Below are 69,115 nucleotides of genomic sequence, written 5' to 3'. Positions count from 1 at the left end.
TGATCTAGCTCTCAGTAGCTGTGAGTACTCTTTGTACGACATTTTGTGCTTGATGTCTTGTTGTTAGATGTGTTCGTGTTACGTTCCTATCAAAGTAGTTTTACCGAAATATTTAGTTTTAAATCCTATATTTGAATTGACCTTTCAATATTTTTACTTTTTATGCCACTGATGAGTCTGAGGAAGACTTTTTCCCTTGATGTAATTATGTTTCGTTCTTTTAACTATGCAAGCCCTAACTTCTTTCGTTTGAATTATTTAACGTATTTTTTGGTGGGGCCTTTTTGGCTTTGTACATTGATTTAGGCATACTCATTTTTGAAGGACGTTTGATGGCCCTAGCTAGTATTTAGTTTTTTCCATCCACGTTATCTGGTTGATAGTCATCTCATTGCCCGATCTCCTAATTGTTCTCTAACTAAACTCTTATTCCGGAAATGTTCCTGATTCTGCTTTTTTAAAGAATTCATTTGCTGTCACTTGGGTATTCTGTTAAAACTTAGGAGAAGATTCATGAAATAATAAGTAATGGAATGAAAAGGCAAAAACTGTGCATTTAAGTTGTTTCACAGGTATCTAAATACGAATCCAAATAAACATACTTACAATTCTGTTTTCAGTAAATGCGTTGTGTAGCCATCCATGTTCTCGAGTCAACAGAGGCGAATTTGTCGATGAAACAAATACATACACATTTTCATGTACCAATACATCAATTTTATCAGTTAATAATGGAGAAGAATTAAGAGAATGTTATGCAAGACTTGGAGCCTTTCTTGTAGTCAGGTAAGAAAATGTGCACATGCAATTGAAACTTGAAATAGAGAATGTGTCAAAGAGACAAACACCCGACTAAAGAGCAGACAACAGCCGAAGGCCACCAATGGGTTTAAAATGCAACAAGAAACTACTGCACTCGGAGGCATGCTTCAGTTGGCCCCTAAACAAAAATATGTACTAGTTCAGTAATACTGGACGTCATACTAAACTCCGAAATATACACAATAAACAAAATTAATAATCATACAAGACTAAAAAAGGCCACGGGCTCCGGATTTATGACAAGAGCAAAATAACAGTGTAATACTTCTAGTACTCTTTCCCATTTTATTGTGCTCAAGTTAGGGACATACTAATTCCTGTCAAAAAATGTATTTACAGGTTAGCTAAGACCCACCGCCGGGTTCGGGATTTTCTTGCTGCATTTAAGACCAATTGGTTGCCATCGGCTGTTATCTGGTCTTTGGTCGGGTTGTTTCTATGATAAATTCCTCACTTCCGTTCTCAATTTTATTGTTGCTAACGACAACATGAGTAAGATAAATTGTTATTATCTTTTGATTCAGTGTAATACACATTTGTGTTTCCTTTAAATTGTAATCTGAAAACATCGAGCGAATTGACTCTACTTATTGTTTGCACATCTACAGTGTACGGTACATAGTTAACCTGATTCACATCAAAGATTAAATCCATGCTATTAACTTGTTGACTACTTGTCCTCTTGTTTTCAAAATAGATTCAAACTTATGATTTGTTTTATATTTGATACACTTTCTGATTGCCTCTTTATAAATTTGTTTAGTGTATTTATCTTTCCTACTGAATATATTGAATGATTTCAGTACGGTTCAAAAAAAGTTTTGTTCTGGTATCTGCAGAACTGTATAAGGAACTCAACAATTAGGTTTTGTTTCCGTCTCGCTGTTCATTTAATGTAAATGTATCAGTCGAGAGTATATTATGACTTTTGTGAGTATTAAGAAAGCTTACTTTTGTTGATTTAGGTGTCATAAATATAAATTTCTGAAAAATGATTGGGGAAAGATCAAATGTAAATAGCGATATGCTTATTTTTTTCCTTTTTAAAATAGAATATTTCCGGTTATTTTTTTTTTTTTCTTACATCGCTATGACTTATTTTTGAAAAAAGTTTTTTTTCTTAAGTTTTCTCCAATTCTAGAAATTGCAAGAGGTTTAATCATGCCATACTTTATTTCCTGAATTTTTTAACCGAGAGGGGATGTTCTATATTGATAAAATTTACCTGTAAGCTATCAATAGTTAACCTGTTTTTTCGTATTATTTGCATTTTTTTTTACTTTTTAACTTAAAATTGAGAATGGAAATGGGGAATGTGTCAAAGAGACAACAACCCGCCCAAATAAAAAAACAACAGCAGAGGGTCACCAACAGGTCTTCAATGTAGCGAGAAATTCCCGCACCCGGAGGCGTCCTTCAGCTGGCCCCTAAACAAATATATACTAGTCCAGTGATAATGAACGCCATACTAATTTCCAAATTGTACACAAGAAACTAAAATTAAAATAATACAAGACTAACAAAGGCCAGAGGCTCCTGACTTGGGACAGGCGCAAAAATGCGGCGGGGTTAAACATGTTTGTGAGATCTCAACCCTCCCCCTATACCTCTAACCAATGTAGTAAAGTAAACGCATAACAATACGCACATTAAAATTCAGTTCAAGAGAAATCCGAGTCTGATGTCAGAAGATGTAACCAAAGAAAATAAACAAAATGACAATAATACATAAATAACAACAGACTACTAGCAGTTAACTGACATGCCAGCTCCAGACTTCAACTAAACTGACTGAAAGATTATGATTTCATCATATGAACATCAGGCACAATCCTTCCCGTTAGGGGTTTAGTATCATACCATCATAACATATATGAGAAGAACATAACCCGTGTCATGCCAACAACTGTTTTTAGAATAAATGTGTTTAGTTCCGATGCAAAGACCTTATCAGTGACTCAATATTAACGCCAAAATATGCAATCTTTAATGACTTGACAACAGTATCGTAATTATATCCCTTCTTAATAAGTCTATTCAAAGGTTTTGTAAGTTTCTGAGGTGAATACTGACACCTTTGTGCTTTATAAAGAATATTACCATAAAAAATTGGATGTGAAATACCTGAACGTATTAAAAGTATGCATGTTGAGCTATATTTACGAATAATGTCTTTATACCGATGATAAAATTTAGTAAATGTTTTGACTAGTTTGTGATATCGAAAACCCTGGTGTAATAATTTTTCAGTAATACATAAATTTCTCTCGTTAAAATCTAAAACATTGTTACATACACGAGCGAATCGTACAAGTTGAGATATATAAACACCGTAAGATGGTGACAAGGGAACGTCACCATCTAAAAACGGATAATTAACGATAGGAAATGAAAAATCATCCCTTTTATCATAAATTTTAGTATGCAGCTTTCCATTAGTGATATAGATATCAAGATCGAGAAAAGGGCAGTGGTCATTGTTAGTATTAGCTTTATTTAAAGTAAGTTCAACAGGATAAATTTCATTAATATACATACTGAAGTCGTCATTATTGAGAGCCAAAATATCATCCAAATATCTAAAAGTATTATTAAATTTGTTTATCAGATGTTGTTTCGATGGGTCTTTGCTTATTTTTGTCATAAATTGTAACTCATAACAATACAAAAACAGGTCCGCAATAAGTGGTGCACAGTTAGTCCCCATTGGAATTCCGATAATCTGACGATATACGGAATCCCCAAAGCGAACAAAAATGTTATCTAGTAAAAATTCAAGGGCATATATAGTATCAAAGCATGTCCAATTAACATAGTTTTTTTGTTTATTGCTACTAAAAAATGACCTAAAAGAGTTTGAACATATATATTCACATTCTGATTTTTTGAATGCCCATTTAATTAGGTGTGTGAATTTTTTCTTAATGAGAATGTGAGGCAATGTGGTATACAGGGTAGAAAAATCAAAACTTTGAACAGATTCAAAATCACCAATATAAGCATGCAATTTATCAAGTACTTCCAACGAGTTCTTGACACTCCAAAAGTAATTTATTCCACTATTTTCGAAGGCCTTATTTGAACAATTTATTATCAGGTTTTTAATTGTACCAAGTGTGCTGGTAAGAAGAATAGACAATTTAGTAGTTGAACAATGGCTTGAAGACGAAATAAATCTATATTTGTAAGGGGTTTTGTGTAGCTTCGGAAGCCAATACATAGTTGGGACTTTCATTGTATTTGGCTCTGCTTGTAAAGCGGTGCCTAAAAGTTTATGTTTGTTACAGATTTCGTTTTCTGAAAATGGAGTCAGTTGGAATGTTGGTGAATTTGTGATTTCCTTTTTCAGAACCTCAATGTAAAATTTACGTCAAACAATAATAATATTATTAGCAGCTTTATCTGCCGGGACAAAAACAAATTCCTTGGCTAGTTCTTTTAGTTTATGTTTGATACGAGAAATAGGTTTATTGTTGTAAGGGTTTATAGTAAAATGTTCTTTAAAATGTTGAATACGTATATCAACTATCTTCATTACTGAATTAAAAAAAGAGTCCAAAGATTTTTTGTCAGCTTTTTCCCGTTTTATCCATTTCATACAGTAAGTATGGAGTGAGTCGTGGATGATATTACGACACTCATTCCAATTAATAATTGACGGGGGACGATATTTAGGTCCTTTACTGAGGAATGATTTTAACTCTCGGTCTTGAACGATGTTAAGATCTCCTGTTATAACATGGGAAATGGGGCCATAAATATATTCGGAATTACTGCAATTACATGAAGTAGGTGTATTTTCACTGATATTAACATCTTTACACAATTGACTATAATTAAACACAAATTTCCGGGTAGATTTCTTGTAAATATAACAAATAAGAGGTAGCTCAGTATTGTCAAAATATCCAGGAATTTGTTCTTTAACAGAATGGTCGTTAAATATACCGGCAATATTTACAAAATCAAAGCCTTTATTGACATACTTAATTTTAATAAAATGTTTTTTATGATCTTCAGGGCGATCAATTTTGGGAAATAATTTAGAATAACAATATGCCATAATAATTTGAACAATTTCATACTTAGGATTGCTATATGAAATTGTGTTGCAATCCTCCAAAATTTTATTTAACTTATTAACCGGTAACGAACAGGGTTTTGTTAACAGATAATGTCTGCCGTTGTTTTTTGAAATAGAAATTAGGTCCGAAATATTGGTATGATTGGCCCGAAATCTTCTTTGATTGCGATTTGTTCTACGACCGTGAGAACGTTTTTTACGAACAGTTTTAGAAACTATATCCAAAATGTTAACGGAATTGGTTCTAGATATATTACCAATTCCCATGATATTATCATTTAGACCGAGAGGGTAAACTGTCTGTAATTTTTTAATCCAATTTAATTCAATTATTTTCCGTGATCGTACACACTTTGAATGCGATTCACCAGGCTGCTTATTTACTACTTCTAAAGGTTGAACTGCTAAATATTTAAAAGGATGGCTGTGCTTCTTAAGGTGTTGGTAAATGATACTTTTGAATTTATTGGGTCTTTTAAAACGATACAGATGTTCTTGAGTGCGTTTAGATAAATATCGTCCAGTTTCTCCTACGTACTGAATACCACACCCCGGTTTGTTTCATGTGAGTAAATAAATAATACTGTTTGTTTTTCAAGTTATATCAGTTTCAAAATTTAAAGAAAATGTGCGACCATTAAAAGTGGACCTTACCGTATTGTTGGTTGAAAGACGGGGACATGTAAGTCATTTTTTGGCATGACACTTATCGATAGAAGGGTATCCACGTTTTTTATTGTTAAAAATGTTAGCGATGGTAGCATTTTTAGATAACCGATTTTGAAGATTGAGACGTGTGGATACCCTTTGAACAAGTTTAGTATTTAGTAATTTTCCATTTCTAAGCTTCATAATTGTTTTGTTAGTGAATTATATAATAAAGGAGCAAAGATTGGCGTCCAGAATATGAACCAGCATACAATAATTGAAGTATATAAAATGGATAAATTTGTTCGGCTAAAAATGTCAAACGCTATCAGTATTAAATAGTAGAATGGGGCTGAATATTGAAATACTACTTTTAGATAAATATTCCTAAAGTAATGAATTAGAGCAGTTCTCACTTGGACACACACTCCATAATCTAGTATATTATAAGAGCATAAACCTGAAGCACGGGGAGGCACTCTACTGCCTCCACACGGCACTAAAGACAAACTCTGTAAAAAATAAAATTGAGAATGGAAATGGGGAATGTGTCAAAGAGACAACAACCCGCCCAAATAAAAAAACAACAGCAGAGGGTCACCAACAGGTCTTCAATGTAGCGAGAAATTCCCGCACCCGGAGGCGTCCTTCAGCTTGCCCCTAAACAAATATATACTAGTCCAGTGATAATGAACGCCATACTAATTTCCAAATTGTACACAAGAAACTAAAATTAAAATAATACAAGACTAACAAAGGCCAGAGGCTCCTGACTTGGGACAGGCGCAAAAATGCGGCGGGGTTGTTTGACGAATTGGTTCATAGAGTCATCTATGACTTGATTTACATATTTACATCACACTGATATTAAAATAATGCTCTACAAATTCTTATTGTCCGCTTTTTTATATACTATTTAATTAGATAATTTATTTTTCAGGAATGGTAATAGATACAGATGTGTAAAACACACCCTCTATGACCGTACTGCCCGAATAATATTTGTGTATGTTACACCTTACAGTAAGTCATTGTTATCAATAAAAATATATACAAGATCAATTAAGAAGTCAAGAAACACGGTAAAAAAAATGGAATTAGCAATCACGTACTGAGAATTCGAAACTTATTGCGAACATTTATTTTTAGAATGAAATGCGATTTTAATTTTTGCGACATTGACACAAAAATTCCTGTTTGATTTGCATATAAATACATTCAAAATGTGAATTTAAATTATTGCGACTATAACATGTATAACCAAATCGCATTTTACGAAATACTTAAAACACTGAAATAATTGCAATAAACTCTAAATAGAACAACAACAGTTTGTTCGACAGATTTAGCTTCTACAGTTATGCATGTATCATCAGCCAGCCAACATTCGCCATCTTAGATTTCATAAACAGACGACAAATGTTTGTTACCCGAAGTAAAACATGTCGTCAGTGATACATCTCGTGATGGTTTCTGTTAATCACTACCGAAATTAGGAATAATATTAATAGAACAATTATAATATGTATTGGCTTAAGAAGTCATGCTTTCGTACCTCTATTTGGAGATGTGTAATATGATTGCAGAAGAGGCAACTCTCCGCCAACATGACATATAAAAAGAAGACGTGGCATGAATGCTCATAGATAGAAAATAAACTGACATCGCTATGATGAAAAAAGAAGAATGATAATAAAATGATTGTAATAAATGTAGTACACCTGCAGACATAACATACAAAAATAAAGACTAAGAAAAAGCTGGGGTGATCTCAGTTGCTCTGGAAGGGGAACCAGTCGTGTTGCTCATGTTATTACAAACGCGGAAAAATAGTCTTATTCAGTAGCTCACATTCATGAAAATGGAACGGAAGTGTAATTACGCCATAAGGAACATATTCAATAGCATCTGTGAGACAGATTACCCATAACGGACAACTAACTCGTGATGGTGTCTGTATAATTAACGATAACTTGATTTTAACTTTAACATTTTGAACTCTTAGTTTAATAGCTATGTTATTGTTATGTATTGATGTATGATAAAACACAAAATAACTCTTTGTAAACTTTTACTTACAGGAACATTTTTAAGAGAACCATCAATTTGTGATGTTTGTTCAGGAACATTTACATCAGCTTTATTTGTCGGTATGTATTTTTGTAACATTGAATGCGCGTGTATGGTGGCTAAATAAAAAATTACAACCGTCATCTGTTTTTCATCATTTCATCAACATCGATAGAGGTCTAAATTGGCATTTGGATAGTTCTGTCATTTTATTAAATAAATAATAAGGTAGGTAACTAAAATTTATCATTTAAGGGACGATCTTACAGTATTTTGCCTACTTGAAGTGACTGTCACTCAAGTTCTACGGACGCAAGAAATTATCAAATTTGTTGTTTTTACTTTTTCCTATTTATTGTATTTCCTAGATGAGACCAGTATTTCTTGAATTTGGCTATTGTAAATTTGATTACAAAATGGATATGTACCCCATTTAAACCATATGATACGTCAGTGGTGTTTTTAATTATTGATGTTATTGATATTGTTAGACTTCATTTGTCTAATTGCATTTTCAGAGACCTGTACCTGGGAGTGAAAAAATATGCATGCACTAACATCATCTGGTTATATGAAAATACAATTGAAATAGCGTTGTTTTGCAATACTTAATATCATGTAGCTAAATACGTTAAGTATTTTAAATCAAAGATTCTACAACCTGAAATAAACATGCATATTTATTTTCATATTTAAATTGTAATATTCTCTTGTTTTCTTTTTACAGCTAAAGGACAAGATTGTAAGTATACATGTGTTGTTTTTGTTTTGATATTGTGTACAGAACTATGTAGGAAAACATAACATGTCAGAAACAATGAAATCCATCAGTCACTTAGATATACCTTTTTACATTTTTAATGGATCTTGTCATAAAAATCTTTTTTTTTAACAATCTTTGACCTTATGTTAATTTATCATCTCATAACATGAGATCTATAACCAGGTATGTTAAGCGTTCCAACAATAAATTTGAGTTTTTCTCTCAATTTCACAATCTTTTCAGTTACTGTTCACCTAAAGTGTAACGTTTCAGTTTCATCATTTAATTCCGTAAAGTGATATAAGTTGGCTAACTTTATGATATATAAGTATAGATTGTTTTTATATCAATATTTATGCGATAGGAATTTTTGGACAAAATCCCTACCCTTTCTGGTAGAGAACGCAGCTCTACAAAAAAAAACCGCAATACTATATAGGTCGTGAAATGGATTTGTTATTTTTCTAACGACTTTATACATATACAAACATATATATCAGCATTTAACATTTTTAATGCAACACGTAAAAAAAGATAAGCATATAACCTGTGTAATGTTAATCACCAACAATTAACAAACCTTTACTTATTTCTCAAGCAATTGAAACACTAATAGTTTTCTTTGAAATGAAACAAGGCGTGGGATAATAATAGATAGATAGATATGCATTTGCTTTTTTTTGTGATAAAAAAGAGATTCTACTGTGTCAAAACCTATATTTCAACATTATTTAAAAATTGACATAGAATTTGTGAAAAGATTTTGATCATTTTATGTATAAACCTAAAACGATGACAAAAATATAATGTTTTTGTAATAGTATGCTTTATGCGTTCATTTTCAATAATGATCTTACGACAAACATACTTATAACAAAGTTTTTAGATACAAGTGCCTTGCAAAAGATATGCGAAAGATACCATTGTGATATTTAATCTTATAAGTAAAAGCAAACTGAAAATGCCATGGAAAAAATGAGAACAACAAAACGACAAACCCTTCCATACAACAAAATTATACAATTAATGACGTAGCAACAGGAAATCCACCTAACCTCTTTTTGTACGGTGCTTCTGAAGGTTAAGCTGTACTTTCTCGACATTTGACATCCGTCGACTTACTCCTATAAGATATGACGATAAGTTGAAACAAGTGAAAAAGCATCACACAATTGTATATTAGTAATCGACGGATGCAACATATGGAGCAGATTCTGTTTACCCTTCCTCAGCACCTGCGATAACCCCATATTTTGGTAGGTTCGTGTTGCTTAGTCTTAAGTTTTTCATATTGTGTCTTGTGAACTATTATTTGTCTGTTTTTCTTTTTCTTTTTAAATCATGACAGTGTCCCTCTGATATCTTTTGCCTTCTTTTTTTTTTATCTTACTAATATTTGTAAACCATCGGTCGTCTAAACCTTTTGTGAAGCTTGAACGAAATATTAATTAATTTGACCCCAAAGAAATCGTTATGATTGTTAGAAAATTCAGACCACAATTGCAATATCCTTTCCCTCAATTCCCCTTTCATATAAGTATACCTGTAAGCTTATACGTAGATACCTGTAATACAAAACGTTTGCTTGAGGCTTATTTATGACCATGTATAATCATAATAGTAATGTGTTTGTTACTAAATATGAACTTTTATTTTTTTTCACAGATCAAGCTGCGAAATTACGTAAGTTATATTTAAATGATTGAACAACATTTACATAGTTACACATATTATATTACTTAACTTGTCTGGTTAACAATGACAATTTTAAAATTGACAGGGAGTTAATCAATATGACTTTATTTCCTTATGATACATTTTGTTTAAATGAAAATGCCGACGTGGTAGGGTTTTCAATTAACCAACTATAAACCGGAAAATGAACACGAGGTTAATCGCAAAATTTCATCCATGTTATTAAATGTTTCTCGGACGCACTGGTGTGGATGCTTGAGAGATTACTTTATACATTATTTATTTTTATGATATTCCCCTTTGGTGTGAAGGGTGGGTAAAGTTAAAAAATATAGAAATATGTTAGGCGTAATACAAATAAAGGAAATCACTTATTGGAATATATAGATGATATATAAATGTCACTATGTACGAATCAAAATAAAAGAAACATTAGAAACAGTAATCATTTTTATATCTGTCAATCAAAATTAGAATGAAAAGAGAGTATTACAAAAATAACGAACCCCTAGGTAAACTATCAAATGGTAGGTCAATATAAAAAAAAAATTAACAAAATCAAACGATAAAACTCAGTGAAACGAGTAAAACCACGTGATATTAGTGATTTATGATTTAAAGCAGTTAGATATAGACTAACGTTTTCAGCATTTACAATATAAATGGTCATATGTAGAGTGTTTTTTTTTTTTAATTGTTTATATTTCTAAAACTACAAAGGATGTAGGCTTGATGATTTGCAAATAATTATGATCTCACTAAATGAAAGTAACAGTTGTTTTTTCCTCACGTTCAAGACAACAAATATATCAATCTTCAAAAGCCATCATCAATAGGAGGGAATTTTTTGCATGACTTTATTGAAATATTCATATGTTAGACATGTTAGATGTACAAATGATAACGAAAATGATAAAGGGGAATTCTGTCTTTAAATTAATCGTATAACCTGTATACATAAGGTTTAATCAATCGTACATGTCTGTATATAGGTTTTATAATTTATGGAAACATTAAATATTTTGCATTTTGGCGGTTAAATAATAACCGTTGATGTCATTTATCGACCCTGAATTGTGCTTTATTAGTATGTTTGTTTAATTTTTTTTTTATATATATTTACACAATTGTTGCTGCTAAATCCTTTTTAAGCTGTATTTGGCACACATTTTGGAATTTTGGGTTCTTAATGCTCTTCACCTTTGTACTTGTTTGGCGTTATAACAAATTAAATCTTAGCGTCACTGATGAGTTTTATGTAGACGAAACGCGCGTCTGGCGTATCAAATTATAATACTGGTACGTTTGATAACTTTTTGGTCACATTTACCAATTGTGTTTGGGTATGCCATGCAAGTGGTACATAATCTTGAAATTAAACAGTACATTTGAAGTCGATCGGTTGGGTGATTAGATTGAAATTGTCAGCATTTATTTTTCAATTTATCGTTGAGTTTGGTATTTTGTTACAATCACAAGACATGCTGAATAAAGCAGATAGTAATTTTCAGAATTTAATACGAAACCTCAAACTGAAAGAAAATGATGCATATGTTTTTTATAACTAAATGGATAATTTCATTATAAAACTTATGTACATATACATTTTTGTGAAGAACATTCTTTAATATGTCCACATGTAGAAGAACTTTACTTTTTTGATGCTAGCTTCCTGGAAGCAATTCGCCGACATATTTTCCGTATGCAGAGTGACCTTAGCATGACCCTACTTGAAAAAATCCGGTGGTCATATTAGGCATAGATCTGCGTAAACACGTATCAATATCCATGCTTCTTTGTTTATTGTTTACTTTAAGGTGACAATCGGTAAACTTCGGCTTCAAAATGAGACAATTGAGTAGCTGCAATATTTCCACATCATAACAGACAGAGCAAAAAAATTAATTGACGATTATACGATATGTTTGCGTAAAAAAATGATAAAATCGTGTATAGAAGAGAAAGTTTATGATATATACATACATTGGTTCAAAAATGGATAATCATTATTTTTCACCCTTTACTCGTTTCATATGACTTTAAATCAGTAGTTATAAATTGTTTAGTACTTTTTTCTTCGTAATCATTAACAACTTGCATTTATTTTTCTTTGAAACAGGGACACCACCACGTAAGTTATTTTTTAATATAGTTATTATGTGTTGCCATGTAAAATCAAATAAAGATTCACACAACAGCAACTTAACTAAAAGTGCAATAAAATAAGTCTTTGGACCAAAATACCAATAACGTATGTTATCTTGCGTTCCAATTTCAAATGTTTAACGCTATCACTTATTGCTGGAATGGCAAACGTGTAATAGTTAATTTAAAATTAAACAATATTGTTATGTTCTATTTTCTAGTCATTAATATCATGTGAAAAAGAGAAGAGCGTTTGGTGAACGAAATAATACTCACATTTGCTTGGATTGTTGTCTTTTATAGTATGAAATTACTATAAAATAAGAATTTTTGACAATTATCTCCAAGACGAGATACCGTGGACGTTCATGTCAGCTAATGAAGGCTATTATTTTACCTTTTAGTTTCTTGTGTACAATTTGGAGTTTTGTATGGTGTTCATTATCACTGAACCAGTATATATTTGTTTAGGGGCAAACTGAAGGACGCCTCCGGGTGCGAGAATTTCTCGTTGCATTGAAGACCTGTTGGTGACCTTCTGCTGTTGTGTGCTCTATGGTCGGGTTGTTGTCTCTTTGGCACATTCCCTATTTCCATTCTCAATTTTACCAAACGTTTTTTTGAAATTCGTTCATATAATGAAATCTACTAAGAATTGTTTCCATTAAGATTTGAGACCTTCATATGATAAAACATATCACTGGTTTTCAATTTCATAATATTTGCGCAGACAATCATTAAGACACGGATTAATTCGACATGATCTGTTCATGCTAACATTAGGGTGAAATATAAACATTTTCATTATTAAAATTAAACTAGAGTTTTTATAACTAAATATTTAAAAAAAACATTTAAATTCTTATTGTTCTTTACATCTTATAATAACAATCACTAAGATAATCAAATACACATTGTGGTCTTATTAAAGCTTAAGTTTAATACACTAGTTCAACAAAATATAACGCAGTATTATTATCCTTCAGTAAAAATAAAGTCCCATACAAGTAAAATGAAAAACACTTTATGGCACATATTGGAATAAATTATTAGTTAAAATTGTTTACATTTTAATGCCAGGAAATTGAATATCAATTTTAGTCGAAATTAAAATACAACAATTCACGTTCAAATTTTGGTATTTATTTGTTTTACTTCACGTTTTAGGATTGGGATGTAACAGACCGCCACTCTGTCCTATTACCGACTACGCCAATGACAGACCATGTACTGGATGTGAACCACAAGAGGATGATGGACTAGGATGCTCAAGATGTAAAACATGTAAAAGATCATACAATTAAAACTCATGAAATCCATAAAGCTTTTTTATACTCTTCTGATCATGATTTTCTTCTTTTAATCCGACGAAATTGCATTTGAGTCAAACTGACAACGCCAGGACTAAGAATGAAAAAGTCAGACACACAAATAATAGTACACAAGACACGACATAGAAAACTGAAGACTAAGAAACACGAACCCATTAAAAACTAGGGCCGATCTAGGGTGCTCCAGAAGGGTTAGCAGATGCTGTCCCGAATGTGACACCCGTCGTGCTTCTCATGATATTACAAACCCGGTAAATAGTTTAAATCGGTAGGTCATAGATGTATTCGTGAAAAGGGAACGGAGTTGTAGTTACGACATAAGGAACATATGCGATATCATCTGTGAAATGGATATTCCGTTAATTTCAATCAACTTCTAATGGCTTTCGTAGACTTTTTGAAGGGGCTTTTTCAATTTTACCATTTTGAAGTCTTGAGTAGCAACCCTCTGTCAGGGAAATCATGATAGGAAATACAAGTTCGGGAACATCATTTCAATTGAGAGATAAATACTTCGTATGCAGGCACGCCTGAAAAGTTGCTACATAGAAATGAAAACTTCACAGTTGGGAATCTGAAATCATCTCTTTTGTCGTAAAGTTTTGTTTGCATCCCTCATTGTCAATTTCTAGATGTAAGTTAAGATATGAGACACCCTTAACTGTATCTGTATATATGTTATCTCTAGTTCGATTGGAAAGATGAGCCCAACATAGTTATCAAATTTGTTTTATTTAATGAAAACATGTATAAGAAGGTTTGTGCATCAACAAATTTAATAAGGATTTTTTGTGGTAATTTTTCAATACTCGATTCGAACTGATAAGTCGCAGTACTCTTCTCCGGAAACATGTGCCAGAAACGACGTATTATTCACCATTGGCCGATTTTGATATGTGTGCTTTTCCAATGACTATTTACTTTTTATTGGGTAGACAAAATATACGTTTAAGTTTTGAATAATGCCCCTTGTACTTTTGGTACTTTTTTTATATCATTGGACTTGTGTTTAACAGAGATTGAACAATTTGTGGAACAGGCACTGCTCATTCTTTTAAATGTTTGGTAAGAGCCCTTGTTTTATTGAGTTTAAATTATACATATATTTGTCAAATTTATTTTTCACTATGTTTGGTGTAACTCGGTTTTTAACATGTTTAATTTTGTTCATATGTTTGGCAATACACCACCCGAACTGTCTTTTTAAGGGTCGATTAGTATGTTCCTTTAGACCTTACTATTGCTAATCTATAAAGCATCATTTTTACTTTTTAATCATTTACAATTGCAACATGCAGACCTTGTATAATGTATAATTAACAATGTTTTACATTACATAATATACTCAACTGCCTTGGATTTTTAGTGCTCTAAGTTCAACAATTAATTTGAAAGGTAACCTTGTCAAAATTTGAATAATGTAAACAAACTTATAAAAGTGTCTTATGTATTACATGTGTTGTATGTAAGCATGTCATGTAAGATAAACTATAAGCATATATGGTTTTGAAGACATTAGCTGTCAAATTTATATTCACCAATTTGACCCCCGCTCTCATATTGATATATAATATGCTAAAACGTTTGTTCAAATTATAAGATGTATAAAAGAAACACTTATGCATGGACTTGCTATGATGAATCAGCATTTCGTGCATATTTCAAAACTTGGCGCGATCTAATTATCCATCGATCTTACCTCCGACGATAGCCGACCATCGTATATAATAAAAGGCAACAAAGGAGTAAAAAGAATATCAATCACATGCGATTATACAACGACAATTTTTCTAGGTGTGTTAATGTCATGGTATAGATTAAAAATAATCGTATAGTATAAATTAGTGACAGGGAATGGTTATTCATGTCACCACATTGTTTCACCTTTCAATGTTGACATTATTTCTCTTCATGTCCATTTTCATCAATGATCCATTAGAAGATGCATAAATACGGATACAAATGATAAGTGCTAGTCAATCATTCATTAGCAATGCCTTTATCTTCTTTTGATGAACTTGAACTTGAACTGCAGTGTTTGTCAAGAGATAAAACATGTCTGTATTTGTCTGCCTTTAAAATTATTTAAAGAAAACAAATTATATCTTAGTGTATTGCATATATAGTAGCTAATGTTTTTTTAACATCTAAAAAAAATTATAGCATTTCTTTTTATTTAATTTCTATACAAGCAAATGCACTGCATAGGATCGCTAGTTCAAAGTTTAAATTCTTTAAAGGAACCATTGGTGAAATTACCATGATTGCATTGTAGGTCTTATACATCTAAATGTTTTTTTATAGTTAGGTAATGATTATTTGGTCTAAAATGGTAATAGTTTAAGTCGTTGTTTCGCATATAAAATGGAAATCGTATAACTCTAATCGTTTACTCTTTACCTTGTTTTGGACCAAATTGTAAGCAACTGATAAACTTCACGCAATATATTTGCAATATTTTTAAGTATGAGTAGCTTCCCCTTTCAAGGAAAATGATTTTGTCATTGTTATGGTTAAAATTCTTGCTACTCGATATTTAAATTTTCTTTTTGGTGAGTGTAAGTGGTGTAATTACCGATGACAAATTTCTATCAAAGATGAATTACGTAAAATTTAGCAACTAAACGTTATCAAATGGCATTCAGCAACGGGCAAACCCAAACCACAGCTGCATTACAAGTTTAAATAGTGCCAAACTAAAAATAATAACGTTCGAATGTACACAAAATTCCACGAAAAACCAATTGGTTTATATAGCAACAAAAGACCGATACTAAATTTTGAGCTTCTAGATGGCAACAGGCACGTTCATATATATTCAAAAGTAAAATCATACCCTCCCTTACACTCAACATGCGCACAACATACGAAACAGTGTAAAAAGCAGTTAAAAAAGCATTGAGTTTTAAGATCTACACTTAAAAAGAAAACAAATAAAAGCACGGATATGTGCGTGCATGCAGATGCTGAAGGTCACTTGAAATATAAAACCTACATAAAACAACAGAGAAGATCAAAATCATGTGCACTGCAAAAAGATACTCAGTAACGAAAACGTGTTGGACAGTAAAAAATCATAGTCATAATGCAATAAGATTTAGATATCTTTTTATTCTTCACAAAATAATGCACTCCGCGGAAAAATCAAAACGAAAAGACCCTAATCAAATAGCAAATTCAAAAGCTGAAACACATAAAACAAGAGGCTCTCAAGAGCCTGAATCGCTCACCTTAATTTGTTTGGTTAAATCTCTCATCAATGATTATTTTGGCTTTTCAATTTATTTAAATGTTCTTTGAATCGTCCTATTTTCTTCAAAAGCAAAAAAAAAATCATTTTCTCCTATGTTCTATTTTAGCCATAGGAGCTATGTTTCCGACATACAAGGAAATGAAATATAAAATTTATACTAGATACTCTGAAACTCATTTAGCCTAAGTTTGGCTGAAATTGATACAGCAGTTTCAAAGGAGAAGATTTTTTAAAGTAAGTCAACATGATGAACAAATTGTGAAAAAAAGTCTTTAAAGGGCAATAACTCCTTAAGGGGTCAATTGACAATTTTGGTCAAATTGACTTATTTGTAGATCTTACTTTGCTTAACATTTTTGCTATTAACAGTTTATCTGTATCTATAATAATATTCAAGATAATAACCAAAAACTGCAAAATTTCTTTAAAATCATCAATTCAGGGGCATTTTACCTGAAAAACCAGTTACCCAATTCGGCTGAAAATTTCAGGACAGGTAGACCTTGACCTAATAAATACTTTAACTTCTTGTCTTATTTGCTCTAAATGCTGGAGTTTTTGAGATATAAGCCAAAAACTGCATTTTACCCTGTGTTCTATTTTTAGCCATGACGGCCATGTTTTTTGACGAAATAAAAAATGAAGCACAAACTTTATTTTATACACCCTACTGATCATTCAGTTGAAGTTTGGTTGAATTTGGTTAAGTAGTTTTAGAGGAGAAGATTTTTTAAAGTTAGCAAATATGATGAACAAATTGTGAAAAATTGTCATCAAAGGACAATAACCCCTTAAGGGGTCAATTGACAATTTTGGTCATATTAACTTATTTGTAGATCTTACTTTGCTGATCATTTTTGCTGTTTACAGTTTATCTTTATCTATAATAATATTCAAGATAATGACTAAAAACTGCAAAATTTCCTTAAAATTACCAATTAAGTGGCAGCAACCCAACAATGGTTTGTTTGATTCATCTGAAAATTTCAGGGCTGATAGATCTTGACCTAATGAACATTTTTACCCCATGTCAGATTTGCTCTAAATGCTTTCGTTTTTGAGATATAAGCCAAAAACTGCATTTGACCCCTATGTTCTATTTTAAGTAACAGCGACCATGTTTTTTGACGGATCAAAAATCGAAGCACACACTTTGTGCAGGATAATCTAAGGAACAATCATGCTAAGTTTCATCCAAATCCATTCAGTAGTTTCAGAGGAGAAGATTTTTTAAAGTTAGCAAATGTGATGAACAAATTGTGAAAAATTGTCATTAAAGGACAATAACCCCTTAAGGGGTCAATTGACAATTTTGGTCATATTAACTTATTTGTAGATCTTACTTTGCTGATCATTTTTGCTGTTTACAGTTTATCTTTATCTATAATAATATTCAAGATAATGACCAAAAACTGCAAAATTTCCTTAAAATTACCAATTAAGTGGCAGCAACCCAACAATGGTTTGTTTGATTCATCTGAAAATTTCAGGGCTGATAGATCTTGACCTAATGAACATTTTTACCCCATGTCAGATTTGCTCTAAATGCTTTCGTTTTTGAGATATAAGCCAAAAACTGCATTTGACCCCTATGTTCTATTTTAAGTAACAGCGGCCATGTTTTTTGACGGATCAAAAATCGAAGCACACACTTTGTGCAGGATAATCTAAGGAACAATCATGCTAAGTTTCATTCAAATCCATTCAGTAGTTTCAGAGGAGAAGATGTTTGAAAAATTGTTAACGACGACGACGGACGCCAAGTGATGAGAAAAGCTCACATGGCCTTTTAGGCCAGGTGAGCTAAAAAAAAGGGATAACAACTGTCATATTCCTGACTTGGTACATGCATTTTCTTATGTAGAAAATGGTCAATTGAACCTGGTTTTATAACTAGATGTAGCTTAACCCCTCACTTGTATGACAGTTGCATCTTAGTAAGTTCCATTATATTGACACCGATGCGTGAACAAGACAAACAGACATAAATTTTTGAACTTAACTAGTCCACATTGTTTCATACTTAATCAATTAAAACATTATACAAACAAAATGCACAAAATGGCATAAAAACCATTCGTATTAGCAAAAATCAAATCATCTCCACGTTAAACAATTTGTACATTGGAAGTGTGGGTTGTTTCCCCCATTTTCTCAATGTACATTAGCATGAACCAACTTTCAAATGTTCGACGATATTAATCATTGGTTCAAATAAATAAAGACCATGACATTGCCTTCTTACTTGTACCAATGATTGCTATCGTCGAACATTTGATTTTGTCTTTAATACGGTAGTTATCTTAATTCTTTTATTCTATTGGGCGTCATAGTTTTTAAATTGTGTTTGAAAAACAAAAAGCAGGTAGTTTATTTATTCTTGTATTATACCACAGGGTACAGGAATTTAGCATATTAAAGAATACAGGCGAAAAATTGAAATTTTTCATTGTCGTTAAAAATTGCAAAAAATATCTGATGGGCTTGTGTTTTTCATCTTACGATTTCAAATATTCACATTTGTGTTGGACTGTTACAGAAATAACTTTGTTTAACTTATTGCTATGTATTTACTCTTTTGTTTGAATAAACTAGTAAACTACATTATGTTAGCAAACGGTTTGTGTTTATGAATCCATTATTTTTGTTAATTTCAAGTGCTCGTTTAAAAACAAGGCATTTTCACCCCCCCCCCCCCCCCCCCCCCCCCAAAAAAAAGCATTCATATTATTTCACACGTTTTTGACAAGAAAAATCACCCAATTCCTTACACTCTATTTTAAACACGGTAGTGGTGTACTAAACTTCCAGGTTATATCAACATATACATGTCCGTATTAGAATTGTATAAGCAAAAATGATAAATGATTCTGTCCTATTTCATCAACGTTTTACTTGTTAAAATGTTATGTAAGATAATTTAAATTTAATTAGTCTACAATTTATAGTTTATTTGTGGTAAAAAGAAAAGACAAGGATTTATGCTTTCTGTTATTTCACACAAGTATTTGACATAGCTTGTTGGATAAAAGGTTAAAGTAAAGTGTAGTAAATGTGAATACTATTTCAGTGTTTTCCTGATACATCGACCTGATATTTTTTTATGTACAATAGAACACAGTTATTAGATTTTTCGTGTTTTGTCTTGGAAAATGTATGGATTGTTTTCTCTTATTTTTAAGTGTAAATTCACATTGCGATAAGACGTGTCACGGTACTTATCTATCCCAAATTCATGTATTTGGTTTTGATGTTATAGTTGTTATTCTCGTGGGATTTTGTCTGTTGCTTGGTCCGTTTCTGTGTGTGTTACATTGTAGTGTTGTGTCGTTGTTCTCCTCTTATATTTAATGCGTTTCCCTCAGTTTTAGTTTGTTACCCCGATTTTTTTTTTTTTGTCCATGGATTTATGAGTTTGAACATCGGTATTTTACTGTTTATTTATGGTAAATAAAATAGAGAACAGTGATAAAATTACCAAGATAACAATTTATTATTTCGTCAATTTGTCTTATACAGTCCGTGTAACGTAAAAGTTAACAATACGAACGATGCCCGAACCATGTACGGACGATGCCCGAACGATGTACGTACGCTTCCCGAACGATGTACGAATGCAAACGAAACGCTGACCGAACGTTGTACGGACGCTGAACGAATGATGTACGAACGAAACCATGTACCATAAACCATACCATAAACGATAACATAAGCGCCCTTCTATCGTACATCGTATGATTTTGCGTACATCGTTTCATTTGGCGTATACAGTATCGTTTAGCGTACATCGTTTCGTTTAGCGTATATCGTATCGTTTAAGCGTACATCGTTTCTTGGCGTGCATAGTTTAGCGTACATGGTTTTTTTTAAATATAAAACAAAAATTGTGTTTTGTTTAATCTTTTGATATAGGTGATAGTAGTATGTGTAAAATTTAGATTGGATACATGTTTTAGTTTTTAATTAATAATTTAATAGATAATAATTTAATCTGACTCGATCTTAATCCAACATTATTTATATAAAAAGTTTGAAAAATAAACACTGAAATAAATTTAAACAAATTAAAAGATACAATTATGATTTGTTTTAGCCGTAGAAATACGTACTTGATGAATGTGCGAGTAAACTACAGTCTACAGAGAATTCAGTAAAAAAAAATTGAAAATAGCCTAAGGAATCACCATTTTTTTTTCTTTAAATGAACAATGTATTTTAGATGGAATTCGGAATTAATCTAATGTTCTTACAAAAGTATATTCGGGGTCTTAAGGTTGACTTTTTGTTTAAATTTGTTAAGTATTTTTATGTATTCTCTTTTATAGCATGTATTTTAAAATCGACTGAATAGCAGTTTTATCTATATGTCGTAATTAAACCATATGTTTTTAGATTAAAGATATGTTTTATTCATTTTAAAATCAGACGAGAAAAAAAACAAACAATTATTCGAAAAATTTCAAATAAAAACAATTTCTCAAATGTGCCTCATCAACTCTAAACATAAATCCCTACCAATGTACAAAAGATTGTGTATTATTTATCCTATAAATGCACTCGACTTTAAATAATCATCAACATTTGTCAGGCAAAAAACTAGACCACTCCCTCTATTCTTTAATTTTCTTATAGCATTTTCCTCTGATCTTTATTTTGCCCGTTATACACTATTCTAAATTTTTATTTTTTTCTTTATTTTCCTGTATCTATATCTCCTTTATTCGGAGCAACCCACCCTAAATATACATATGATATACACGGTCTATAGGTGATCTCTTGTGCCGTGATACACATGTTTGCTTAACACAGATGTCCTTGTTTATATTTATTTATTGAATGCTTCTCTTTGTAACTTCATTGGGGTGTAAAAGCGTTGACCGAAGTACATTTTCCGCGCTTCATTCTAAAAATTGCGCACGGTCAACGCTTTTACAAGCCTATGAAGTTACAAAAAGAAGCATTCAATACTTATAAATACATTGTTTAGCTAGGATCATGAAAACACGATTTCTACCAAGTTTTTATTTACCTCTGCACTATATTGTGGGACCTCGTGTCATCATGAATGGTAGATTTTATTGTGTAATAAAATTGATTAAGGAATAAGGCAATATTGCAGTGTAGCCAATCAGAATAACGTATTATAATGAAACATACATCTAATTTTATTATATTAACATTGTAAATGTCCTCCTAATGATACATCTAATAGTTGCCACTGGACATTAAATAGCTAACTATAAATTCTCAGTTTTGTTATAATGCGAAAATCAAACAACATCATGTGATGATGATACAATAATTATTGCAGATTTTCATTAGGGAAATAATGGGAAATAATTGTAAACAAAACCACTTAGTCACATCCCTACGGCAAAAATTAAAGTCTAGCCTTTTCACATTAAAATACGTTATTTCCGTCTATTTCAATCTATTCTAAATCATTTTAAACAATTTTAAATCAAACGGTCATTTTTCTTATTTGCCATAAAAAAAAACAACAATTATTTTCATTTCTTATTTTAAACAGATCGATTGTTTTTCAATGGTCGGTGCCTGTCAGCATTTATAAAACCGTGTTTGCCAGAAAGAAAGCTACATAGTAGTTATCAAAAGGTACCAGGATTATAATTTAGTACGTCAGACGCGCGTTTCGTCTACTATAGGTTACAAGAGCGCAATTATTCGTAATGCATTTTCCATAGGGTACCACTAGTGTTCCGTATTTTTTTTCTCGAAGACTACACAAACTAGGGAAAAACGGGTGGCAGTTCCTGTTAGTACAAATGCCAGTGTTGCATTACAACCAAAAAAATATATAGGGTCATGCGGCTCAAATTGACTTAAAATGCAGTTGAAAAAAATCGTCTACTTTTTTCGCTTAATGAAAAAGGCATATTTTTAATGGCTCCGACGTGCAGAAATTGAAGATATTTTCTATACTTCGTAAAATGTGAATATGATTTTCGGCAATTTTTAAACCTAATTGGATAAGCTTTCGATTAAATATAATTCCAATCCTGTATCAACCAATCAGAAGCCGTATAGGATTCTATTCTGAGTACCATCTTGGGGTAAAAAAACCTGCCGGTAAAATGTAAACAAATAATTGCGCTCTTGTAACCATAAGGCTCATCAGTGACGCTCAAATCGAAATATTTATAAAGCCATGTATTGTCTAATTTCTGTTGTAATGTGGTGTAATGAAAAGTGGTAATTCCTGAATACTGATTTGAACCCATCAAGCACCTGGGGTTAATAACAAATCTATGGTAGTGTCTTTTTCTTTACTCGCAAAGTATTCACCTCAATCATGTTTTATTTATGAAAATTGCTCATTGCTGGCGAATGTTAAACATTGATATCTAGGTTTTCAATTGCTTAGTTGTTAGGTTACTGTCTGATCTCGCAAACCTAACATTTTATGGCCATTAATTGCACCAATGCATTAAAAAGATATAAACGCGACACCGTACGAGAGTCGTTATTTTACATAAACTATTAGTATTTTTTTTTCTTTAACCAAAACGAAATACGAAACCACTTCTCGCAATTCGCTTTGGAGTTATTGTGCTTGTCTTTGGATAAAATATAGCCTTGTTTCAAAAACAAAACGTATAAGAGTAATATATAAAACTGAACAAGAGTGAAGAGTTGGGAAGTAGGAATTCCGAATTTTAATTGAATGTTCTAAATCTTAGTGTATTTCTGATATTATACAAATATAGCCTTTGTATGAGGTCGATACAAGGATATATTGACCTGAAAGAAGTATATTGACTGAGGACGAAGTCCGAGGTCGATATACTTCTTTGGGTCGATATATCCTGTATTGACCTCATACAAAGGCTATATTTATTATATTATTAATTTCAGACCATTATGTATATTTGTATCAAAATCGTCATTTGGTTTTGTTTGAATTTTATACATCATATTGTCTCCTTGACAATAACAACATATTAGTTGTTATTTAATTATTTTGTTTGTTTGTTTGACATCTTAGGTATTTGAAGACTTTTTTCGTCAAATAATCGATCACAGATATCATTTGTTTCAAAACGTTTAACGATATCATGAAATTCATTATATGACGTCAGAAAGTAAATCGGTTTTTAGATATTCTAAAAATAACCGTGCAATATGCTCTGTGCAATATGCTTTTTGCTATCCGCCGTTTTCTCTCTACCTTCGAAAATATAGTTTAACATGTGACTATCCCTAAACGAATCTAATTTGTTAAAATATACGAATTAATAATATATGATTGTACAGACTCAAAAATGTCTTTGTTTTGCTGAAATGAAAGGTCACCGTCACCAGCCAATAAAAGCAAAATGGATATAGTAGATCTTTCTAATTTTTTTTTTTTGTAATATATATTTTATTATTTTCATATCATTTTCAAATCTCATCTACAAATAAAGATGTACAAACAAATTATTCTGCTATAAATCCTAAACATATGGTTAACCATACTTGTTATAAATTATAAAATACATTGTACCAAGTCAAATAACAGAATACAGAATACATCTGCATTGAGCTCTATTTTTTAATAATATTATTAATGTTTGACCATTTTTCTTTTATTCTTTTTGCTTTATTGGTAGAGCACAAATTCATAGAGACCATGCCAACCCTATAATAATAGTTAAGCCATTCAATTGCTTCAGCAACAGATGGGACTGTAAATCTAACTCTACATAAATAAACATATCTCTTCAATATCAGAATACATGTATTAAGAATATCTTTAAATAGGTGATATTTAACACCCAAGATTATACTTGATAAGGTTGGGAGAAAGCTTACATTACATATATCTTCTAACTTTTGAAAAAAATTAAGCCAGAATGTTCGAACGTATCTACATTCAAAAAAGAGGTGTATGTATGTTTCTTTAGTTTCTGTACAAAAAGTGCACAGTTCTGTTTCACTATATTTACACTTCATAAGTAAAATATTTGTTCCTAGAATTCTATGGAGTAATCTGTATTGAAATGCCCTTAATGTGGGATCTTCAGTTATAAGTAAAGGAAGACTAAAAAAATAATTCCATTCTTCGGCCACAATATCTATTCCCAATTTTATTTTCCATTTCTCTTGTATGCGTGATGGGGTTTCCTTTATTTTATCTAGAAAAATTTTATACAAATGTTTTGATACTTTATCAACTGTTTTTATGGCGGTAACAATTTTGTGACTGACAGTATTTAGTTTGAGAAATACTTGAGAATGAATAATATTCTTCCATTCCTTTGGAAGAGCCAACATTAGTGCATAGAACTCCAAGAAAGTTGTTTTTATATTATAATTTCTAATAAATTCATCATAGTTGTAAAATTCTCCATTTTCCTTAATGAGATCATATATGAAAAATACATTATTCTGTATCCAACTTTTATAAAAAGATGTTTTTCCATCAATCATAATATTTTCATTTAAAAACAATGGTTGAGACAAGATATCACTTGGGGCTGTGGTCAGAGGTTCACACAGTGAGGCCCATGATGAAATTACATTTTGCCAAAAAGGGTTAAATTCTTTTTTAATTTCATTGAGTGCTGATTTTGATAAATGCCACATATTTTCTCCACCATTCATTTCCAGGTGATCTGCCAATAGAACTTTCCATGAGGAATAATTTGTGGGGTCTAAAACTTTTTTAACCCAGGATAACTTAAGTGATTTTATAAATGATTCAATATGTGGCATTTTTACACCACCATCCTCGTAATTTGAGATAAGTATATTTCTTTTAATTTTGTCCCCTTTACCATCCCACACAAATCTGTATAGCATAGCTTGTAACTGCTTTAATATATCTGGTAAAACAGTAAAACATTGAATTAGAATTGGTAGGGCGAGAGTTTTCACAACTACAATTTTCCCATATATAGTAATATTTCTGAATGACCAATCACTTAAAAGATTTTTTACTTTTTGAATTTTTTCTAAATAATTATCAACACATATATCAACTTTTGACAAACAATATTGAATGCCTAGGAGTTTGAAATTTCCTGAATGGTTCCATATTGTTGTTTTATTTGTGTTTAGCTCCTCACCACAGCCCCTTTTTGCCCCAATCCATATAACTTGGGTTTTTTCAAAATTAGCCTTCAAACCAGAGCATGAGTAAAACAAGTCTATCTTATTTAGAGCACTGTTGAGAGATTCTTCACTATCATCCAGGATCAAAGTCGAATCATCAGCATACTGACTGAGTAAAAATTCAGAATTTTTAATCTTTATACCATTAATGTTGTTGTCATATTTTATTGATGCACTAAGCAGTTCCAAACATAAAATAAAAAGATAGGGAGACAGTGGATCCCCTTGTCGTACCCCCCTCTCTATTACAAAAAAATCAGATAGATAGCCATTATTTTGAATGCAACTTTTTGAATTGTAGTAAAGAGTTGTGAACCATTTCACTATTGTGTCACCAAAACCTAGAAATTTCAAGGTTTCGCATATAAAATTCCACTCAAGAGAGTCGAAAGCTTTTTCAAAGTCCAACAAAACAAGCAAGCCAGGAATATCTTCCTCATCTACTTTTTTCAAGAGGTCATATATAAGTCTTGTACACTCACCAATATATCTGCCTTTCATAAAGCCAGTTTGAGTTTCACTAATCAGGTGATCAAGGACTTTTTTAATTCTATTTGCAATACATGTTGATACTATTTTATAGTCTACATTAAGTAGTGAAATAGATCGCCAATTTTTTAGAAAATGTTTTGGTTTACCATCTTTGGGTAGACAGGTGATAACACCTTGTGTTTGTGAAATTGATAATTTACCTTCTTGAAATGCTTCTTTGAAAAAACGCAGAAGGAAAGGATTAATGTCGTGCCAAAATAATTTATAAAACTCAGTTGTAAAACCATCCAGACCGGGAGATTTTCCATTTTTCATATTTTTTAATGCATTATGAATTTCTGAGCTTTTTAGTTCCCCCTCTAAATTAATATTTTGTTCATCAGAAAGAATTTTGATAAATGGGTTTTCCAGAGAAAAGAAATTAGCTCTGTGTGTATTATTTATAAGTGTTTTCTTGGATGAATATAGATTCTCATAATATAACTTTTGTTCCGCACGAATTTTTGCTTGATCAGTGATAGTTTCACCATTATCTAAAGTTAATTTTTGAATTACTTTTTCAATATAATTTCTTTTCTCTAGATTACAGAAATATTTTGTACTTCTCTCTCCTTCAATTTGCCATTTTGCTTTTGCTCTCATTATTGCCCCTTTTATTCTAGATTCTCTTAAAGACCTTAACTGAAGTTCAATACGTGTAATTTCTTCCCTTTTATCATTGATATTTTCATTATTGTTCAAATTGTTCAATTGACTTTCTAGTTCTTCTTCTTCCCTACTGCGTTCTTTCTTTTTAAAAGATGAATAAGATATTGTTTTTCCTCGTATCATCAGTTTTCATGTTTCCCAAAACAGTTGGTCTGAAATGGAAAATTCTATTTCTTCCCTATTTTCAGAATCAACTATTTTATATTGATCAATACAATCAGCAATACAAGTTTTAGTATTAGCAATAAATTCTTTGTCGTATAATAAAGCATTGTTAAATTTCCACGTCCCTTTGCCTTTTTCATTTGTATTAAATTGAATGGTCAGAGATACAGGTGAGTGATCAGACCTATATGCAACACCAATATCACACGAGGTTATCAGTGGTTGAAAATCATATGAGACAAGGAAGTAGTCCAGTCTTGCCTGCTTCTTGTTAGGTCCTCTCCAGGAAAACCTCTTTTTCTCTGGGTATAATTGCCTATAAACATCAACCAGATCTATTTCTGACATCATTTCATTAACCTTTTTTTGGGCTTTAGGATTATTTTTATGCAAATAGTTTAAAGTATCCATATCAGGCCTAAAATAAAATTTCATTTGTTTGGCATTGCCGCCCGACCCACTGAAAAATTTGCCGCCCAAATAATTTTATTTGCGTTTCAGAAATTTATTTTTTTTTATTTAAAAAAAAATCGAAATTGTGCCGGAATTTGATCGTATCCGCCGAATTTGTTCCAGGCTTTACTTATTTCAAATCACGATCTTAAAAGCGCTTGCCTTACACAGTATTGGGAGCAAACATTTAAATGACATGGAATAGAAAAAGTTTGCCAAAAGTAATGTCAAAGAGGCCGGCAGGGGAAAGCATCAATGCATTGGTTAAGGGAGATGGATTTTATCAAAAATCAAATGTTCAACTATTCTTTGAAAGAAACGTTCTGAGAGACCTTGTAGAGGACTCAAGTTTTATCTTTTGTAAAGGCTAAAAGCAGAAACAGATGATTTCTGCTCGACTTTGTCGCTTCATGAGATAGAAGTTTTTCACCGGGACATCACAGAACAAATATGCGTGGCTCTTCCATTTGTTGAACTTATTAAATATTTGAAATGTATCATTGACAAATTTTCCCTTGAACCAGAGAACAAAGTATCTACTATAGTCAGAACCACAATGATGCATTCAAGATAATTATGGCTGTAAGCACTAAAGCCCATAGACCAAAACGGTCCCAGATTTACAGGTTTATAGTAGTTTTGTACCAGTAGATGCTAGCCTGGTACAAAACATACATATTTTAAAGACTAGCATCTTGTGTCAATTGAAGTACTTCCCCCATTTCTTGCCTTTCTTCTTAACATGAATAAAATAATTCTTAAAACATAAAAGCTACTGACAGAAACATATTTATAAATGTATCTAGTGTACTAGTGATGAATAAAATCCCTTCCTTTTCCACAATTCTAAGGGCTCATTAATTTATCTGTATTCATGTAATGCATGTCCAGATTTCTGTTAATCACACAAGCATTACAACCCATAATTTATTTATCTGCAAAAATTGTCTGTCCTGCTGCATATTTCCATTTTGAATTTATCATACGTTTTAAACCTATAGCCCTGAAAAACCTTGCACTAATGGATAATATTAGTATAAACACCATGTCTATTTGTGCCAACCTTCCAAATTTTTAATATTTTGCTATCCTTATTTGGTACAGATCCTATATCCTCAAAACTTATCAGGGGCAGTAGGCGTGTTTGTATGGTAGTTCGTCACACCTTTCATGTATGATTACTAGCCTCTAGGTATTGGTTTGAGCCCTAGTTGGGCAGTTGCAAAATTAAGGCTTGATTTTCATGTTATATGTGATAAGGTTAGTCAGTTTCTTCCCGCAGGTTGACGTCGTTTTCCTTCAAGTACTACGGTTTAATAGTATGCCAACAAAACTGACTGCCATGAAATTACATACGGTGTAGAAAGTGATGTTTATAAAACCAAAGCAAACAATAAAAGTTTTAAATCTTTGTCCATTTGTACAAGGAGCCGTAGTGGTTGAGCCATTTAACTTATGGTAATTTTACCAAACTGTGACCACAAGATGTGACATCAGGCCTCTGTTCAATTGGCAGTCCCACAATAAAAGTTCAATTTTCACGTCATACATTGTACATTTTATATGGTTAATTTGTCAGTTTCCTGCCTCAGTTCTGTGTTTTTTTCTGGGTCCTTTGGTTAACTCTGCCAACAAAACTGACTGTCTTACATGAAATTATCCATATGATGTAGAATGTGACATTGACGGTTGACCCCGTTCAAAGAAACCACCAGCATGTACACACAACAATGCTGCAATGCTTTAGACAACATTGGTCTAGAGACTTCATGATTTACATGTATAAAGCTTTTAAATGTAAAAAAAAAAAATCCCTACCTACCTACCCACCTGCTGATAGTGTGGGTCGGCAATGCCAAACAAACAATTTTTTAAGGGTGGCCTCATAATTTTGTGGTAAATTCCAATCACCCCCCACTATTACTGAAGTATTCCCAAAATTTTCAATATCTCTTTGGAGTATTTCATAAAAAACTGGTTTGTCCTCATTGGGTCCATATACCACTGCTATTGTCATTCTATGATTGAAAATTTTTATATCTAGAATTGCATAGTTCCCGTCTTGATCCACTTTCTGTCCAAAAATTTCAAAAGAAAAAGTGCTTCTAAATAAGATAGCCACGCCCCTACTGCTCGTGGTATGCGACCCAAATATTATTTTATACCCCCATTCTGCTTGCCAATACTTTTCAAGTTCTTTTTTACAGTGAGTATCTACAAAGAACACCATATCATAATTTTCTCTACATTTACTAAATATATCTCTTCTTTTAATTTTATCAGAAGACAGGCCTCTACAATTTATGCAACCAATTTTCAAACTACATGTACCCATATTTTATATCACTTACAATTGTAAAGGATGAATGATCTAAAATTATACAGTCAATAAACATATTCAGAGCAATACAAAAAAATAAAGTACAAATAAATAGAGAGAAATGAAAGTGACATAAAAATGCTTTTTTCCAACCATTTAAACAATAACTACCAAAATTCTCCCGTTTCATGGTATTGCAGAAGATACAATTTAAATCAAATAAATTAAGTAACTAAGATACAGTGGGTTTCCTTCTGCCCCATCCATTTATGTAAACAAAATATAGTTTTGTCTAAATCTTTTTTTTTTTTTTTTTTTTGTCTGTTTTCTTCATGCCTCTAAAGAACAGGTTTTTTTTTAACATTAAATATGGTGTAAAATCTATTTCCCAGTTAATTTTAATAGTGTTTGATTAAGGTTCGGAAGTTTGAATTAAGTATTTGTTATTTTTGACAGGGGTGCCCCCTTTTTGTGGAAAGCAGATAACTATTTGCTTGTGACTTGTCTCTCAGGTTGACATGTTTTTTTAAAGATACTAGAGTTTATAAATACTCTTTAGTGACATGTTACTTATATGTAGGGCTCTTTTAAAAAGGGAAAAAGGGCAACATGTGGTGATATGTATCTTGACATGTGGGTTTTATGATCTACCGCCGGTGTCCACGTTTAAAACTTATAAAACTATTGTCACCAATTGGACAAGTTCAAACAGGTTACGTAACTGGATTACATATTGCCTACATACTCTCGAAAGGCACATATTGTGTATTTATTTAGTTTAGAGTAGGCAGTATTACTGTAATGAATCTATCAGTGTTTATGTCTGATTAGCTTGCACGAGTCAAAACATCCGGTTTTGTTTGCGCATGTCTACCTGGGATGCCTAATATGCAAATTAGCCATGTGCAGATTAACCGGGACACTCAATTAACAACATAGAAAAAAAAACTGAATTTAGAGAGAGTTTCAAAATACACAATGGCAAAAAAACACAAAAAAACAAAGTCATAACATACAATAATACTAAAAAGATATACTATGAGTTTTCAAATGAGTTTTTTTTATAATTCTTTGTTTAATTCAGTTAAAAGTTGTCATTGGGGTTTTTTTTACGAGAAGGTCTGCTAAAAAGTCTATGATGATCTCTTTTTTTTAAGCATAACAAACGGATAATCTTTAATGTACACTAGATGGACATTCCTCTGTTCAGATGAAGGCAGTGCACGTCTTTCATTCGGAAGGTTAAATCTTAGTTTTGCAACAGACGGCGGCACATCGGGCACGACACTGTAACCACTTTCACGTTTTAATTTCATTCCAGCAGCCAGAACGTCGTCTCGATCTATTAGGCTATTAAACCGTACAATGATATTTCTCTTCTCCTTGTCGCTCTCTTTTCCTGGTAGCCTATGCACGGCCTGGAATAGCATTTTTTCTATGCGCTCCTTTGGTATCTCTAGATTTTTTTCAAAGAAGGACCGGACATAAATATCAGTCGCTTTAGGCATCTCGGTCAAAGGGGATCCCCTCACGCCACTTATAACAAGGTTCCATTTTAGGCCCCAATACTCCAGCTTTAGACGTTCCTTTTCTTCTGTTGATATTTTTTCCTCAATATCAGGGAGGAGTGTGTTATGGACATCTTTTATACTATCCTCCATGAGTTTAGCGTGAGATTCAAGGTTTTCTACATTGTCCCTTAGTACCTTGACCTCCGTTCTCAGAGTTTCAACATCCCCCTCTAATTTAAGGTGTAAACTTGCAAAGCATTCAGACACAGACTTTGATTCGTACATTTGTTTTAATGTCTCATACCTTTCTTGTTCCCTGGGGTCCATTGTATCAGCTGTTTCAGTATAATACCGTCAAAATGTATTTCAGGTATTGGTTTCTATTCCGACCAGTGACCTCTGTTTACACGAGTACTGGAATTCGGTCCACTCGAATGATCTTATAACTATAATGTTTGTGGCAATTAAAGAGTTTTTATCAGATAAATGTCATTAAAACCGACAGAGTTGTTTCTGGATCATCTATTGTTTTTAGTTTAAGACCTAGCTCATAACTCACATAACTTATTAACTGTGTTTTCAATAAAAACAGCGGAGAGTAGAAAAACACCACTTCATGCAATCGCCATGTTACCGGAAGATCTTTCTAATTTTGAAAACAATATTTCTCTTGCTTCGTTGACTTAAAAATAGTGAATACTATCCTCAACAGAATGACCACAGCTGCTTGCGGGATTGGGTTTAATATTGATAAGGTTTACATCTGCATTTGAATAACTGCACCATATTTCTCAACTGCACTGGTATTAAACTGATAACCGTAACTGGAATTACAATTATCCCAATATGGCGACGGCAGATATAAGTAAAATCTTAACAGCCATTTTTCTAAAATGTAGCATGTTTTGTCAACAGTTACAAAACTGCAAGGTTTTTCTATACCATTACATCATATTTGAATCGTAACGGTACACTGGAATTGTCTAAGCACTTTGGAAATTGCCGTTGGAAAATACTGCCAAGATCTGTTACAGAATAAGGTTGTCAAAGTTGAGAAAAACGCTTGGTAGTTTTATATACTTTGTGGAAAGATAGAAAAACACTATAATTTTCGTCAGAACTCAAAGATTCTTCGATATGTCCCATTGTCCTGAAATATTTTGAAAAGTGAAACTAAACTCTTGAACAGACCATTCATGATGAATAATTAAAAATTTGTATACCAAACATTTAAAATTTTACTCGGCGTTTATAAATAGCATTGAAAGTACAACAGCTCAAAAACGATAATCATTGATAAAATTAGATTGAGATGGAATATGTTCGTTATTTGATTTAACGAGTTTAACAATCGAAACCCCGGAAATTTCGTCTTATGACAAGCACGAAAAATGGCGAAACTGAACTTCCAACAGCGGACAATGATTTCTAATTATACAATGTTCTTTCAATGGATGTTTTAAATGCAATGTAGAACTTATCAATTAAGACATTTCTTATCCCTTTTGAAATATATATATATGAAGTCACATGCACGAAGAAGTTTGTATGACTTATGAAAATTGAAAAGAAAAAAAGGCATGACAGGAGTTAAGAGAAAAAAGGCCGTATGGCCATCTTGCCAAAAAGAAAAGTCATGATGAACTTATGAAAAACAAGTCAGGATACATTAATAACTAAGAAAGGCAGGACAGAATAGAGTGTAAAAGAAAAACAAAAAACAGGACTACATTTACATTGAGATTACATTGAAAGAAAAATGCAGGGCAACATTTTTCATCCTGGCCACAACTCCCCCACCCCTACCCTGTAAAAATTTAATGGTATCTCCCTAGTGTTGATTTCGACAACGATCTTTAATTGTAACCGCAGAGAAATAGTCAATTGTAAGTCGGGGTGACTCTATCCACCACCAACACATAACCACAAGCTAAGTGAGGAGACTTTCTTGCTATTAGACCTCTAGAACTATTTCCGACCTTGTCGTCTTATTTTTTAAATTACGTCATTGATGATCTGATCACTACAACGTTTTAACAAAATATTCGTTCCCGTGAAAACTAAGATTTGTTTAACTTTCAAATGTCATCGTGGTCTCTTCTCAGGATATAGCGGCTATCTTTATGTTGGCTTTACAGCTAATTTCCTAAAGCATGTAAAGCTAGACTTTGGTTAGCTTGATTGCTTAGTTTGTATCATTTACAATTGTAATTTGGATAATTTTCAATCAAATTTGAATATAATATATACAGATTAAAATATGCCTCTATATTGTTTGAAGATGTCAATGTTATTTACAAAGCTTGAGTTCATGTTTATACAAACAGAGCAAGCAACCCTATCAAAGTTTTACTCTACAAGCATTAGGAAATTAGCTGTAAACTCGACAAGATAACAGGTTAATGCATTCAAGTGAATTTAAGATTTGTTGCAATTCTAAAGTACAATGGTTAAATCAATCTTAACTTTGATGTGCCACATGGGCATCCCTATAAAATAAGACAGTCCATGCGTGACCCATGGCATTAGATATTATGCATGTCAGTGGATATTTTCTTTGTAAAGCTAGCACTAATAACCTATATTATTTACGTGTCTGAAATATTTTGAAAAGTGAAACTAAACTCTTGAACAGACCATTCATGAACGTCGTTTGTGTGAATTCTGGATTTACACGTATGAAAAACTCTTCACTTTTTTGGATTCGAGGAAAACAAATTTAGCAAACACTGTTGAGGAACACAAATAAAAAAAAAATTCTGTATCATAAATTTAATTTGTTAATATTTGCAACTCTTAAAACCAGCTGATAATTTTTTATTCATCATGTTGAATAACCTAACAAATGGGGATACATGTAAACACGACTTCCCAAATTTAATCTAAAATTCAACTACGTTACCCAACACTTTTAATATTGAAACAATACAAGATATAAATAATTTTTTTATCAAATTCGAATACTGGGAGCTATCTGAAGTCTGTTCATAGGATCTCATTTTTAATATAGGCGTGGCAATCCATCACTTTAATCCAATCAACTGTCCTTGATAATAAAGATTGACGTGCAATTGTGTCTGTGTCAAGTTAGATAAATATATTCATATTTCTGGACGTACATATGTCAGGGTTTAGGCTATTTCATTCGATAGTAGTATATGGAAAAAAAGGATTTTCTGATATTCTATCTTTAACTGAAAAAAAATGGCATTAAATCGTAGAGGCAGTCCCACTTTATGTGAAGAATAGAACATATTGAGCTTTTTTGGATTTTCTTTGTCCACTAGCAAATGTCTGCCTGTACCACTGATTATATATATAACTTCCGGACTAGCAAACACAGGCAACACAGTTACTAATCTTCCTGATTCATATAATTCTAACTTTATATATCAAATCTTCATAAATTACCTAAATATCTATGATTTGTCTCTGATTGCAGTATTTCTGCTTGTTAATTTATATTCATGTCCTTACGTTATTTATCATAACATATTGTTGCTTAGACATGTTCGATTGAACCTATTGCACCAAAGATAATTAATTGGAAAGTTTAAGTCATGCTTTCGGAATGGACGGAAGTCGTTTGAATTTTTTCGAATGTATTCCAATATTTATGTCACATTTGATATCGTAGCCACACTTATATCCTATGTTTACTTGCTTAAGAGAAAAAAAAACTGAACTTAGAGGAACATTAATTTGGAAAGTTCATAATCACATGGCAAAATCAAATAACAAAACGCATAAAAAACGAATGGACAACAACTGTCATATTCCTGACTTGGTACAGGCATTTTCAAATGTAGAAAATGGTGGATTAAACCTGGTTTTATAGCACTGAACCTCTCACTTTGTACGACAGTCTCATCAAATTCAATTCGAAAAGTCAATTCGGAAAGACAATAATCCCATGGCAAAATCAAATAACAAAACACATAAAAAACGAATGGACAACAACTGTCATATTCCTGACTTGGTACAGGCATTTTCAAATGTAGAAAATGGGGGATTAAACCTGGTTTTATAGTGCTAAACCTCTCACTTTGTACGACAGTCTCATCAAATTCCGTTATATTTATAATGGTAAATTGACCGGCATGTAATTGAACAATCGTGCTGAAAGTTGTTTTTCACATAAATCAATAAAAAATCAGCAACAAATCCGTCGAATGTAAAATTGTTGATACTGTAGTCTGAGAAATATCCTTTATTGATTTCATTGGTTTTAAACTAGTTTCGGTTTTTCAAAAGATTCATGCTTTATGTATACCTGTTTGAGAGGTCGCAAACTGTCAATCATATGTGTGTTTCGTTTAATAGAAGTCCTGATAATGTACAACGATGAAATACATAGAAACCAAATTTCCGAAGAACTGTGGCAATAACGGGATAATTAAGGTTCGGCAACCAGTTGAGTAGACCAACCTTTGTTTTATAAATATTTCGACTATTAGAAATTATTTTACAGAAAATAAATACGTCTGTGATATGGCCTTACAAAAATAACGTTTACAAGCAGTGGTATAATTGCAGTGATTATAAACCCAGTTTTTAATTTGGTATGCTAAATGCGTATTAAGTCTATATGCGACTCATTGGTGGTACTCGAATTAAAACAGTTTAAAAACAGGACCGCTAAAGCATATGCGAACAAAAATTTAAAAAATAAGGCATTGAAAACCAAAAAAAAAAAAAAAAAGAAGTTGAAATAAGACTTAAGGATTCTATGCTTTAGGGAAAAAAATATGTTCACATTAGTCCAGTCAATCAAGATTAAATTTGACCCTAACCGTAAAATAAGACAGAAGATTTTTCAGTTTTAATCTTCAGCATTATACCCCGAATATAGACAGAAAAAAGTTCCATAAGATCTTTTTTTAAAGAACACTAAAAAAATCACGATTTAAAATTCCTATTGATATTTGCATTGAAACAGGCAGAATAATTTGCAAAAAGGCAGAAATATCAATCAAAATTGATACAAAATTATAACTTTACCGCTTTTATTCAACAGAATGTATTGATTCTTGATATTTTAGCCGTCTTTATAGTATAACACACAGCTCTTAAATGTTTTTTTTTCCATTTATTTATCCAGCTACAATCTAGATGTCGTTATTCATTTGCTTACCATTTATTGAATTTTTCAACATGTCAAGGTAAATAATTTCAAATTAAATAGGCATATATCCTTTTTTTGTGCTTTAAATATTCTTTAAACAAGATAGATGCTGAACTAATATAATTCACAGATATCAACAACACCATATAGTTATAAATGGTCACAAAGCCTTAAATTTGTAATTTCGTAATTGAAAAATGCACACACAAAAAATGAAAATACCATAACACTTCAGTTTGAACAGTCGCTAGATTATATGAAATAGTCAAATACGAAAGTATAGCCCCATCAAAGATTCATATTTAACATAAATTTTAAAAAAATCAACCAAAAACTGACGAAATATAGACTTATTTTTGCAGAGTTATCGCCCCTTCAAATGTTAATTTCCATAAGAAATTTAAACTGCTGATTTTAAGTTTTCCTCAAGTTTGATTTAATGTGACTATTTCTGTGTATATTTAGGGCTAAAAATATAGCTTAGATTTAAAACATTTTTTGTTGCAATTAGTTTGAGGTTAAAACTTAGTTTGACTGGACTACATAGATGCGTCATCATTTTTTTTTAATTGGAAACTTGGTTAAGTCTTTCGACCTAGTTTCATATACACTAATTAAAAGTTTCGCCCCAACAAGTTATAAAAACAAGAAAAAAAATCATTGTTAAAGTTTTGATTTACAACATTGAATAACATTAGACATGCAAAGTTGTCTTATTGGCAATCATTCCACATCTTTTTTTGTATTTATTTATTTATATAAACCATGTATACATACCACAAGTAATTAATTTAGTAGTTAGAAACAATTTGTTTTCATGTGAGATTCCGAGTTGTGTAGATGTAAGTAACAATGTTTTTTTTTCTGTTAGAAAATTTCAGAAAAATGTATTATTTTAAAATCTATGATTACTGACATATTATCAATTATGTATTTAAAGTTCGAATCTTAAAAAAAACAGTTTTGCATTACTGAAATATAATCGATAGTGTTTTAAGAATTAACCGTCTCGAATGTCTCGAGTGAAGGAGGTCGTCAGTTTCAAACCCGACCGTTTCCAACCTAGAGTACAGCCTGTGACTTCCTTTTAGTAATGTCCACCCTCTTGCATGGTCAACATCCAATGGTGAACATTTATTGGGGTATTCAATCTTGAGATGTTGGCCATTTATTGGGGGTCATAAATCATAGGTAGATTTTTTATCTAATTATGTTACCTGTTAAAATCAATCAGGGTTAAAGTTTTCAGCTGGTATGTTTCATTAAAATTTACCTGTACAGGTAACTTGGTTTCTTTTAAAATTGACAATTCACTTTTTTTGGAAAATGTAGAATAAAATATTGTTTTAGTCTGTTAATTTATTATTATTTTTTGTCTTTAATTTTATTTAATTTTGTAATTTTTTAAGGTTTTATTTTTTTTTATTTTTGTATGTTTTGTTTCTTATTCTTTTAATTTCTTCTCAGTAAGATCTTGAGTAGAAATGGCAAAAAGTTAAAGATAGAGTTATTGACTAGCATTTGAAATAAACAGACTTTTAATAATTGTTTTTTAAGTAAAAAGGTTTATATAAATGTACATGATGTACATTGTATTCAATTATTTGTTAACATTATTAAATGAGTTATTACTATTAATAATAACTAATAATCATGCAAGTGATATTTTAAATTAAAAAAATGAAAGTAATTAAACAATTTTGTTTCTTAACAAAATAAGATGATCAATATCAATCCTTTTACAATAAATTTTGATAACATCTATTATTATTCAGGAAAACTACAAGTACCATTATATGGTTTAGGAAAAAACTAATTTTGTTTATCTTAATTTTCTTCCATTATAAAAACAAGAGTTGTGCACAAACAATCACTGAAAAGACTTATTTTCCAAATGTCCACCTAGTTATCATCAAATTTTGATAAATGTTCATTAAAAATGATAATCATAATGTAAATTTTTTCAAACTTTGTCTCCAGAAAAATAGTGCACTTCTAAAGATGGTGACACTTTAATGGTCTATTAATTAAATTTTTTTTTCTCAGTGTATTATATTGTCAATAGTGCTGGACTGACATGATACATATTCTTGGTATACATTTACAAAGAATATTTCAATCAACCTAGGCCTTTTAGATAAAGTTGATATTTGCAGGGACTTGAATGAATTAAGACTTTTAAAGTCCTTAATAAAAAAATGAATTTAAAGAAAAAAATATAAATACCAACTTTTGATAAAAACTGTAAACTTGATTGTATCAATAGGTATAGAATTTTTGGTCATAATTTAGAAATAAAAAATAGTGGACAATATAAAATTCCTAGAAAGGATAGAATGTGTAAACTGTGCCTCTTGTTATAAGGTCAATGAAGAACACCTATTCCTTGATTGTAAAATTAACAAAACAACTTTGAAATAATCCATTTGAAAATTATTTACCTTCTCATTATAATGTCTCTAACCCAAGAACAAAAAGTTAAAGAAAGGCTTAACCTCTAAAACATGGATCATGTTTAAAATATCAAATGACAATAAAAATATTATCAAATTTTGTTGTAATGAATATTTCTAATACTTATTAATATTTTATTCAATAAAGAAATAATGAATTGCCTAAATTTTATTTAGTGTATGAGTTCTAAAGACAATCTTTATCATTTGTTAAATAATATTGAATGCAGATCAGTCTATCTACAATAATAAACCATTTTGATTTTAGAAAATTAATTTTTGAGAAACACCTTGTCGATAGAAAAAGGCAGGCAATGTAAATGTTTGCAGTGTATTTGAAAATGATATTCATTTATTTTTCACTACCAAAAAATAACTTAAATTGATCAAAAATTATTTAAAAGGTATTATATCAAAACTAATAGTCAGGGGACAATTATGTTTTAATTAAGCTGTTTGTTCAACTAGTTTTATTATTTCAATTTATTTTTGAATTTCTTGTCATAATCACAGTTATTAAATTTGACAAACACATACATGTATATTTTACCTGAGACACCTGACCTGTAAGTTATATAATTTTAACACTTCAATGCATTCAAGATTTCCCTTTATCCTTGACTAGTTTTTGAGTAATACCTTGTGTATTAAAAAAGCAACAGGGGTATGATGATGAACATATAGGGCCACCATGGTGAACATATTTTTTATGGCCACCATTAATAAGATAAAGTCACAGGTAGTACTGTAATACTTCAACATTGGTATTTGCTGCTTTTCCGATTAGTAAGAGACATTAAGGTGTAAGGGCTAATACTGGTGGAGTCGTAGTCAGAATAACGTGTCCATGTAAGGTGACATATCTTCTTAAAGACTCTTACTTTGGAAACTAGTAGGTTAAAAATCCGACTCATCGTGATTGGCTAGTTAAGATTCATTTTCCTATTGCATTAACACGATCGTGTATCGAAAACGTATGTTGATTTGTCGCTAGACGTTAAACAGCCATCCAACATCAAAGCAACTTAGAAAAACCTTGTATCTTCGTGTGCGATAATTTTCCATCTCGAGGGATTTATATGTTTGTCAATCATATAGAGGGATAATTTGATGAGATCATAAATACAAACTTCACAATTCAAGCTTGGTCTATTCGTTGGGAATAAAACCTCTTTTTTTCTAAACCATTGCAAGTCTATACTTTATATTTATATCAATATTATAACTTTTTGTTAGACTCCTTTTTGCAAATCAATCGATATCTAATACAATTAAGGTACTGTTTTGTATTCATTATCATAATGTATTCAAATGAAGGGCCACACAGGCACACACAGTTAATTATAATTCAATTTGAAAAATGAAATTGATAAGTAGAGTTTGTTGTTAATTTAAAAAGGATCATATTCGAGGAAGTATTTAATCTAGAATTTGAGATTCGTTATGTCACAGATTAAACAAACAAAAATCCTAAGTCAGGAATCTGATGTACAGTAGTTGTCGTTTGTTTATGTAATTTATACATGTTTCTCGTTTCTCGTCTTTATATAGATTAGACCGTTGGTTTTTGAGTACTAATTTGTGGGGCCCTTTATAGACTGCTGTTCGGTGTGAGCCAATGCTCCGTGTGGAAGGCCGTACCTTGACCTATAATGACTTTTATAAATTTGTTATTTGGATGGATAGTTGTCTCATTGGCACGCATACCACATCTTCCTATATCTAAAAAAGTGCAATTTCTAAAATATTTGTAACCAGTGCCAATACCTCAAGTATTGAACAGTTTCCACAACCGTCTTTGTACAACAGTAAGAAAAGCTCAAATAACAAACGTGTGAAAACACTAAAATCAAATCGAGCCAAGAACTGTAAAATTTGTAATAAACTTACATCTGATACGTAAGGAACCAATTATTATCATATAATCTTGAGAGACAAAGAATATATATAAAAAAAAATAAATGCATTGTAAATTGTCTACGCAAATATGTGTTCCATAGCTTGTATCTGTATCCCAAGATTACTGTTTATTTTCGTTTTCTTTCTTTTAAGTTTATTTACGATAATTTTTTGAAGAGGGCGTATTTTATGATCATTGGTGATTACAAGTCTCTATTTGAAAATATTCACATCGACATATTTTCCATATTGGATGTTTTACCTTATGTACAAATGTATCTACCGAAACTGTTACATACACCTTATCGCTATTTCCGCTTGACCCGAGAATCTGTTCCGCTTGAACTATTGGCGTCATACAACAATCACTTTTCCATTGTGGCGTCAGATATTTTGAATTATGACGTCAAAATTTTACGGGAACCTGTGTGATGTCCAGTAATGGCGGACAAATAGCGATAAGGTGTATTGGTTGATTAACATAATTATTCATATTGGGATTATTCCCTTTACAGGAGCAAAACAATGTTAGTAAAGGCAGCAATTAGTGTATTTATTGTTTCCATCTTTCTCGTAGTAGGTAAGTGATTTTCCAAATTTCATTTTTGCAGTTTATATGCTTTTCTTCCTATTAAAAAAATCACTCTATGTTTGTGTATCTAAATTGCATGAGAGCTACGAGTGCATTTACAATTCGTTAAGTATTCTTTCATAAACACCATTTGTTGTACGTATTTTATGTTAAATTGGTACATCGCATACAGTACAGGGAGATGACTTCGTTTTAATCAACTATAACGTTTAAATGTCATTCTATTGTTAAGAAAATATTAGAGTTCTTATGTTAACATGTTATTGTTTGTCAAACTGTTAATTATCTAATGAAATTTTGGAGATGAAGATTTTTTTTAAATAGATTACTTCTTGTAAACCTTTTATGCAAAAAATAACGAGTCTAAACTATGTTAGTGAAGATGTTCTGTTCACCTAAAACCTATGACAGAAAGACAGAACATGACGTTAATCTTAAGAATGACATTCTAATTTATTTTATTTTCAAGGGCACTCAGAGTGTCAAAAAGATGTTTATCACATCATTACAGCATTTCACATTAACATTGAAAATACCCAGCAAAACTCAAATCAATTCGACCTTAAGTCTTTAAATACAACTTACTTATCTACGCGTTTAATAGTTGACTTTACTGCTTTTTTATAACTTTTCTCCAATTTGAATAAACCAGTTTTTTGTTAAGATAATACAACATAGATTACGTTCTTTTGGTAGTTAGTTTAATTCGGTGTGAATAATAATGTCAAAATTTACATGTGTGTTCAGGACGATATACACTGAATAGGAAATAATACAATATAATTGTATCCTGATTATCTGTAAACAAAACTGTATTGCTACTCAAAAGAAAAGCATGCTGAAAATTTCAAGTAATTCAATTAAAATTGTTGAGAAAATAATCACTTTTCCGCGTTAAAAATGTCCTTACAAATAGAAAAAAAATTAGCAACAAAGCAATCCCCCTCTTTTTTATAAACTAAGTTGGTAAAATAACTTACAAAGTGGCATGCATTTTTCATACACCGTTACCAGATGGTGACAATTCGTTTGTGTTTTACTTCATGCAGTTATAGTAATATTTTATTGGTGTATGGGTAACAAGGTTTACATCTAGATTAATTCGTGAGTTTTATTTCAATTTTAAATGAGACTGAATGCATTAGAAATCAATATCCTACTGTGATGTGGTCGGTAGAATAGAATGCTAAATTTTGCAAATTATTATTTATTTATTTTTATCTTTTTTTACTGTATATAAGTCAGATAATGCAAATTTTAAAGTGTTCTAGTCGGAAACACACTTTTGGATTGTTAGGATTGACCATAGAAAGACCATCCTACGATGAGTCTTTTGTTTGATAGATCCTTAAACCCCTCGGTGTGTTTAACGACAAGTTAAACCTTAAAATTTGCATATCTATCTCGTAATGTTGTAAATAAAGTCTGAAATATACATAGTTTTGGAACCTTTGATTGCTGAATAACGGTTATTGCTCATAGTTGTTAGATATTTATGACCTAAAATGCTTTTTTTTTATATTATTTGGTTTGTGGTAGACATTTGGTTTTATTTGAAATCATGACAATCTTATTTCTTTAATCAAAACCATGTAAAATTATTGATCCGATAAAAAAAACACTTTTTTCTAGGTTAACAATTTAAACTTTATTAAAGTTTTTGCATATTGCCATTTCACTACTAGAATTTTTCTTATCGAAAATTCAAATATGACATTCTTCTTTACCTTTGAGTACAAGGCAAAGTTTTAATCCGAATAGAACATGAGCTGAACGTGCTTGACGTCACAATTTAAGTTGAAACGTCAGATAAATTTTGAACAACGCCAAAGATCAAAATTGACATTTTTTGTTGGTGTTGCTCGTTAGCAAATTAAATAAAAACATTTTAAAAGTACGTTTGAATGTTTCTGTTCTTTTTTATTGATAAACTGTTGATTTTTTTATATAACGTTTTTGGTTCATCAAATTAAAAGGTTGACATGTCGGGCGTCTACTATAGGTCCGCTTCGAGGTGAAAAAGTTCAAAACATTCCTATTAGAATCGAAATGATTATATCATGCAATGCTCAATGCTAATTTTAACATGGATAGGCATTGTATGTGTAAACATTTAAAACCTCGCTAACGTTAAGTATTAAGATGTTAACAAACATAATGACTACCCATATTTAAATGTGCATAGAGTATGGCATGACAGAATAATTTCTTAATTAAAAAATACTAAAGTTTATATTTCTTTATACTCACAACCTACACTATATTGATATTTGGCTAAACTCCTTCTTAGAATTAAAAATCTAAACTAGAAAATGTTTAAAAGAGACAACAATATGACCACAGAGCAGAAAAAATATCAAGGCCAGCGATTGATTTTCAACACAGCGAGAAATGTTGCGCTCTTTGGCCAGTTTCGGATGACTTTTAAAGAAATAAACAATAATGTATTTTAATTAAGCGAAATGAAAGCCATACTTAAATTCGAAATATATATATACATATACAATAAAAGGAGTAGGTCCAGTAAGAGCCCTTTTTGGCCCGAAAATATAGCAGTTTTACAAAATTGATAAAATGTAAACTTTAAGTTATTTATTGAACAGTGGAGTGCTTTTGCTACATAAATATGGGCTATTTTTTACTATAAAATGAACATATATCGGGTACTGGCACCTTAAAGTCATGCTAAATTACTGCATTCTTTACAATTGTAACATTTTGGTTAAATTTTAGACGGTTTTCGTGTAAAACGAAAGTGGTCGCATTCGTTTTCATCCATAATATTGAAATGGAAGTTGTTTTTTATGATAAAACATAACATATATAAAGGTTGAGGATGAACACGGATGCGGCCACTTTCATTTTTGACCAAAAAACATCCAAAAAGTGACATTTTTCGGCAAATTTGGTTGATTTTTCATATTTGAGCTTTAATCGGATCGTTTTTAATGACTAAATCAGTTCAAATCTTTCACATAAACTAATTGATTCATATGAAATAGACACTGAAGTGTTTAAAAAGTGGTCAAAATACTTTGTCAGATGAAGCTGAAATTTGAGGCCAAAATCGGCCCTTAACGGACCTACTCCTTAAAAAAAACAAACTCCACGACTGTCAAAGGAAACATTGTTAAATTTATTGAATTTATGTAAATATTTATACTTCGATAATTCTATTAATCGTTATACTGACGTAAGGTAATCTGGTGTGTTGAAATTTAAGATAGGGATCCCTGGAATAGTAAAAGGACACAAATTCGATTATATACAATAACTACTATAATTTTATAACGTCCGACGTGTATATACATGCTGTTATGATGTTTTTATAAATCCATGCTTACTGTTTCTGTTTTCAGTAAATTCATTGTGTAGTCACCCATGTTCTCGAGTCAACAGAGGCACTTTTGTGGATGCAACAAACACATACACATTTTCATGTTACAATACATCAATTTTATCTGTGAATAATGGAGAAGAATTAAGAGAATGTTACGCAAGACTTGGGGCCTTTCTTGTAGTTAGGTACGACGACTTTAATATGAATAATATTAGCTTCGCTCATTGTTAAAGACTGCAAAGTCACATATAGCTGTACACTTCTTTGTCATTTGGCCTCTTATAAGAGTTGTCTTGTTGACAATTACACCACATCTTCTTTTTTTTTATATTTAGTGTAATCCTTCTTAAGTTCGGAACATGGTAATATTCTTATTATGTATTTTGCATGCATCAGTACAAGCAAGTACGTATTTATTCGATTACAAAAAGAATAAACTTTATATTTGAGCACAGAAGTATTATTTTTACTTAATGTTAACTCGTATAGATGCATTTAACACATTATGTACGTATCAAAATTACATTCAAATTGAAAATTACGATTTATGAATTTGTTATGTTCGAAACGATTTTTCTTATATATTATTGCATGCGATCATGTTATTTTTGACTATGAATATTTTATTTTTCAGGAATGGCAATAGATATAGATGCGTCAAACACACCCTCTATGACCGTACTGCCAGAATAGTATTTGTTTATGTTACACCTTACAGTAAGTTAACGAAATAATTAGATACAACCACAGATGTTAAAATCTCATTAATCAATACAGGAGATCCAAATCAAGGACAAAAACAAAACCTGCGAGAATCGAATTAAAACATCCAAGACCGGTTCGTCAAGAGGATAAACAATGCATGTTATGCAATAATCTTTCTCCTACAGAATCCGTACTCAAATGTCTCAGTCAAAGGAGTATGTTCAGTAAGACCCCTTTTTGGCCCCAAAATATAGCAGCTTTACAAAATTGTTAAAACGTAATATTTTAGCTATTTAATGGAAAGTAGAATGCTTCTGCTTTATAAATATGGCTGTTTTTGTCAATACAATGCACAAATATCGGGTACCATCATCATAAAGTCATGCTAAATTACTGAAATCTTTACAGTTTTAGCATTTTAGCTAAATTTTAGACAGTTTCCTTCTTAAATCAAAGTGGCCGCATTCGTGTTTATTCATAATATTGAAATCTAAGTTGTATTTGATGATTATACAGAACATATATAAAGGTTGAGGATGAATACGGATGCGGTTACTTTCATTTTTGACAAAAAACATGTGAAAAGTGACGTTTTTGTTGGCATATCAGATAGATTTTTCATAATTAAGCTTGAATCGGAGCGTTTTTAATGATTGAATCAGTCAAAATCTTTCACATACATGAATACAATCAATTGGAATAGACACTTAAGTGTTTAAAAAATGTCAAAAATCTTTCTTTAGATGAACCTGCAATTTGAGGGCAAATTTGGTCCTTACCGGACTTACTCCTTTCTTAATTTAAATTTAGCAACTACTGAAGGTTCGTTATCTGCTTATGATAAAGTTAAGCATTTTGCCTCTTTACTGAACATAACATCTCTTGTCGAGAGTTGTCCCGTTGGCAATCATACCACATATTCTTTTTTATATAGCAACGGCATTAGCAGAATATAATTTGTGTAATGTAATTTATTTGAATAATAAGATTTAGTTTTACATTTATATCACCAATGAAATATGGTTTATCAACCTTCTCAAATTTCCTTTCAGGAACGTTTAACACAGAACCATCAATTTGTGATGTGTGTTCAGGAACATTTACAATAGCATTATTTGTCGGTATGTATATATGTTTGTTTTTGTCAATAACCACTGTCGAGAATTGGTCTGAAAGTAATAGTATGGACTAAAACACACACGGAATGTATTTTAAATCAAATGTGAATAAATATAAGACAATAAATTGTATGACAACGCAGACACACGTGAGATTCTAAAATAGAATCACAATTATAAAATAAAAATACCAGTGTATACCAGTGCAAGCATGTCAAGCTTTTTATTAATGTAGAATGACATATGATAAACAACAGTTAGTTAAGGTTTTGCAAGCCTCGAAATCAAAATAGTAATTCATAGGTTTAACATTTTACAAGATTTTAAAAGATTACTTGTTATAAAATGTCTTATCATTACAAAAATGTACTTCTTACAAGCGTTCACATGTTTTCCAAATTTCAGCATCAAACTAGAACATTACAATTTATCTAAGGATTTTTACTAAAGTTTAGTAAGTACAGTATAACATGATATGCTCAACACAATAATTTACTTTAAAACCAAATATATCATAATTGCTTCAGCCTTCCTTCATGTTTGGGTCATAATTGTATTACAAGTAGACGAAACGCAAACATTGCATACAAAAGCACGAAAAGATAAAAAATAAATTGAAGTGCGTATTTGGCAACACTTTTAGGAATTGTGGATCTCAATGCTCTTCAACTTTGTACTTCATTTGGCTTTTTTTTTTAAACTTTTTTGGATTCGAGCGTCACTGATGAGTCTTTTGTAGACTAAACGCGCGTCTGGCGTATATATAAAATTTAGTCCTGGTATCTTTGATGGGTTTATTTACCTACATTGACCTTACTACATTTTCAATTATTGTTATTATATGTATTGGGTAATAATATTCATTTAATCAGGTGAAAGCTTATTTCTTGGTAACTAATGCATGCTGTATTTTAGGAATCTTTAGAAACGACCGGTTAAGATGTTCCTGTATTGATATAAATTTGGTGATTTCTAATCAAATCAAAATTGCGCTTTTTCAAAAATTGAATGGATTAAGCTTAGTTAAGAGTAAGAATTTTAACCCAAATAATTGAAATAAAGTGTAAATTAGCAACAATAACGAACTCTCATGAAAATTGAAACAAAAAGTCCTCTATGAAATTGCAGAATTGATAGCTTAAACAAATCAAACGAACGGAAAACAACTATCCATATTTCTGACTAGATTCAGACATTTCCTTAAGTTGAACATTTTTTTGCTAGCTGATCCTCTTACCTGTATGACAGTCGAATATTATTCAGTTTTATTGATAACAAAATTCTACAAATGGTTTTTAAATTGTCATTTATTATGACCTTTGTAACACATCCTTTCTTTTTTTTCATTTAAAAGCTCAAGGAGAAAATTGTAAGTATATCATTTTGTTTTAAGTTTTATATTGTGACAAGAAATAATTTGAAAATATCATGTCGTTATCAAAAGGAATCCCCTATTCCCTTCAATCAGAAAATGCTCTTTTGGCATTCCTGATGTATCTTCATTAGAAACACTAAATGTTTAATTAGCGGTGCTATGGTGATTGTTATCATCCTACAATACGAGACCAATAATAAGCTGTGGCGCTTTCTAACAGACAGATTTTCTTAATATTGTAGTACTTTCGCTTCTTACAAAATTTACAATCGATGCCAAAAACTTCTTTTCCAGGATAAATTTTTTTGTCCTATTTCAAGGATATATCTTATACATGTACACACTGAGGAATAATTTACTAAAAATAATAGATGATCATGTTGAAAATGACATACCTTAATGAATTATAAATTCATCTTGACGTTTTCGGTTCGTTGTACTCACTAATAAATGAAATAAGAGTGTTAAACTGTACTTATAAATTGTGTTGGTCTACCATCGCATATGCCATATGCATATAATAATATTATTAGCTGGACGAAATTCATGCATGTTATCTTTCTTCATATTTTGAATACTGCCCGCAGTTCCCAAAACAAACGTCGTACTTAGTAGATATTGGTTAAATTTTGACTACGACTCATTATCAACATACATATATTTCAAAAAAAATGCAAGAATGAAATACCTACTGTTCCAAATTGATTAACCCTAAACTATTATAATTCACAAATCAACAACATTATAAATATTTTCCAAGCAATAGTTACAACTGAAATTAGAGCTACAATTAGTAAATGTGTTGACAGAATACAACAGGATTAAAATATCATCATCTATTTTTGAATCTGTATCAAAATAAACATGTATCAAAGCATAAAAGATCGGCATGGACTTCAATCGAATATGTCTGAGTTTTTTATATCATTATTTCTTCAAAACATTGAAACATACGATGATATTCTATGATTAATCTTTAAATATGTCACGACACACATGTTATCAACGAATCGATCAGAGACGCTTAAGGTTACCAACTTGTTTGACAGGAATCATCGCAATGATTGGCAGAATAAACAGGAAACCTCAAATCACATAGTATAAGACGTTAATTCGCCGTTTCAGAATCTAATGCATCCTGGTTAATATTTTCAAAAGCGTACCCCAAAGCGTTTTGATTGGTTTAAAACGTTATAAACAATGGAAATTCAACTAATGACGTAACGTTATTTTCACTTTGGGGTACGAACTATGAAAATACCCATGATGCTTTAGATTCTGAAACGGCCAATTCATCCACGCTTTCTGTTGTAGATTTGAGTTGCTCAGTCGTTTTTTGTTTGTGTTTTGTGTACTGCTGTTTGTCTGTTGTACTTATTTTTTGTTGTTATTTTTGTGCATGTCGTTGGCTGTTTATTTACGGCTTTTGAGTTTAGATGTCATTTTGCTATCTTTCGCATTTCTTTCTCGGTTAATAATATACATAAACATATAGGACCAAAGATAGAATTCTGAGACAAAAATGCATGTTCGTTATGATCAATTACTAACTTAACGATATATATATTGCAATGTATGTTTAATAAAAGAGATGACTTTTCATTTTACAGATCAGAAGGCACAAAAACGTAAGCAAAATTAGAAGGATAAAATGTATCTACGTTCTTTGACATAATTATACTATATATTAACTGTCTGATAATACAAAACAAAACAAAAAAGAATGATATATATTTTCACTGAAATTTTACAATTTTAAAATAATTATGAACATATATCTTTTTAGTTTATTCTTTTAATATAAAAATAAGGATGTGGTAGGAAAACTAATGAAACAACTATCTATCATAGTCGAAATAAGAAAATCTCATTTTTAAATTGTCATCATATTGGTTTTTTTCAAAAATGTAATTTTAATGTAGTCAGCAGCATATTGTATGAGGTAAAGCAAGTTGATATACATGTATTATACATTACCCATTTGATACAATTCATTGGTTAAACAACTTCTCATTAATACAGATCTTGTAATGACAAACAGGTTTATACAGATTTTTACTGGTCTTAATACAGGAGCTTTCACTTAGGTTGTCGGTTCAAAAAGTCTTTCGAAAATGGATATGTCAATTGAGCGAGAAAAAAGATTTCAACAACTTTATGTAAAGTTGTCATTTGTCGTTTGCCTAATGTTTTTCTGTAAGTTTTAACAATTTAGGACCGTAGAAATTAAGGGTGAATATCAAACCGTCAACCATGAGAGATCAATCGTCTGAGGGAGCAATCTGAAAAAACATTTAGGGTAGTCATCCTTGAATATGCACCGACTCGGAGGGACCTCATTTGTTTTAAAAAATAATACCAAACAGCAGAATGACTTTAAGCAAACCAATGAAATCAATGTCATAAGTTTTACTGTATAGTATAGCAAATTGTAAAAAAAGTCAACTTTACATAGGGAACTACTTAAAATGCTATAATTTTTATCAAAGTAAGACTTTTTCGTGAAAGTATAGATGATTCTGTAAAGAACATTTTCTGATTTCTGAAAGCTATTCTCAGAAACAATGAATTTCTATTATGTGTGTCGTCGTTACTCTGTATACATCTAATTTCGTCCACAAATGTTATCTTGAAGTTGTCAGTTGCAAATACTATTAGCATTTACATAAAATTGAGAATGAAAATTGGGAATGTGTCAAAGAGACAACAACCCGACCAAATAAAAAAACAACAGCAGAAGGTCACCAACAGGTCTTCAATGTAGCGAGAAATTCCCGCATCCGGAGGCGTCCTTCAGCTGGCCCCTAAACAAATATATACTAGTTCAGTGATAATGAACGCCATACTAATTTCAAAATTGTACACAAGAAACTAAAATTAAAATAATACAAGACTAACAAAGGCCAGAGGCTCCTGACTTGGGACAGGCGCCAAATTGCGGCGGGGTTAAACATGTTTGTAGTTTAAATACTAATATTTTTATATTTCGTAATTTAAGTTTGTTAGTTTCTAAATATTATTAAATTCCCCATTGGAGACAAAACAAATGATAAACGTGTAATACGTGTAAGGCGTTATACATAAGGATATCGGAAACAGGTACGAAACGGGACAATAAATAGATATTAAAAACAAAAAATAGAGACAGTATTTTTTACCGATGAACCTTCGAAAACGTCAAACCAAACTACAAGGCAAGTGATACTAGATTTGTAGGATTTGAAGAATTTTAGTTAATATGTACGTTTTAAACTTTTTAACACTCACTAAACAAAAATAGACATTTCTGGTATGATCATGGCAAACGTCTAGAAATGATAATTATGTAGTATGTCCTTATAATAATATAGCTAGGACGGAGCTGATTTTTTTTACTTATGATACAATATCATTATATTTTGAAATATATGACGACGAATGGGCCGTCATGATAATATCATAAACAGATAATCCTATCTTTAGATCATCAATTTCCTTTTTTTACACTTATAACCGGTGTAAAGTTTGGGTTTACTGATCACATTTTTATAATTATGAGACCTTGAAAGTATATTCAATATTAATAAAGTCTGAAAATATGGAATACAAACTACAAATACAATGTTACAAGTGAAATGTCCTGACAGTGTTGAAATGAATCTATGGTCGGGTTGTTGTCGCTTTGACACATTCCCCATTTCCATTCTCAATTTTATTTAACAATTTCAGTTGTTTTCAAATAGTAACAGAAATTCATTGTTAACGTTTTTCTTTTTCCTTTTCTTTTTTCTTAAAAAACAGGCACTCCACCAGGTTAGTAAATTTGACTTATCTGCATGTGACAGTTTTATAAATATAGTGACTTTGAGTAGAACATCAATCAGGCAGTTACTTTACAGTACAGAAAACCAAAAGACATCTATAGTTTAAATAAGAATTGCTTATCTTATTGTCCTATCTGAAATGTTTAGTGATATCGCTACATATAGGATAATGTAAACTTAGCATAGTCAATTAATAGGGTTGCAGTACGTAATACCCTAATTTAACATTATGAATAGTAGTCAATTCTTCTCGTGCATTGTCGTGTGTAGAGTAAATGTGTGTATGATGTACTAGAAAAGGGGCGAAAGATAGCAGAGCGAGTGTCAAACTCATAGATTGAAATCAATTGACAATGCCATGGCTGATAAAGAAAAGAAAAACAGACAACAAATAATACACAAGACACCATATAAAAAACTAAAAACTTAGCAACACGAACCACTTTATAAGAATATCATATTTGATATGATATTCGTGATTTTTGATTTAACGGCATATTTATCTGGTATGTTTGCCAATGAAACAAGTACCAAAGTACGTTGATGTTACTAGTTCTCTCTCAGTACATCCTTCAAAATCAATGTTCTGAAGGACTGAAAAAACTGCATCATGTCTGAGATAAAATGATAAAATGTTATAGAATATTCTGTTTATTTTGTGCATATGGATAATGATCCTAAATATTTGTCGTTTTGCCTACGGATATTAATTCTATCGAACATTTATGATACAAGTAATCACATGATCCTTTTACCTAACTATTTCACATATGAAATGTCATTGTAGCTTTGGGATGTAACCGACCGCCTCTTTGTCCAATAATCGACTACGCCAATGACAGACCATGTACCGGTTGTGAGCCACAGAAGGATGATGGACTATGTTGTTCGACATGTAATACATGTAGATAGTGATGAAATTAAAGACACAACACCTTCATTCTTTTCTTATAGATCTCTATTGTATATATATATGTCCCTAACAATGTCATTTTCCGAAGAAGTTGCCTTTTATGTAATTCTTTCTTTAATCGAAGGTTTTTTTTACTTTAAATAATGAATTTACAAAGGGTTTGGGGTAGGAAGTAAATAAGCTCACCATAGATTCAATGATTTAGAATATGCACGCTAGAAGCGCGTTTCGTTTACAATGTCTCATCAGTGACACTTGAATCAAATACGTTATGAGGCCAACTAGAGCCTTAAGGACCCAAAATTCAGACATATGTAGCAGAGGTTATATATTCTTGTAAATGGAATATAAAAAAAAAGGTTTAATAGTAAGTTGAATTATAACTTGTACATTACCAATGAAATGCATATCAACACGGAGGTTTTGACTACAAGGTTGTTGATGCACAAGGAGAGGAATTTTCCAACAGTAGTGGTTTAAAGATTATAGGTTTTACAATCTGTTCGACAGATGTACGTCCCGTCTGCAAAAGACGTAATTTGTGAACTAACAATCAAGTAGATTCAAATACCAAAGCAGAGTTCGAATGTCAACGATATATTTATCCTTATACCGAAATGTTTAGGTTTCAAAATCAAAAGTACATAATTTTTTTTGAGCAGCTTTTTTCAATAACCACTATAATAACTGCATCTCTGCTGAAGATACCCATGACACCATCATAGAAGAGACATAAGGTAGTAGTTGTGTCGTTGTGAATAACTTTTTCATAGATTCCAGAACTATAATGATGTACGCCAGACCAGCTTTTGGTCTAGAAAAGACTCAATAATGACTTCTAAACCAAAATGTTAAAACGACAAAATGGAGTATAAATGTGATTAGATGTGAGGACCAAAAAAATTCTGAAAGGTTTATTAAACAATAGCTAATGTTATTTATTTGACCTCCTATACATTTCTAGGAAAATGATTGGTTAAAAGCGTCCGCGTGGAGACCGTGTATATTCCATATTAAGTTGGTAAGGTGGCGGGGCTTACTTCAATTCACATTTAGTAGTGGAGTTACGACTTGGGCACTATTTCATAATTTGAATTTGAAAGTTCTGATTAATATTGTTAAATCAAGGATGATATTAAATTATTATTGTTGACATTTGTTTTTTTTTTGTGCAGACCAATGCAAGTAGGGTCTTAAAATTGAAACTTTACACACTTTAATATCAAAATATGTTATGATTGAACATGAGACCAACCTAGTCTTAATTCAACAAATAAAGATATTCGGTAAGATAAATTCGTTACATAGTTTGATAGTGACCTGATATGATATATACGGAATCTCATTTGGGGTGAGAGCGAAGCTGACCCCATATATATCGCATTAGGTTACTAACACACTATATAACTTATAATATTCTTGTGGCAGAAAACCCTTTTTTTTTTAAATAGATAATTTCATTAACAGTCAATTTACAATCTTGAAAATTATGGTATTTCATGCATGTCAACAAAGAAGTGCTTACTACTGAGTTGATAATAACACATGCAGAGGAAACCTTCACCTTTTCTTAAAGTCCTTTTTTTTTAATGTATAAAAGGTCAATGATGACGGTTATTGAAAATATGCCTCCAACGAAATTGATATAAGGAGATGTGTTATAAATGCCCACGAGACAACTCTCCATCCGAATCACAATTTGTAAAAGTTAACCATCAGAGGTCGAAGTAGGGCCTTCAGCACAGAGCCTTGGCTCAAAACGAACAGCAAAAATGGCTTGCGTATAACAATTCAGACAAAAAAAACAATGGTGTAATCTATAAACTACATCAACAAACGACAACCATTGAACAACGTGTTCTGATTAGCACAGAAATACTTGCTTATTCTTTCAAACCATGCAATATCATTCCGCGTAAGCTCATCTTACTCAGAAGGCCAAGTGACTTTTCATCGTTGCTTGGCATTGATAGTCAATATTTCTTTGTTTTTTCGTCGTAAACTTAAGAAATAACAACTCATCTCAATATACTTATCCAAATTTACCTTATTTGGTCAAAATCATCATTGGACTATTTAGGTTTAAAACAAAGTATACAATAACTCCGCGTGCTGATTATTTTGCAAATATTGCTAAACATAAGGAAATGATACATTTCATGTTGATATATGTATATTATTTTATACTATGAATCGTTTTAAATAGAGAAAATCTGACAGTGGGAAATTTATAATGTTAAGATCTACCTTATGTCAATATTTATCAAACAGTCAGACGATTTATTATAGGTCTGGAGTAATAGGTCTAAAGTGACGAACAAATATTATGCCTATTAAGTAGCACAAATGATCAATCAGACTAGATATAAAAGCGGTCAATATACTATTGACCGAATTCGTCAGTCCAGTCCTTGCTGGAGTTATTCCTCTTTAATGGTGAGTTTAACGTATGTTTTGCGTTTTCGGCTGTATCTTGAAACTATATTCAAATAGAAAAAAAACTCGTTAAAAGCTAGACTGATAAGCACAACAACGATCTACAAACAAGTCAAATAATTTGAAATCGAAAGTAGTCAATTCAAAAGAGTTTTTGACCTTAAATGACGATTTGTTACATTTTTGGGGGTTTTAAACAAAACAGAAGGTAGAGACAAACTGTCTACAAAACGAAAATCAACAAAAAGGTACTTTTTAAAATAAAGTATGTTCTAGTTACCAATGTTGGAGAATGTCCATTTATGAAGATGCACGTATACCTCGATTAACGACACTGGTTCTTTAAAGTTGTCTGTAGTGTGCGTGTTTGGTGCTCAACAATTTCCTTTTTATTTATATTTGTTTTAATCCCTGTTTGAAAAAAATGTGTTTTTTCTCTAACTCTTCAAAAAGAAATCTATCAACTTTTCGGTAGCAAAATTGAAGTCGTCTTCTTTTAACGTGCTCCGTTTGCATAAATAGGTTAGAAGAGAGGCTAACAGGATAATAATTTGCTTCAAACGATAAAAATGTGTTCCTATAATACAGCCACAATTTCGTTAATCAATACCGGCGACATAATAGTGGGAGATATTATGGACATAATTGTGCAAAACGTGATACAAGCATGAAATTTGGTATAGGGGTGGATTAAATGATATTAAAAAAAAATCCGCTGCTGGTCATAAAATAAATCATTTTTTCAAGATGGCCACCGCTCATTTTGCAAATGGTGTCATATCCAATTGGTAACATTTCTTAAATCTTTGGAAAGCTGTGTAATATGTATAATCCAATGTCAGTTTTGATAAAACTTAAATTACAGTTCCTAAAGTACGAAAAAACAATACCTGCATGAATAAAAAAGTGACTTCCGGTCCCAAAATGGCGGCAAAACGTTGACAATGTCAATTTTATCATTTCTGTCAACTTAACAAGAGATATCCCTGACTTTGTTAAGTTCAAATGCATATATAGTTTGTTTAGAAAGACTGGTTGCTTATCTTATAATTATCTGACAGTTACCAATACACAAACATGTACACGGAAGGTCAAAACGGTAGCATTTACAGTTACAAACACAGCTAAATTTCTTGCATCCGCATTTCAAAAAATCATTACATGAGAATCAGCGGCAACCAACAAAGTCCATTTTGGTTTCCAATTGTCTTTTTGTGTTCATGACTTGGTATATGAACCTGTCGAATGCATAAACCCGGACGAGCCAAACATGTCCAACTTGATATGCTTCTCTTTTGGTGTGCCCCAGAAAATTAAAATCGTTTGCAAGGAAGCAGCAGCCTTATGATACTATTCCGCCTACCACAGTTAATGATAATGATTCTGTGTTAGGCGGAATAGCATCATAAGGCCGCTGCTTCCTAGCAAACGATTTTAATCGTGCCTCTTTAACAGCAACGGTGATGTTTCCGTGCATGATGCAAACAAATATTTCTATGATGTCATGTCTGTGTCTTCATACAAAATCGGGAAAAAACGACCGTTACATCTGAGAATACTTCCCATGTCTGCCAAGCTTACCTCTTCATTTTTCGATGAAGTGCCGACACAGTGTCACACCCACTTAATGCATGGAAGAAGGAAAAGCTGCTACACCAGGACCAAACGCATTTGAAATGACGTGTACAGGAAGCCATCGCAAGTCTTTATTCCTTAAAAAAACCTATCTACAATTTGTCCACACCTAATCTTGCGAGTACTGCAATTCCTAATACTACTACATCTACATGATCTATGTCAGTACTACTTGAAATTACTTTTTACAACCATTTTCAGCTGCATGCTTATCATGGACAATCATTCGTGTATCTGCTTTTTTATGGTAACAAGGGGATAACTGAGAGGTATCCGTATTGAAATTTTAAAGAATATTTTCACATTGAGTAGCATAAGCATTTTCATTAGTCTCTAATGAAGCAATTCTATCGGCAAGAAACTTGAAGAATTCCGTTTTGTTGCCATCTACACAAAGAAAACTACTCCAAACCTTTGGCGTTCTACCAGAACCAAAAACTTTCCGTCTAGCACCAGTACTTTGCCTTTTGTTTTCGTCCCAGCTATATAATTAATTTAGTAAACATCAAATCGATATTTACCCTTGGATACTTATTGAAGAAAGATTTTATGTAAGGCAGTATGATATCATTTGCATAATCATGTAATATGTTTGCCCCAAGTGGTGACAATAAATTATATATGATGAGTTTATTTGAGTATTGCTGCCACATCAACGATAAATGTGTCTGAATTTTGATCAGTTGATGGCAAATCGCAGAATGTTTCAATATACCCATTTGCTGAGATTTAATACCTTATCCTGACACAACGACGGAGGGGCAGTTTGGTCTTCATGGCTGGAGAAGAAATGAAAAGTCTAGAAAAGAGATCCCAATCAGTGTTCAGTTTCTCTAGCTTTGTTTTTTGACAAGACATTTCCAGTTTCATTTTACGGCTTTTATATGGAAACGTTCCCCTCGTTTCATATTTGCTTCAAAAGATAGTACTGTTTGGACCCAATATCTTGTAGTTCATATACATATCTTACCGACTTCTGAATCAACAATTTTCTTTAAAGAGTACATTTTGTACAGATCTGACGACTCTTCTAGAAATGGATTTCCAAACTCGTTCATCACTTTAGAAAGCCTTTAAAGTTTTTCGAAGGATTCCGTTTGTGTTTTCGTAGAGTCGTCATGCAGTCGTTCATCTGGTGTAGAATGACTCAAACCACTGAATCTTTCAAATTCATCTACCAGTCTACTGACTTCTGCTCCAGCTACCATTCATCGTCTCGAAAGGTATGGTACCAACATCGCCGTTCACGACTCATTGTTCCGTGTTTGTGCCTGATCATTTGTAATATACGAAATCAACTTGCTGGTCTTACGTACAGTTAAAATTACCATTTACAAATTTCATTGCAACCTGGGGGTGATGTTTGTGAAGGGAATCTATATCTTGCATAATTTACACGATCAAGACCAAGATTGGTATCATGCTTGATATGGACTGTTTGAAAAGTACGATATTTGACTCCGTGATATGATCGTACTACTGAAGGCATATGCAGCTCGTAATTCATAATTGAACGCCAGAAATTAAACTGTGGTCGATATGACTCTCTTTCCTTACACCCGTTGATCACATACTTCAACGTCACAGAGCCATGAACTATATTTTCTGTGTTTGCGCTTTCATAACGACTGGCATTATCAATTCAAGCAAACAACATGCAGTTATATGATGCGCGTGTCCATTCCTAATTACATTTGAACATACTCGAAAAGCATCTGCCATTCTAGGTGTTGCAATATCGGCTTCAGTGAGGGCACATGTACATCCACTATCGCGCAATTTATCACTCAGAATTTTAAAGCAAGCCACGGACAATCCACCAAACATGACGATAAACTTATGTTCTCTGTACAAATCTTGCCATTCCAACTAAAATTGCTTACCCAATACCAACGGGTTTATCTGCAGCTATAATTGACGTTTGCCCGATATTTAGAAACTTAACCACCTTTTTCACCTTATCCATCGAATGCTTGATCATTGGAACTGAAAGTGTGTGTTTTCAAACAGTGGCGTCAAAGAAGTAACACTTTATATTCTAACAGAAGAGCCTAGATGCTTAGAGAAATTAATAACGACCAAGATATTTTTAAGAATTTCAAATCCTAATCTGTTAGAAGAACTACGATTTCCTTCATTGTGCCCTTGTAGTGCGTGTATAGGTACTTTATTCATAAATAGTTTGCGCATGCGCGAAATTGTTTAACGCATGTGTATCATAACCTTTAAAAACGTCTTCAAACAAATTCATAACATCATCAAAAGCGCTAAGCATGTACTATTTTCACGCATGCGCAAACCCAGTAAATGTCAAATATTCATTTGTAGTATATTCGTCACATGTAAAGAAGGTATCCACCAAACCTGATAATATATTTTACTTAAAGAAGGTCAACGAAAATGTTTCCAGAAAAATAAGTATTTCAATCTTGAAAAAACAGCCATTTTAGAAAAGGTGGTGGCCATCTTGAAAAAAAAAATGTTCTTATGGCCAGCAGTTTTTTCTTAAAATGTACATAATGATGATGCTTCGTGCTAATTTTTATGCTTGTGTCATCATTTGCACAATTCCCTTAATTTTGCTAGCTAATATCCACTAAACCTGTAGATAATATAACACGTCCTGCGTTTCGATTAACAATCATGTTATCTTTCATAACTGTTCATCTTTAGATTGCAACTTAATTTGTCATGCGTTACATGGACTGTTCAACTTTTTGAAAAGTAACTACTTATGTTTTCAAACCAACTTATACTGTCCTCGTATTTTCTGAAGTATGTATTTGTTCTGGGTTTTTTTAATTACTATGTGCAACATTGGGTTTTCCTTCTTTTACTGCTTTTATGTGACAGTTGGAATTTTTTGTAGCTCTCAGCATGCTACTCCGAAAAGCGATTCGGACGCAAGAAATTATTAAACGTGTTGTTTTCATTTTTGTACATCACTGAATAGATACCTCTGCTGGTGAACTCTCTGTCCCCGAGGGTATCATCAGCTCAGTAGTCAGTACTTCGGTACTGACATGATTCAACAAACTTTACTAAAATTGTCCAATTTTGAAATTATTAAGAAACTGGGGTTGCAACTCCCTCAGGAAACGTTGGCTTTAGATGAATTTGGCTATTTATTTTATATATCTTTGACATATAGCTCTTCAACGGTTTCGGTACTTATACATCTTTGGATTTCAAACACTTGGCTTTGACCGTTGCTGATGAAGGTAAATCCGAAAAGCGCTTCGGACGCATACAATTATTCAACGTGTTGTTTTCAATTTTTTACTCGGATCGGATATACGATATATGTGATATACGTCTGTATTGTCTCTCAGTGATATCCTTTAACTTCTACCATTGAAATTTAAAGAATATTCATCATGTTAATTGAAACTTCACTATTAACAAATCTTTAAACAGATTAAAGATTACTGTTAAAAACAATATGGAAGTTATTACAATTTTCTAAAATTATCGTGCATTATCCCAATGATTCTGAGAATAGCATAAAAAGAGATCGATGAAAACATCTGTTTCCAATAATTAAAAACAAATTTGATATCATACAATTTACACTCATATTAACGTCTATCTGCATGCAAAAATCATTCCATATCTCCACATTACCTTTGTTCAGGATGTTTGCTTTTTCTTTATGTTATTTGATGGTTTGTGGCATACATTTGATATACAGTCATGCAGGTATGTGTAATATAATTTTTTGTTAATTTAAGCCGTTTTTATTTTGGTAAAGCTTATGTTTTACTTTGGTAATGTTATGCTGACTTTAATGCGTGTTTAAGTCGTGATTTGCAGTACACACAGGTTTATCCCCACCAAATTGTTGCACATGTCCTCAGTCAGGAACCTGTAGTCTCTGTCATTCCTGTTTTTATTTTTTCTTATTTTAGTCAGTTTTTGTATTTCAGAAATTAGTGTTTTCCATTTCGCCGAACTAGTAAACTGTAACATTGTGAGAAAGATAAAGCCCGCATCCAGGGTGGTAATCTTCTCACTAAATTTGAAGTCGGCGTCCTTTGATGTTTTCTTCTCTCTAGTCGGATATTTGTCTTCTTGACACATTCGCATTTTCTATTCTTTATATAACTGAATTTTTTTTAGGTTCTAAATATTGTCCCTTTTCTCGTTTAATGTGGTATTATTTTAGCGTACAGAGAATGTTTTGTTTTGTTTTTCTCTCCTATTATTATTTTTTAAGAAGTCAGTTGATATATTATAATTGCAACAACTAATAATATTACTATTTGTCACCAACAGAAGCATGCAGTTATCCTTACCGTAGAGTTGGAAAGAATTGTTACCTTATAAATCAAGAAAAAGTGACAGCAGATACTGCATTCGTATGTTAAATTTAGGTGTATAGCATTCACATATTGGTTGACTGAACTGTTCATTTAATCTCCCTTCTAGATTCTATTTTACTTGAAAACATCCGTGAAATCGCGGGCATTTGGAGCGTGGTTGAACGTACATGTAAACAGCTGTAGGGTGAAATTTTGTAAAACAAATTATGATTGAAGAACTGTAGGAAAGTCATCAAAAGTCATAGGTAATTGGGAACAGGTCATTTTGTTTTTAGCCCTTCCCCTTTTTCCAAAATTCATTTAATTTTGTGATCTATTAATTTTATTTGTCATTTGAGATTCTCTATATAATTCAAAAGTGACCGCCGTAGATAGTAAACTTGGGATTGATACTAAATAGCAAACACAATTTATTTAGATCACTTCAAAGTATAGGGAAAACGCAAAAAAGTCTCCTATCCCAATGTATATACCTATGATAACTATGTGTAAATTTAACAGTCCTATCCATTACTTAAATGTATTTCCGATGACGGAAACAAAACCGGACGCTTTTACTTTCGTTTCCTTCCGAAAACTACACAAACGGAATGATCATTAGCGAGGATGACAAATATGCGACTGTGCCATCATGTCATAGAGGCATGATGACTAGTTTATTGTGAAAGGAAGAGAAGCGACACAACAAGTGAGGTCTTCTCATTTAACATGTTTTAAAATAGTATAGATGTATTAGAATATTCTACTTATCAACATCAAAATACCAATTCAATGAAAGATTGATTATTCTATGTGTAAACAATATATGAAAAAAAGCGGAATATACCATTAATCATCAAAATTGCATACGTCAAAAAATCTTCAACTGAATTTGTTTGAAGATAAAACGGAGCTGACTTGACTTAATTACTAATTAACGTAAATACTTTTTTGTTATTTAGTGTTAATATCCTACATCTGCTATGTTAAAGTATATGTGTATTTGAAATAATATTTGATATTCTAGGCACTATGCATAAGACATGGTACGTACTTAGCCAATTTTGAGACTCTAGAAGAATTACTGTTGATGAAATATGAATTGAAGAAAATGAATTCTGGTAAAATATTTTAATTTCGTTAAATGTACAATTGTATCGTTCAGAATTTCTTATTGATATTTTTCCTCAATTTGATTTGAACATATTGAAATGTCTTGCAAAATCAGTATCTATTATATCGGAAGTAAATGTTACAGTTTCTAGTGAATTCAATTACCGAAAATACAAAAAGGTGTAGTACAATGTTACTGTGTAAGTATATGTTTATACCTGAAGTATGATATACATTTTATTGTGAAACCACAAATATAAGATAACCAGGTATATGACCGTTTGTTGGTAATTTTTCATCCCAGTTTTAGTTTGAAACCCGGATTTGTTTTCGCTTAATATATTGATGACTATGGAACACCATTTTAATTCTTTTCGAAAACATCTAAAAGTTTAGAAATTTATATCAGAGTAATACACTAGTATTAATATTTTCACAGTATATACTATTCTTGATATACGATATATATATATCCAAACACTAAACTTTGTGTGAGCAGTACATTATCAATCAACATTTATTGCTGTGTTTGAAACAAATAGATATGCATTTTGTTTTTATTAATCATGTTGTTATGCGACATCTTTTTCCTAGTATTAAATAGCATTTCAGTTTGCACGTTTTCTTCTAGTTACTCCCCTTTGTTCATTTAAATACATTTATTGTTTGTAAATTTTAATTGACAAAGTCAAAAGTGGCTTTCTTTAAAAAGTCAGATTAAGTAACTAAACTTGTTTGTATGACTTCTTAGAAAATTCAACAAAGTTTTAAATGGAATATAGACAATAGCCTTCAATCAATGTATGTAAAAAAGTGGTATAAATGCTAATGACATAACTATCCATCAGTGACAAAAAGACGTAATATTCAACAACTAAAATGTATGTATGTTTATTTCAAAACTCAGAGTATTCTTCAGTAATCTGCCAATATAATACAAGGAAGACTTGGTAGTATACGTGCCAAGAGACAACTATCTAACACAATTTAAATTAAGCTGATGTAATCCATACTATGCAAGCACATTGCCTTCCAACAATGAGTCAAACACAAATCGTTTAATTGGCCATAAAAGGCCCCGACATGTAAAATAAAAAAGACTTTTTCTGTGTTTTTTATTTTAACAGTACATTTCGAGTCTTTGAATAGTATGAGTTACTAAAATAAAGCTTTAATGGGACCAGACTCGTAACTGTTACATTTGCCTGCGGTCTGTAGATTTAACTCAATAGTGGAGCACGAGTATAAATAGCTGATAAGTCGAATTGAATATGTATTTTAAGAGCACAAACTAAAGCCCTAAGGTTGTGACCTAAGTAATTTGGGAAGTGTTTTATATATACTCTTGTGACCTTTAGTTTGACGATTCAGTATTTTTATTTAAAAGGTTCTAGTTTTTTCATTGGTGGACGTAATGTCAATAGATATATTTCTGGTGGAGATTGGAGATGGATAAAGCAAGGAAAGATGACAAAGATGGCGTATTTTGACTTTGATTCAAATGAACCAAACGGGTCATTAGCGCTTCCACAAGACTGTGTGTTACTCAATGCTGGTAGTAGGTATAATCTCCGAAGTGATACCTGTGACGCCTATTCCATAGGTTTCATCTGCGAAAAATGAATACAGTCAACTTCATTCAATAAACAATTTGTGTCTTGAGTTTTGGTTTTGATTTAATTCAAATACATGAAATACTATATATAATAAGAAGAAGAAGGTATAATTGTCGATGAGATTTATATCCAAAAGAGACCAAATGGATATAGGTCATAGTACATCTTTAAACTGTAAGCTAGCCACATAACGCATAGTTTATGATTATAACATAATTAAATTTATCAGACGTTTATATGTAGATGAAAATAGAAGAGCTGTACGAACAACTATGTATTCATACTCACATCCTCTAGTTGTAAAAAGGTATCTGTTGTAATTTGGTGTTTCTTTATACTATTCTTTGGTTGATTGATTAGTTGGTATTAAAAGTTAAATAACTTTGTTTTCATTTTCGATATGATTTTATACAGTCACTCAGTTTCACTGAAAGTTTTCAAGTATATTGGATTGAATCAATTGTAATGGGAACACATACATCTGTTTACATAAACAACACGTTATGGGTAATTGGACTAGAATGTGTTCATTCTTTTTGCGATCCTTTTTGGAACAATATTGACGACAATGTCAGATTGCACTGACCGAAATCAAGCGGTTCAAATGGACATCATTATTCTGACCTAATCTGCGGTAATATAATTAAATGCACTCGATGTTCTACTTGCATTTAGCTTACCTACCACTAATATTTTACAGTCAATAAGTCACATGTCAAAGAAAACAGCAAGTTAAAATTTACATTTTCCGTAAAATGAATAATCATCATAAAACAGCAAAACATACCAAAGGACATTCAAGCCATTTAGTCGAAATTTAAATGTCAACACCATGGCTTAAAAAGTCCGATTTGTTAGAAATGAACAGCATATTAGTAAATTACGAACATGCATATTCCAAGAAATATACAGACATGCTATCTCACGTGAACATTATGATGCCGTGCAAAATATATAGAATCGGTTTGGCTTGTTCTGTATCATGCATCACCCACTGCGCAATCAAAGCTTTCATTATAATTCATATGATAAATTTCCGGATATATTTAGTAGAGAAGTAATATGCCAAGGAGAAATATAGACTCATGAGTTGAAAATTAACGAACAATACCATGCCTTATTAAGGAAAAACAAAAACAAAAACAACAGAACACAAAACACAATAAAATACAATAACTTGTTGGGAATTTAAGTATAAAAAAACGAAACGAATATTGTGCTATGATTTGAAATCCGTCATTGACTCTAATATTGCTCCTTTTTTATAATATTTTTTTAATATACTCTCTGGTTCAACTAACATGTCATCATCACCATTTCCAATTGATTTACCACACTGTGCGTTTGCATCTCATGTCTCTATCAAATTGCTTCAGCGAACTTAGTTCTTGAGATACCAAAACAGTTGTAACATGGCATACTATTCCTGATTGTTATATTGTTTTTGCATGTTCAAAGTGTGACTTTGCATGACAGGTGAATCATTCATAACAGGTTACGCCAATCTTGTCGTTAAACCCAGCCTGATAATATTTGGTTCATACGATTCCCTCAACTGGTCTAATCATAATTGATTATCGTGATTTTAATTGCGGTTATCTACTGTACACTTAATTCAAGACAGAGTTTTCACAAGATTAAATTGTGAAACAGGTTGATCGCAAGTTCTCCTAAAAGTCAGATCCAACTCCATATAATGCAACCTTTTTTGATTAGCTGTATCTGTGATATAAGCATAGATCTAACGTTTATTTCAAACGTGTTTACATGAAAAACGTACAATAACAAAATTTGAAAGGACAATTCCAAAACGGAAACTCGTTTATCAAATGGCAAAATCGGAAGCTCAAACACTTCAAACGAATGTCCAACTGTTATATTCCCGACTTGGTACATGTTTTTCCTTGTTTTGATAATGGTTATTAAATCTGATCTTATAACTAGCTAAACAAACATCAAACTTGTAAAACAGTCGCACACAAAAGGCATTAGCACTTTGCCTGACATTTTTATATGCTGCGTTCAGAACTATCAAACGAATGGACTGAATGGTCTCGTCACATTTTAAAAAGACAGATTTAAAACCACTTTCCAATATACATAACGTTGTTTTTTTTTAAATTCTTCATTTACACTACATACTCCAGTAATAATGATCCAAATTCAATGCTTGAGTTTCGGTTTCTTTTACTTATCAACATTTATACTTCTTATACTTATGCTTTTGAGAAAAGGAAAAATAACATAAGCGCTTACAAACATGATAAATAATCATAATCTTAATGTGCCTGTCCAAAGTCAGGGCTGCTGTTCAAAGTTTGAAGTTTGTTCATATCTGTCATGTTTGTCTTTCGTTGATTATTTTATTAGGAATTAGGTTATTTTCCCAAATAAATCGTTATATACTTTACTTGTCTGTTTTTTTAATAGCCTACCATATGATATGCATTATTCTTATTGTTCGTTTACCTATAATTGCTTAGTTTATCTGAACTGAGGATATTTGTTTCATTCGCAGTCATACATCATCTCCTGATATTTTCTATGTTTTATTTGTACGTTATTGACTCTTTTACAGTATACTACCACGATTAGGTCTATCACATTTGTATATGTGCTGTCCCATATTTATAAATACAACTGACCTTTCATTTAACGTAATACAGAATTTTACGGACATTAACATTCCTTGATTTATTCCCTAGAAATGAAATAATAGTTAATTTCATTATTTGTTCTTTCTACAATGGTCTATGTCTTTAGTGTTTATGTCCCATTTATGAGCATAATAGTTTCTGGTCTGTTCGTCCGTTCGTCTGTTCGTTCGTCCGTTCGTGCGTTTGTCCGTCCGTTTGTTCGTTAGTTCATCTGTCCGTCTGTTCGGCTCCAGGTTTAAGTTTTTGGTCGAGGTAGTTATTGATTAAGTTGCAGTCCAATCAGCTTGAAACTTAGTACACCTTGGTCCCTATGATATATTCTTTCTAATTGTAATGCCAAAGAAGAGTTTTTACCTCATTTTTACGGTCCACTGAACATAGACAATGATGGTACGGATCGGTCATCCGTGTACTAGGAACACATTCTTGTTTATGGAGTGTTTTGTATGCTGTGGTTTTCTTTTCTTTTTTCGTGTTTCAATTTGCTGATCATTTCGATCTATGAGTTTGAATGTCCTTAGACATAATTCGTTTATGATTGATCAACGATCAATTGATCAATTGATATGGTAAATAGTACGTAATATTTTAAGAAGAGACAATAAAACTGCCTGCACGTCCTATTTTTAACCGAAAGGTCTCCAGATGCTTATGTTTCTAACAGATTTATATGACAGACAAGACAGATAGGTTGCATGATAACGATCAATTCAAAAACATTAATTTGATGTATCTAGAAAAAAGACATATGGCACTCTTTTTTTATTTATATTTATGATACCTATCTTCTCATATTTTATTTCAAAATGTTATCTCAGTAAATCTTTTTCTTTAGATAACTTAGATAACTTGTTTCGGCATTCAAACTTATTTATCTTTGCGTCACTAGAAGGTCTAGTGTGGACAACATGCACTTCTGGCGTATTAAAACTTTCAACTTGTTGCCTTTTGTTAGCTGTTGTTGGTGTGATTCTTTGTCAATTGAGTTCTCCAATTGATTTATATTGTAGTCCTGTGGTGTTGTGTTGTCATTTTGATATTATATTTCACATGGCCATACAAGTGCGAGGTTTGGCATGCCACAAAACCAGGTTCAACCCACCATTTGTCCTTTAAAAATGACCTGTACCAAGTCAGGAATATGGCCATTGTTATATTATAGTTCGTTTCTGTAAGTATTACATTTTAACGTTGCGTCGTGTGTTTTTCTCTTATTTTTCAGAGTAAATTCACATTGCGATAAGACGTGTCACGGTACTTGTCTATCCCAGATTCATGTATTTGGTTTTGATGTTATATTTGTTATTCTCTTGGGATTTTGTCTGATGCTCGGTCCGTTTCTGTGTGAGTTACATTGTAGTGTTATGTCGTTGTTCTCCTCTTATATTTAATGCGTTTCCCTCGGTTTAAGTTTGTTAGCCCGATTTTGTTTTTTGTCCATGGATTTTTGAGTTTTGAACAGCGGTATACTAATGTTGCCTTTATTTAAATCCTGAGTAATCTATGCTCATTTTAGCGAATAAAATGCATAACCATGGAGGATGCATAACCTTTACACTAAATCGAATGGAAGAGGACTTGGTGTCAAAGTGATCATTCTCACATATATTAGATCTGAATATAAGTATCATACTCAAGTGACCATGCTGGATACACAAAAATGCATTTTTGCTTGAAAATGAGTGCAAAAAAAAAGATGAAAAAAACTTGCCAGAACAATAAACATCTCTTCATTGATGTCAGTGGCCCAAAAAAAATGTCAAAGCGAATAATGACCAGTGTGATCATTTAAACAATAGAAGGCATTTGCTAAAAAAAACAAACAACGTATTAACTGAATAAGAATGTGGACATAGATATAGGAAGAAGTGGTATGAGTGTTAATGAGACAACTCTCCATTCAAGTAACATTAAATAAAAGTAAACTTGTGTAGGTCAAGGTACGGCCTGCAACACTAAGCCCTGTTCAACACCGAATTTGTTTGTATATAACAATGTACAGTCTTTCTTTTATGTTTTGAAAAAGGACAAAAGTTGCTTAGACTACTTTTAAAAAAACTTTCAGAAGTAATATGACATCAAATATTTCTCCAACAACATTGTCATGTATGACGTAATTATCAACTGCGAACGAAAAGTCGATATAGATGGTCGTTTTTTTTAATTTCTGTACACCAGACTAGCGTTTCGTCTAATACAGACCTACGAATATCTCTGACGCTCAAATCAAAAGAGTGAAACAGACAAAATGGGATATGATGTAAAAAGCATAGAGAAAAAATACAATTTATCTTAGGTAATATATTCCCGAGGTTACTACTAACCTTTTCTTCAAAACAATTTTAAATTATCAACCATTTTTGTATTTGCTTATTTTCAACCTTTTACCTAGCCTAAAGTAAAAATAAATTATAAAGAAGATATTATTGGTAGATCTGAATAGAAGGATTTGTCTCT

At 31.7% G+C, this 69,115-nt stretch overlaps 2 protein-coding genes and 2 long non-coding RNA genes across 4 annotated transcripts in view; all 4 read left to right on the top strand.

Moving 5' to 3' along the window:
- LOC139502432 (uncharacterized) overlaps positions 1-10,130 on the top strand; it is a 12,163-nt gene extending 2,033 nt beyond the window's left edge. The window contains exons 3-7 of the mRNA XM_071291906.1: positions 621-786; positions 6,495-6,577; positions 7,636-7,704; positions 8,352-8,366; positions 10,053-10,130. Coding sequence (XP_071148007.1) covers positions 621-786; positions 6,495-6,577; positions 7,636-7,704; positions 8,352-8,366; positions 10,053-10,093 — 374 coding nt within the window. The 3' untranslated portion in view covers positions 10,094-10,130. The remainder of the gene's footprint in view (positions 1-620; positions 787-6,494; positions 6,578-7,635; positions 7,705-8,351; positions 8,367-10,052) is intronic.
- Positions 10,131-12,115: 1,985 nt separating this feature from the next.
- Positions 12,116-13,550, top strand: LOC139502431 (uncharacterized). The gene is made up of 2 exons (XR_011658839.1): positions 12,116-12,213; positions 13,395-13,550. It is a non-coding gene; the product is annotated as an uncharacterized lncRNA (long non-coding RNA).
- A 23,929-nt stretch (positions 13,551-37,479) lies between these two features.
- LOC139502430 (uncharacterized) lies at positions 37,480-49,841 on the top strand. The gene is made up of 7 exons (XM_071291905.1): positions 37,480-37,544; positions 41,570-41,634; positions 45,006-45,171; positions 45,621-45,703; positions 46,744-46,812; positions 48,164-48,178; positions 49,795-49,841. Coding segments are annotated over exons 1-7 (432 nt in total). The 5' UTR covers positions 37,480-37,542; the 3' UTR covers positions 49,827-49,841.
- Positions 49,842-61,243: 11,402 nt separating this feature from the next.
- LOC139502878 (uncharacterized) lies at positions 61,244-64,047 on the top strand. Its single transcript, XR_011658960.1, has 3 exons — positions 61,244-61,329; positions 62,300-62,393; positions 63,773-64,047. It is a non-coding gene; the product is annotated as an uncharacterized lncRNA (long non-coding RNA).
- The last annotated feature ends 5,068 nt before the right edge of the window (positions 64,048-69,115 follow it).

Source organism: Mytilus edulis, chromosome 14 (assembly GCF_963676685.1).
Source record: "Mytilus edulis chromosome 14, xbMytEdul2.2, whole genome shotgun sequence".
Taxonomy (NCBI): Eukaryota; Metazoa; Mollusca; class Bivalvia; order Mytilida; family Mytilidae; genus Mytilus; species Mytilus edulis.
This window is presented reverse-complemented; position numbering and strand designations above follow the sequence as displayed.

Coding starts and splice junctions, on each gene's coding strand:
- LOC139502430 (XM_071291905.1), top strand. Junction 45,172..45,620: donor GGGGCCTTTCTTGTAGTTAG/GTACGACGACTT, acceptor TTTATTTTTCAG/GAATGGCAATAGATATAGAT. Junction 45,704..46,743: donor TGTTTATGTTACACCTTACA/GTAAGTTAACGA, acceptor ATTTCCTTTCAG/GAACGTTTAACACAGAACCA.